The sequence below is a fragment of the Populus euphratica genome, unplaced genomic scaffold, assembly GCF_000495115.2.
Source record: "Populus euphratica unplaced genomic scaffold, PopEup_1.0 scaffold123.1, whole genome shotgun sequence".
NCBI lineage: Eukaryota > Viridiplantae > Streptophyta > Magnoliopsida > Malpighiales > Salicaceae > Populus > Populus euphratica.
Genome location: NW_011499924.1, coordinates 75,588 through 134,476, shown reverse-complemented (window position 1 = coordinate 134,476; position 58,889 = coordinate 75,588). Strand labels below are relative to the sequence as shown.

The window sequence follows — 58,889 nt, the reverse complement described above, 5'->3', positions numbered from 1 at the left end:
TTTCCAGAAAACAAACACAGCTAAAAAGGAAAACACTTTCTTTAAAATTAAGCAAAAATGTTTTTGACTAAAAAATATTTTCGTTGACCGGAAAGTGTTTTTCGTTGACTGGAAAGTGTTTTTTGTTGACCGGAAAATGTTTTCCGTTGACCAACTTTCCTAATAACAAACAAACACAGGAAAGTTTGGAAAATGGTTTCCCGAAAACTGTTTTCCGGGAAACAAACATGGCCTAAAGAATACAGATCAGCCGTGCTTGGCCTAGAAGGGTAGCCCTGCCTTGAGTCTTTTTTCTTCCTAGACTGAGGAGCATGACACATCACCCACGTGAGTTTGTTTTTATACGAAACAAAGTGGATAATGTTTCGTATGCATAGACAATAACCTGTCCTTCCTGGCAGGAAATTGCGGTGGCCGATAAAACGGGTTTCGGGTATTTGGAACCTGAAATCTAAAATCTAAAATTTAAATTTTATTTATTTTAAAAAAATCAAAAATATCATGTAAACCTTAATAAATCGATTTTTTAATCTCGCACAAGTTAAAAAAAATCTAAAATCAAACTGAATCGAAATAAATTTTGAGTGTTTCCATTTATTTATTTTTCAATATAATCAGGTGATAAAACCTCTCTAATCGAAACCTCCTTCAAAGTCAAACTGCTTGGCATCAATATTAGTATATTTTTGTAAAATAGCCTTGTCCTTCAAAAGTTCTTGCCCCTATCTTTTTTTAGTGATTCTTTCTTCTTTCCAGCACTAGAAAATTAAAATAAGTGTTTTTTTAATATTTTTTATTTAAAAATATATTAAAATAATTATTAATTTTTTTTCATATCTTTATATCAAAATCATAAAAGAAAAACACTAAAAAATACGAAATCCAACATGCAGTCAGTCAAGTGTGGATGCACATTGTTTTTGTTTCAGGGAGACATTGATATGATTTGGTTGTTGCTTTCTTTAAAAAAAAAAATGGCATGCCGTGTAACAAAATTATGTTGGATGTGAAAACGCCATTTGACAAAACAAGGACGTTCATTTTCAATCATGTCGTGTCCAATATGAGCTAACCACCGTGGCGATTCCCAGCTGTAAGATTGTAGTTTCAGCAACGTATTAACTTCAAAACTTAAGAGTTTCCGTCCTAGTGCTCTCGAGAGCGGAAAAAAAAGCAATTGATTACCGGTGCCTGGCTAGAAATTCAAAGGAATGCATAGGAAGGGTAATTGCTTCCTCCGTGCCCAATCCATTTAGTCCGTGACAGGGCTGTTTTTAAAAGGGGGTTTAAGAGTGTAATTGCTGTTAAATTTTTAAATATTTTTTAAAAATTATTTTATATATCGCCGTATTAAAACAATTTAAAAATACTAAAATAATATTAATTTTAAATAAAAATTTTAAAAACATCATCTGCGCTGCATTCCCATCTTGCATCATTCGTCCCAAGCTTTATATGGTCCGAAATGTTCGTGAAATTGTAAATTTACCCAAAAATTACCAGAAATGGTTACAGAACTTGAAAGAAATTGAGCGTGTAACAACTTCTACAAATGATGGTATATTTCAAGTACACGACCAAGGAAATTTATAACCTAAATCCTGCACGAAACAAATCACGAAAACACAAGACTGTAAAAAACTGCAATTTTTTTTCTTAATTAAGATTTTGAGTGAGACTCGTGAAAAACTTTGATGTATATTAATTAAATAAATACTTTAAAATTTAGAGTTTGCATAAAACACATTTTTCATCACGCTGCAACGCATAAATAAATAAAAACCTCGATTACAATGATATAAAAAAAATTGCACATTTAATTTTTTTTCTCTTGGAAAACTCTCACTCAGCCATGTCATTTTAACTAAGTAATTTTGTTATATTATTTTTTTGAAAAAGTAGCCCAGAAGTTCAATCGAGGCGCTCTTCGACAGGGAACATAAATAAGTTCAACTTGAATACAGAGGCTGAGCAGCATAGTTTTGAAATTCAGCATTGCCTGGCATAGCACGGGTTGATCCAGGATTCAATTGTCTTGGGGCTGTAATTGGACCCGATTGAAAAAAATAAATAAATAAACTTGGTATGATTTTATGGATTGGTTTAGTAATAACTGATTAAAAACCTAGTTACACCTATTAACTTTTATTTTTTAAAAATAATTTTGTTTAGTTTAAAAAAATTAATCTGATGGTCCAATCAAAACTTGAAATTTAAAGTAGTGGATCTAAAAATTATACCGAGAAATGTTTCTTGTGTCCATTTAAGTTTTGTGGTGGCTTTTTTTTAGAAAAATTATTTTTAATTTTAAAATATATTAAATTAATATTTTTAAAATATTTTTAATTATTTTGATGAATTAATATTTTTAATTATTTTTTTTTTAAAAAAAACCCCGCGTTATATTAAAACACACACAATTAATGTCCTCGGTTAGAATGCAGAGAACATGTATGCGGTAGTTTACCTATAAAAGCATTTTCAACGGCAGAAGATATTTAGAATAGTCAAATTGTTGATATAGTTTTTTTAATAGTATAATTTATTTTTTCTTATGTGTACTCAATAGAAAAAATTCACTTTAACGGCCAACTTTAATATATTTAATATTAATACTTTTAGTTTTTTTAAAAGCCATCCAGAAAAGTTTAATTGATAAAAGAATGAATTTTTAAATAATTTATTTCAATATTTTTATTCTTCTTGATAAACATGCAGGGATGATTCTTATTTGGTTAAAAAAACTATTTTTATTCTCTACTTAGCTCTTTTATTGAATCTATGAAATCAGAAAGGAAAAAAAAGAAGCTAAGAAACTAGTTATGTATTTTCTTGCCTTCTTATTAGAGATGCCTGAGCCTGGCAGGATGCAGAGCCGTTGAGAAAATCCCATAGCCTGCTTGGCGCGTGAAGAAACATCCTCTTTTGATGATTAAAACTCAAATGTCAGAGGCCTGCCCTACACGGGCAAGACCATTTGACTAAAACGGCCTGGCCGTCACGTCCAGCCCTCTTTTCGTCACCTTTTTAATTTTGTTTTTTAAAAAAGTCATAGTTTGCATGAAAGCCCTCAGCAGCATTCCTATTTTAATAATTTGATTGTGCCTCGTAATCTTCACACTGCAAGATCAACTACTTTTGAACTTGTCTGAGATATTTTCTCCTTTTTTTTTTAAAAAAAAAAAATACTTACAATGCCTTGTCTAAACATTATATTACAAAATAAATTAAAAGACCCGAAGTTTTTCTCAAACTATTCTCTCATCTTATTTCCACGTCAATTTTAATAGACAATTTTTCATTGGCATCTAATTTTTTTCAGTATTTTTCATCTAGATTATTATTATCTTTTCAATTACATTATAAATTATGTTTACATATATATATATATATAAATTTCGAGGTTTTTGCTTTTCATTAACAGTAGCTTCTCCTTATATTGTTGTTTATATCCAATTTTTATTTTATTTTCAGTCCTTGAAATTTTGATTTACATTTTAATCTACAAACTTTATTTATTTTTAGTTATATCCCTATAGTTTATATTGACATCATTTTATTTGTTACTGTCTCCTTAGGTTTGCATGGTCTCGAATGCTCTCTATGGTAAATGAAAGGCTAATTTTACATAAATAAATTTTACGTTGCTTTTGAAAGTAAAATTAAGAAATCAAGGATCAAAATTGATTCAAGAAAAAAGAATCCTTTCATGCATTTACCATTCAAAAGACACGGAAATGTATAATCTAGCCCCTTTGATTTCACTTTTTTCATGCATGGTCCCTATTCCTCAGGCATCCTGGGATTTGATCCCTAAGTTTATTTTTCGTGTTTAGTCCCCCAATATCCAGAGAAAACATTGAAATTCACTAAAAAAGAGACATAAAGCTCTTAAATTGTCAAATTCTAGCTACTAATAACTGCAATTTGGAGTCTTTAGATTGATAACTCGGTAGAGATGATTTTTACCTTAAATTGTGATTGCAAGTTATATTAAGACGTGGAAGATTTTGAATTTAATTTGACTGAGTTTTTTAGTTAAAGACGACATCGCCTGCATGCAATGGGCTCCGTACACCCTTTTCTCAATCTACAACAAGAAACCCACGCCGAAGCAGAATTTTGCAAGATGAGACTCCGTGGATTTTTTAAGAGCACAAGCAACATTCCACTACTTGATTTTCCTCGGCCTCAACCCCCTTCTTGCTTTGGAAAGGCAACACAACGCCTATCCTTTCCACAAAATACATCATAAAGCTTTGTAGGAGACAACACTAGAGGCCGCGATTCAGAATCACGGTTGCCTTTAAAAAATCGTGCTTTAAAGCAGCAGTTGCATTAAACTATATTATTTACCCAATATTTTTTTAATCCCTGTCATTCGCCTAGAATTTTATGTTAGCTATGTTATTTTTTTAAAAAAATCGTTATGGAAAAGACGAACTGACATGCATCACCACCCCGGCTCCACGTGATTCCTACACGTGTAGACCCAGAACAGCTTCAAGGTGGCACGTAGCAATCCATTTCACCGTGTGCCAGCTTTGTTCTGGGGCCCACAACCCACGTGATCATTACAGGTGTTTAGATTCCTGTTTTATTGGGGCCCACATTAGCCATCCTCGGGAGCTGGAGGCCGTTCGTTCGTTTGATTTTCGCGGCTATTTTTCTGGTGGATCTAAAAATACGGATCTGCAGGGGTACGTTGTTTGTTTTCTTTATAGGGACCAGGGAGGGAGCTGTATTCATACTTCCATCGTTTTTTATGAATAAATACTAAGCTTATCTTTCAAAAAATCGTCTACTTGGGGGTCCGGATTTTGCAAGGTGCTCTTGTATTTATTGATAAGTTCCCCGTCGCGTTGCCCAACTGAGATAACTAAAATAAGTTTGCTTTATTCCTTCGTCTTATGGGTTTAAACTTCGTGACCAATATTAAAAAACATTATTAATTCTTTTTAAGTATACTATATTCATCTTGAGTTTTTAAAATTTTCTATAATAATTTGGCTTCGACTGAGATAATATCAAAACGCTTTTACTGTAGAATAAATAAATAAATTAGATTGCAATCAGAGTACACACTGTGATAATCATATGAATTCACTATAGTTGCTCAGTAAATACTACTCTTGTGTTTTAAAATATTTTTTATACTAAAATATATTAAAATATTTTTTTATTTTTTAAAATTAGCATATTAAAATAATTTAAAATATATATAAAAATTAATTTTTAACAAAAAAAATTATTTGAAAAAACATTCTTTATTAATAACTTACACCACGTCATAAATCAGGTTAGATTTGTATGCGATATCAATATTATTACAACAAATTTATAACTTAAGTAAAAAAAATAAAATAAACTTGGATTAATCTATTAAATTTGCATTTCAAGTTTCGAGATTAGGATAATCCGATAAAAAAATACAAAGTTATTTAAAAAAAAATGTCTACTGATGAAAGCTAAAAAGAAAATATGTAAAAAAAAAAATTACAATGCAAACTAACTTTTTAAACTCTTAACTCGGGTTGTTAGATTGGAAATACTATGTTTATAAAAACCACAAAATCTAATTTTCAACCAATCAAATATTAAAGGTTGAAAATAAAAAAATAATTTTAATTATACAAAAAAACAATGAGATAGCAATTAAAAAAATAAAGATCCGAATTTAAATAAAAAACTAAATTTGATTGAATGGTGACACTAAGAAGAAAAATCAATTCAATAAAATGATTAGAATAAAATAATCAAAATAATGATGATAAAAATTAGAATAAAATTTAAAAATAAAATTTTGATTTGAGAGTGAAATTGAAAGGAAAATTTAATATAATAAAAAAACAAAAAAAATCTAGAAAATAGGGATAAAATAGAAAAATATAACATATTATAATTTGAGATTGAATGAGGAAATAAAAATTAGAAATCAAATAAATAACAACTGAATTTAACATCTCAATAAATTAATAGAAACTCTTGAATTTTGCATGGCCAACGAGATTTTCAAGTCAACGAGAGAGAAAAGTGAGCTTAGCAAAAAAAAGTCACTGGCATTCCACCACAATTCCAAATCTATAATATGTCATTTTAAAAGAAAAATAATGCTGTGATGTTTACAATGACACGATAAAAACTATATATTGATTGTTAAAAGAGGGTAAATATATTGTTTGAAGGACACGAACGTCTCCCGGATGCTAGCAAGTGCAACTATAATTTTATTTTTAATAATATTTATATTTATTAAAATACTAAATTGTCATTTAACTAACTTAATAATAGCAGAAAAACCAATACAAAAAAACAAAAAAACCCGAAACACCAATTCATTTTTTTTTTTGATAATATTTTAAGCCATTTCATTGTATTTTTAAAAAGATAAAATACTTATTTATTCCAATCAATTTAATAATAATCAATTAACTTTGTGAAAACATCTTAATATCTCTAAGAATCAATTTAATGATTTTTTTCTAGAAAAATAAAAATATCATTGTATTATTTGAGTGAACATGACAATTTTTTTCCAGCGTCTATTAAGTTTTTAATAAATTATCTAATTTTCTGATAATACAGGAATTAAGTTATAATTTACTCTGAGAATTTAAAAGCTGAGCTTGAGAACCTTAGAGTTACTCGACTCCACATCCCCTTAACCCCGTGCCATATAAATGACGAATAAAACTCTGTATTATTTATTACTGGGGGGGTGCTTGCAATTAGACCCATCAAGACCCGTACACGCACCTAAAAATTTATTGGGGTCCATGGCAGTAGAAGTGTTACATGGAATTCCAGGTGACTCTTCTGAGTTTTGTCATCTCCTCTGGCTGCGTGGGGCAACTGATGTGACACCATTTCCACGCCCAGTAAACCACCAGATCCAAAGATAAACACTACTAGCAGCTGGCACTCAATGCAAGGAAGAAAGGTAAGACCATTTCCCATACTAGCAGTGTAAATTTATTTCCCAAACTACTATAGTTGTGAAAACACAAAGCTAAGACTTTATCAAGAATAGCAGTTCGAAGATATTTATATTAGAGAGAGAGATTAGTTGTATTCACCGTCGATGATATTTATACCCTAGCGTAGAAACAGTAAATAGTAAATTCGTCATTTATAGGTGTTTCATTTACTTCATGCACGACTTGTTAAAATTCATAGTTGGGTGTGTGCTAGACAGCTAACAATCTCATTCTCGTTTTTTTTTTTTAAATAAAAAAGTTAACCCATGTCAAAATTATATAAAATAAATAAAAACAAATAAAAAATACAAAGAATATGAGTTGAAATTAAAAAATAATAAATAAAAAGAATAATTATACATTTTAGTTGTTAAAAAAAATAAAAAAATTTGATTACTGATTACAATACAACTATTATAAGCTTATACACATCATATTATGTGAAAAAGAACATGACTATATATCTAGGGAGACAACAAATTATTATATTTAACTAACGGATTAAGTCATATACACCATCTGAATGACATGGATACCATACTAATACGTATATAACATGCATCAATAATTTTTTAATTAAAAAATAAAAAAAAATTAAAATACAAAAACATTTTTATAATCCTCTTAACCACATAAAATGCCTATATAAAAACACCAAAATACCTCTAGAGTAAAAACCTTTTATTTTTTTTACTTTTTTACATTATTTTATTGTATATAAAAAATAAAAAATAAAAATAAAAATACCCTTGTCTAATAACCTATTTTTTTTATATATATTGGGAGTAAGAAAATATTTCTACTTTTATAAAATACAGTGAAAAGCCAAGTAAACTCTTGACTAACAATTTTAAATTTTATTGATCTTAAGAGATAAAAAAGTATTTTTATTATGTTAAAAAGATAAAAAAATATATATACCCCGAATCATCTTCTAATCACCTCTGATTAAGAGAAAAAAACCAAAAAACCGCTAAATCAAAAGCTAAAATCTAAGCCACTCAATTATAAAATGATAATTTCAGTATAACAATTCATTGTAATTGGCGTGTGAAGCCATAATGAAATCCCATGCGGTCTAGCTTTTGTTAACGTGCTCACCGTGCAAAGGGAGCAGGATTGCCTTGTTGCTGAAAAAGTGATACGACCGACATTCAATTAGAGGATTTCCAAGGGTATTTTATCTTTAAAAATAATCTTCGAAGTTATACTTCAAGTCGCATGTAATAAATTTCCTTTTCTAACATGGATTTTGCCGATACGAATTAATATCTTGGAAACCAATCTCTAGACAGAGCCTATGGTCTATCGGAGAGGATTGTAAAAGAAAACGGAGATGGGCGGGCAGCCAGCTGGCGAAGAAGAGCATCCATGCAGCGACACGGATTGAAACGGATGAGGACGTTATAACAACAACACGATACTTAAAACAGTGATAATAATAAAATCAAGACTTTTGAACACGTAGATGAAATATTCTTGTGAGCTGCCTCTGGCATCTGGGCTAGTAACTAGAGGTGTGTGGATTAGTGACCTCGAGATCTCTGTGCCCAAAACGGAGTCGTAACTGGCATAATTGCCAAATAAAATGAGACCATTTGAAGAAGCTAGGCAGGTTGCAAGTTTTCTTTCGAGCCCAAAATATGAAGCCAGTTGCGATGGCACTGCAATTCGAATCTTGCCCAGGCCTAACGTTCCTTGGGTCCCCTTTGCTAGCCCAAATTAAAGACCACTCTGTCAAAATTTATTAATAACAAAAAAAACCGAGAAACGAGGGAAGAGTATAAAACATGAAAAAAGCCCGTGATCAATTTAAAATCTCGGGGGAAGTTTCTTTTCACCCTCATACTTTCTTTTTTCTTTCTCTACGTCCCTGTATATTTTGTTATTTCAATCTTGGTGAAAAAACTACTCGTTTTTCTTTGAATTTTAGCTTCTAAAGCATAAAGGTAGAGGGGAAGTTGCATGAAAATGAAGAGGAAAGGGAAAGTCATCGATTTTGACACTTTTTAACATAAAAAATCGTTATTTTTAGTACTAATAAGTTCTATTAACTGAATGGAGTTTGATGGTGGCAGTTTTCTCTCAAAATATATATAGGGATGAGATCGAGTTCAATTTAGTTGATTTAATTTTTTTTCTGGGTGGTTTTGTGTATTTCCGGGTTGGGTGGTTTACAAAAGGTCCCATGGTGTTTTTGAGGCTTTGTTTTAAGCAAAAAATAACCTGAAAATTTAATTTTTTAGCAAAAAAAAAAAAAAACCCTCCCTCCTAATTTTTAACCATGGTGGTTGTGGTTGAATTCTAGTTTCCAGGAGGTGATGCATCACATACTTGAAGAAAAAAAAAAAAAAAAACAGGGCCGATAACATGTCAATCATTCCATACAAAATAAAAAAAAACAGCCTTATGAGCGCTCATGATGTAATGCTCATGCTTCTAGGTCTTTTTTAAAGGTTCAATAGTGTTGGGCCATCCAAGCTAGCCCCGCACATCTTTTTAATAAATTGATTTTTTATTGCTTTGTTTTTTGACAAGGTCTTCAAGTTTCTTAATTTTCTTATTTTATGTTTTATTTTTTTTAAAAATAATTTTTATTTTGGGATGTTTTTATTTTACAGCATGAAGTCGCAGCACAATAGCACTACTTGGTCATCGAATAGCTTGGAAGCAAAGTGATCTGGGGCCAAACGTGTCTTGCGCATAAGTGTACTTAGGTCCAAAGTGTAATTGGGAAGAACGAATCTTGTTTCTCATCCATCTCGAACTAAAAGCCCAAGAGTCCAAGAATTCTGTCTCGAACATCAAACAGTAGCTTGTCCACTTACAAATATTTGATGGGCTTGACTCTTGCCTGGGAACACTCCCTGGGATTCTTGCCTTGCTTGAAGAAATCAAATCCCCGAAAATTTATTGATATGTTTCTCCATGTTTTACCTTTCCTTGATTGTGAAGAGAACCATCCTTGTTGCCTTTCCTAGAGACCTCAGAATCCCAAGATTGTTATTTGTTTACCTGTCCGGATTTCTTAAAGTTATTTTTTCTGGGAGTTACAGCATGCAATCCGCTGCTAGCATTGGTGGTTCTAGTAAAAAGAAAGACTCTCCTGGATTAAATATGATTGGGTGTGACTGGACAAAAGTTATCCATATCTAGGGGATGTTTTTTTTTAGATAGTTCTAAAAATAATAAAAAATATTATTTTTATATATTTTTAAATAAAAATATTTTAAAAAACAATTATTATTATACTTTAAATCATTATTTTAATCAATTTTAAAAAATAACTCAAAGCACCTAAGAGAAAATTAAAGTTTTTTTGTTTTTTGTTTTATATAGAGGACAAGAAGAAGCCACATTTATTTGATATTATGATAAAATTATTTTTTAAAATATTTTTTTATTTGAAAATACATGAAAAATAATATATATATATTTTTTTTATATTAAAATAATTTAAAAATAAAAAAAATATTTCAATTATGTTAGAAATAATTTCGCACCACGAAAACAAATACTAACGGTGCCTCTGACCTGGAGAAAACAGCCCCAGTAGCATCATCAGCGAGGAGCGGAAACAGCCCGGGAAGAGGATAGATCCAAATAAATTCCACATCTTCCCTGGAAGCTCCCAATTTGGCTAGAAAATCAGCAGTGCTATCTCCTTCTCTCAACATGGACGCCACCTATCTCACTCATCCATCGTCTTAGACAATGGTAAGTAAAAAACCTAAAAAACTAATTAAATTAAAAAAATTAAAAAAATAATTAAAAAAATCAAAAGATAAAAAAAACTAATTAAAATTTTAAAAACACATCTGGTTTTATTACACGTTTTAAAAAAATCAAATCAAATTAAAATTAAAAAACTAAAAAAAATTAAGTCAAATTAAAAAAAATAAATCAAATCAAAAAAATCAAGCCAAACTAATTTAAATCAAATTTTATTTTAAAAAATTAAATCGAATCAAAATAAAACTAATTGGTTTGAATTAATTTTATTTTTTTAATTTTTAATTTGATTATTTTTTTAAATTAAAACTAAAACAAATAAAAATAATCACCCCTAAATTCTTATATTCTCAAACAAGTAGAAAACAGCGATCAACATCATCCGTGTTTTTAGAAGAACATGTCAATTTAAAAAATAATGCATATTCTAGAAACACGAACCTTTTGCTCATAAACCCCAATAACGTGCGAAGTTGAAAAGTAAATTTAGTTTTACGTCGACTAGTTTTATGTATGTTCAAAAATATGTTTAATATTATATATTTTTTTGTTTTTAAATTATTTTAATATATTAATTTTAAAAATATTTTTTTAAAATACTTCTAAATAAAAAATACCTTGAATTACAATTTACATAAATTTCAAACAGATATAAATCCTTGAAAAATCCACCCGAAAGGACGCTTGCTGCGAGATGTGCTTGGAGGTCGTGCTCGTGAGATACATTTTGCATCAAGTGATTGAACACTTGGAAGTGTACCTTCCCATGTCCACGTAGTTCGCAACACTCGAAGATTTGCGCTAAGATCATTACAATCCATTGCTTTTGTGTACCGACATCAGCGGGGTTGTTCAAGTTGAGCTTAAATAATACTACAAAAGCAAAACGACGCCGGTGGGCTGTTACATCTTGTTATATCATGCCAAATTCTCATGTAAATTGAAAGCAGTACTAGTAAAAATAATAAATGATAATTGATTGTAATGAGTTATTAAGCTAGTGTCCGTTTTGTTTGTGTAGGTTGATTAAAAAATTATTTTGGATGTTAGCATGGTAAAATTATAAAAGAAATAAAAAATTAATTTTAAGCCTAGCCAACCGTGTCCACGAACGCTTTTTTCAAGATGATAATCAGGCGCATAAAAAATACCAAAGGAGCTTTAACCCAGTTAAGTACCATTAATCGGGGATTATTAAGGTTAATGAACTGAGTTTTTTTGGATATATTAGTAAACTTTTTTGGGAATGGCGATACTGTAATATCTTACCCCACTAGAGGTCAAATTGAGTGAAAAGTCAACTCGTTAAAATCGTCTCTCCAACCACAAATTTCCCTTTCCCTTGCTCCACTTCATGTCGTTACCTCTCCAAGTAAAAGAAGCGAGGCAAAATTATAAAATAGAAAAATCCAATATTTGAAGAAGAAGAAGAAGAAGAACATGGATTCCTCTGAATCAAACGAAAATCACCAGATCGCCAGCAACAGCAACTCTCACTCAAACGCCAACGATCACGGCTGGCAAAAAGTCACTTACCCCAAGCGCCAGCGAAAGCAGAGATCCGCTGCAGATTCCGCCGCCAGTAATTCTCATCCAATCGCCAATGACAGCAACAAGCCAAACAATGTCTTCCGATCTCTTGAGCTTCAATCCGAAGACCGCCGCCGTAAAATTCTCGAATCTCAGAGCGCCGCTGCTGATGCCGCCGCCGTTGTTGATACTCGATCGAGATCAAAGCATCACCACCGATCCGATGACGACGACGAAGATTACGACAGCGATGATGCTGGAGTTTCCAAGGAGAATGCCAAGGCTGAGGAGAAGAAAGTGAAGCAGAAGAAGCCTAAGAAACCTAAAGTGACTGTAGCTGATGCCGCCGCTAAAATTGATGCCGCCGATCTTGCTGCCTTTCTCTCTGAGATATCGGTAGGTGCATGTCTGTAATTTGGAATGATCTGGTTTATTTTGAGGAAATGGTAATTTCAATTTCCATTTTTTGTAGGGGTCATATGAGGGTCAGCAGGAGATACTGCTGATGCGATTCGCGGATTATTTTGGGAGGGCTTTTTCGGCAGTGAATTCGTCGCAATTTCCTTGGGTTAAGATGTTCAGGGAGAATACTGTGGCCAAGCTCGTCGATGTGAGTTCTAATTTATTTATTGAGAGTATTGATATTAAATTCTGTCATAGGCTGGTATAACAAATTTCAAAACTTCAATTTGATTGAATTTAAGCTGTTAAGTATGGATTGTCTATCTGCACTGCATTCTCGCTCTGTTAGCATTGCATTGATTTGTAAAGAGATGGCATTTTTATGAATTTGATATCAGCATAATCAGGTGTTATGTATGTGACTTGCTGTACATTCTGGTATTTGATTATCTTTACTGCCTGTCTCACATGTATTCTTTTGATCATTGTAGATATCCAGTGAAAGCTTAAGAAATTATTGATTTTCTTTGCCATTGTTCTCAAACTAATTATTGGTTGTTGTATTCTTCAACAGATTCCACTGTCTCATATTTCTGATGCTGTTTATAAAACAGCAGCTGACTGGATTAACCAACTGTCCATTGCAGCGCTTGGTTCATTTGTACTATGGTGTTTAGACAGCATTCTTGCAGACTTGGCAAGCCAGCAAGGTGGTTCTAAAGGCTCTAAAAAGGGCACTCAGCAAGCATCATCAAAATCTCAGGTGAGTTGCTGGAAATATTACTGTGGTATTTCTACTTTGTGTCTTACACTTGCCTGAACATTGGTCTGATGCATGACATTATCGAGTTGTGGATTTTTCTGATTTGCATGAATGTTCAGAGGTTCCCTGCGCTTAGGCTAATTCTGCAGGTACACTAATATAGAGTTTACTATGTGTATGTTACAAAGTTCTTGGTTCAATTTGGAGATATATTCATATATTTTACACTCTTTTAGAATGGTGTCATGCCTTTGATGTCCCGAGCTTCTAAAAATCAATGCGTTCTTAATTTTCATTGAATCATATATTTAGACATGAAACAATATATGGTACACTGGTACTGACATTTGTACATTTGTCATGTTATTCTGGAGGATTGAGGAGATGGAAAGAAATAAGAACTTTTGCATTTTGATTTTATTAGATGAATTCATCTTTTCCTGCAAACACTGGTTGTCATTTGTATGTGATTAACACGGAAGCATAGGTTATATTCATTAAAAAGCAGTAATTACTGGCAGCTCGCCATGCCAAAAATTGAAACCTTGACACATCGAATTAATTTATGTGGCATCTATGAGAACAGTCTTTGAGGGGCAAACATGTGCCAATGGAGAGGTTCCAACCCCCGTAATTACTATCAGTCCCTAACCCTTGCATATTACTTGATGTGTATGGGCTTCAGGACTGTGGACTTCTTAACCCTACTGATCTCAATTTCTTAATGGAAATATGCTGCCTTTGTCATATTTTCATGGATAGCTTTCCCTTACGTCTGTGTGTTAACGATGCACAAGCTGTGCAAGTAGATGCAGGAGCCTCAAATGAGCTTGGTGCTGACTTGATGCCAGGCTCATGAACCCTAAAATTTAAATTTATAAACATCAACCTGTTTTTCATTTGAGTTGCACTTTGTTTCTCTCCTTGAAGTGGTGTCCGTCCTAAAAACAGAGGTGCAAGCACGGGCTTCTTTCTAGTACTAATTTGGTAGTCAACACACTTGAACTTACATCTTGAAATCCATTTACTATTAATTGACTCGTAAACCAACCACTGGTGAATGCAGGCCATCATCTGGTGGGTTACCAATTATGTTGTTGTTCCATAACCGCCATTCCTCCTGACATAAAATTGGAGATGGTCAAATTTAGGCTTGAAACTTAAGAACTTAGATTGCTATATTTTAGCTGTGGCATTGTTTTTTTAGCTGTGAAGGCCAGGTTTGACATGCCCCTATTAGTTGCAATGTCAGAAACTTGAGATGTTCCATAAAGGCTTCTGTCAGAAATATACATATCAAAGCCATTTTGGTCAAATCAGGTGCCAAAGATGATTTTTTCATGAAGCATCATGAAAAGCTCTATTTGGAGTATGTAGGCAATGTGATTCCCTTTCTTATATCTGGTACGTTGTTATCCTTTCAGTTGGGATATATAGTGTATACACCAGTCATCTGATTACTACATTTTAGGTTTCTTTTAATAATGATAGGGTGCTTTAGGAATTCAATGCATAGGATCATCTCTCACAAAAGCATTTGGAAGGTGGTTTTCAGTAAGAATCTGATAGAGTGATTTTATGAACAAAATGGACTTTGAACACCACATACAACTTCAGGTGCTTCTTGGATGCCAAAAATTTGGTTTTTGAGTAAGTGAATCAGGATTTTCTTCCACAATAGCCTGGCTTAGCAAGGCTTTCGTTCTTCTTCCTTCTTGACGAGGCTTCGATGTGTGTTGTCTTGAGAGATTTGAGCACCTACCATATGATTTATTTGAATATGAACAGATCATGCATGCATCTTTTTTTTCTTTGTTGAAGCATCCACAAGACAACATGTAGTAGCCTGCTTTTTTTTAATACCCATGGTTAAACTTGAGCTCCGACCTATATCTCACTAGAACTGGTGCTTTTACTCCTGGGTTCTGGCTCCAGCAATCCAGAAGGTTTGATGTGCTGATAACATGGTTTTTATCTTTTTTCTTAATAATAATGAGGCACTTGCCCAGATCCTCAGCCACATTTGCGGCTTGTGTAATTTGGGACATTTAATTTGGTGTATAGCCATCTGTTGATGAAAGGGAACATACGAACTACGAGAACTCAGCATGTCTTGGCCAATGTTGAGCTGTGGTTGTTCGCAGGATCCATTATCTGGGTTTTTTTGTAACAACTTTCTTCTCTCCATTCTATTTACAACCAGATTAGTCTACTTGACATGCTTTCCTTTACTCTCTGAATTAAAGCTGCTCTTTAAATCCAATACCTCAGTGGTAATAGCTGTACTTGCAAACTGAGTTTTGTCTTTTTCTCTATATCTTTTATCATGGATAGATTTGTATTTGAAAACTCTTTACTTGGTCTATGAAGTTTATGTAATAAATGAAATGACAGGTCGCAATTTTTGTGGTTCTGGCAATGGTGTTGCGACGAAAACCTGATGCTTTGGTTAATGTATTGCCAACACTTAGGGAAAGTTTAAAGTATCAAGGACAGGACAAACTTGTGGTTATTGTATGGATGATAGCTCAGGTAACTGAATGATTGTTTGACTTAAGCAGTCTGCAATATGAGTACTTATAGTCATTGTTAGCTCAACTTTGCATGTCTTCTTGTTGTAGGTGTCTCATGGTGATTTGGCAGTAGGATTGTACTGTTGGGGTCATAACCTTCTGCCTATAGTGAGTGGCAAAAGTTCTAATCCACAGTCCAGGGATATTATTTTGCAGTCAGTGGAGAAGTACGTAGGCCTTGTAATCCTCCTTTCCTTCACCCCCACACCTCTCCTTTGCTTTGAACTCTCTAATTTTTTTAAAAATTCTATTTGGTTGTAGAATTTTGGCTGCCCCGAAAGCTAGATCAATATTGGTAAATGGTGCTGTTAGAAAGGGGGAGCGCTTGATGCCACCTTCTGCACTTGAAATACTGTTACGAGTTACCTTCCCTTCATCTTCAGCTAGACTAAAGGTGGGTATTTTATCTGGACAATTGTAGTATTGGTGATTGGAGGTGCTATAGTTCAAAGCTCTTAATTTATTTTGCATGTGGTGTTTCATGTAGGCTACTGAAAGGTTTGGGGCAATCTATCCCACCCTAAAAGAGGTGGCTCTTGCCGGTGCTCCAAGAAGCAAAGCAATGAAACAAGTATCACAGCAGATACTGAGTTTTTCTCTAAAAGCAGCTGGAGAAAGTATGGGAACTTGATTTGATTGTATTTTCACTCTGCAATCTTTCCCCCATCCTGGGAAAAGGACAAGTCTTGAAGTTGAGGCTAACATATAAGCTATCTGTGACAGGCATTCCTGAGTTATCTAAGGAAGCAGCTGGCATTTCCATCTGGTGTTTGACCCAAAATGCTGATTGTTATAAGCAATGGGTAAGTTGTTTTGTTTATTTTTTTTATTTTTTTTTATAATGAGTTTTATGTTCATAGATGCTAGCTATGTTTTGTCCTTATATTGTCGCCCCTCCCTCATGTTATGTTAACTAATCTTGTCATGAACTGGAGAAACAGGATAAGGTTTACCAGGATAATCTAGAAGCTGGTGTTGCTGTTCTTAAAAGACTCTCGGAGGAATGGAAGGAGCTTTCAGTGAAACTGGCTCCTCTTGATCCTATGAGGGAAACTGTCAAGAACTTTAGACAGAAGGTAGTTTCTTGCTCTTTTCTTTTACATGTTCTCTTTTATCATTTTCAGATTATTTGGTGTCTGTATTACAACTTCAATGTAAAAGCTGTTCCCCATCACAGATGCATGTTGTGTCTGAATTCTTACCCTGTAAAAGTGCTATCCATGGTTTATGAGAAGGGCTTTTTGTAATTCTTGGTTTATGATTTTTTCTTATAGAATGAGAAAGGAATGGAACCTGAAGCTGATGCTACTCGTCAAGCACTCTTCAAGGAGGCAGATAAGCACTGCAAGGCACTATCAAGAAAATTATCGCACGGCCATGGTTGCCTTAAAGGTATGGCCGTTGCTGTCATTGTATTGGCTGCTGGTGCTGCCATTATGTCATCAAACATGGAGGCCTGGGATTGGAAGGAGTTGCCTGTATTTATTAGTTCTCAATTCTCTTTCTAAGGAGAGAGTTTTATGATTGTCAACAACCATTGGTGCAAAGCATCGACTTGTTTTTTCTTTTTAGGATACTAGCTTTCCTCAATTTTGCACTCTTTATATTTAACGGAGAAGGGCCAAAATTTTTGATAAACCATTTAGGATCCTTGTTTGGTGTTTCACATGCGGCATGAGAACCTAGGCAGTTACAATGTCGAGAAAAGGACGCACGATGGGTCCGAGGTGGGAAACCATTCGATGGGTCTCGTTTGTTTTAAACAAGTGGATCGAAACTAGTGTTTTTGTGTTTTTTCGATTTTGAGGTTGTGGGAGATCAAATTCATGTTACATGTTTGAAATATATATTTTAATTACTTAGAGGGAATGGGGTAAGGAGAATACCAGTTTGCAAATGGTACCTTGAGCCAGCGGGCTGCTTTTACATCGACGAAAACACTGGTTGAAAAATGCTTTGCATAAACTACTGGATCTCGATAAAAACAATGTCAATGATTAAATTCTAGTTCTCCTAGTTTCTTGGCATTTCCCACAAAGTTATGGACAAAAGAAAATCGCCCGGGCTGAGCTGAAAGTATTTCAACAACTGGAGTTCAAATGCTTGTGTAAATTGTGCAGGTAACAGACCCCTTTAGCATGTAAGCTTGCCAAGGGCCTGCTGTTTCTAATCATAATCTTCAGGTGTAGCCCAGGGGTACCTCAGATAATCGTTCTTGATTTTTGAAGGATCTTCGGGTTTGGACCATGGGTACTGCAAGGATGGATCCCGAGGAAATTTCCTGAAGTTCAGAAATGGTGCCCACAGCAATATCCTGCACATGGGCGAAAATAGTTCCATGTGTCAGATGAACATTATTCTAGGTGAAATGAACTTACAGTATACTAGCTTAAAATTGAAAATACAACTCACCCTGGAAAGAAAATGAAGACGCACATGAATTGCAAATACGTCTCCAAAAGCTTTCTCCTGTACAATCTTTTCCAAAGCCAGTTCAAGATGATAGGCTGCCGTATAATTACCATAAAAATTAAAAGAAAAACGCATAAATAGTATTCAGCACCGAACAGAAAAAAGTGGAAAATGAGATTTAATAATTAAGTACCCAGGAAAAAAAAAGAAGAAGATACGATTTATCGAGAAAAAGAGTGGAAATGAAGGAATTCACTCACTGGCATCAGAATGAAGTAACAAAAGGTAACAATAGCCAATTGTATCAAAACCGATGTCAAATCTTCAGGATTATTCACTCCAGTGATGGCAAATGCGGGCCGCTCAATCTGATGGAATTGTTCCAATCGAAGTAATTCTCATGAAAGACTAAGGTTTTTTTTTTTTAATTTTCACCAATAAGCATAAAAAAGAAGGGTTAAAGACAGAAAAGGCTTACAGTAGCTAAAAGTGCAGCAAACTGAATTGCCAAGCTAGACTTGTTTGCTTGATCGTGGTCTTCAGGCTTTCTGCTAACGCTTGTAACTTTCTGCTTTAAACAAACGGAGACGTCCAATTTTTTTTTATTTTTTTATTTTTATAATTTGCTTAGAACTTTCTCAAACATAGATGTGAAATTAAAAAAACATGTAAGAACATTTAAAGTGCAGAAGAAGAAAATAGTCTACCTTAACAAGCTTGGTATTGTGGAATGGTTTGTATTTAGCTGTAGTACACAGAGAAGTTCTTCTGCGCTGAGAAGAGAGAGGAGGCAAAGCCTTGGGGCTTTGGAAGCTGAAACAATAGCTCATGTTAGAGCTCTTTCTGTGTTTCCTTATCCTTTTTAAGCGTTCAGTTTCATGGCATAGGATGAACGGGGCTCCTTGAGGCAGGGATTTTCAGGGTAGAGAAAACAAGAAAAAGGAAAGGCCAATGAATAGAACTTCAAATATTAGTCGTGTTTTCATTCAAGGCCACAAGAAGTTCGACTGGATTATGATCATCTTGCAAGATAGTAGTGGAGGCCTTTTTGCCTGTTTTTGGCCATCCATCTTAACCATAAGGATTGGTAAACATCTAAGCAGGCCATTGTTGGGTTAATGGTGGATTTGATCCACCTACTCTTAATTTTGTTTCAATTTAGTCCTACTATAGAAATATATATTTATTTATTTTAACAAAATAAGCTAATAAGTAATAACATTCCCAGCTTTTTATTTTTGTAACCATTTGACCCTTCTATTAAACATAATACAAAGTTATTAAGATAAATAAATATCAAATTTTGTTATTTTTAACATATAATGGCTTAATTTAAAGTGTATCTAGTATTGCGGTTGAATTATAATTTTTCAAGTTTTTGAATTTTTTTATTTGATTTTTTATATGTTTTTAAATTGTTTTAATATACTGATATTAAAAATAAATTTTAAAAAATAAAAAATATTGTTTTAATATATTTTTAAATAAAAATATTTTAAAAAAATCATTATAACTAATCCAAACACTCCCATGAACCATCACTAACGGTTTCTAACGGTAATTGAATGAAGGATGGCATTTATACAGTACAAAAAAGAAGAGTTGAGGACATGATATTGGACTAAAGGGCTAAAAGGATAAGATGCACCATTGACCCGCCATTTCCTTATTGTTCTTGTACCATATTCTACCCATTATCTGCCACACAACAAAAAAATCAATTTGATCAAAAGAGAAAAGAAAAAAGAAAAAAGAAAAAGAAAAACAGAGAGAGAGAGAGAGAGAGAGAGAGAGCTTATCATCAATGTATGCTCGGCTGGGCTGGTGTCCATCCAGTCCTTGGCACCTTATATTAAATACTGGCATCTCAAATTCCCCACCCCTCATTCTAAAACATGCGAGACTTCAGGAATTTAAGATTTATTGATTTAACTTTAATGAATTGTTTTGATAGTAAATACTAAATAACGCTTTTTTTTTTAATTTTTTAAATTTAAATATGAGGAATTGAGGATGTTGTCTAAAAGAATTTATTAAATTTTTTGGGGATCGGTTATTCCCTATCACTAATAAAAATAAAATAATAATACTTAAAGGTCTTGATATCTGTGATATATTAAATATTTTTTTGAAAGTGTAATAATGATTATTTTTTAAATAATTTTTTATATTAAAATATATATTAAATTTTTTTATTTTTAAAAAATTATTTTTAATATTAGGATATTAAAATAATTTAAAAATACTAAAAGTATATTAATTTAAAATTAATAATTTTTTTTTTTTTTAATTGTTTTTTAAATACAGAAACAATCAGCCGTAAAAGTTGTCTGCCGCGACATTTTCTCGCATGGTTATTTACTTACTGTATTTGATGAGATTTTATTTATAAAATAAAATGGAAAAAGGAGGTGATTCTGAGAAGAAATCTACCACCACTCTCTCTTTGTTTGCCGCTCTGTATGGTGCGAAACTGATGTAGGAGCATGGGACCTTTTTTTCCCTCTCAAGATTGACTTAAAGAACTCAGATCCGGTAAAAGATACAGACAACATAAGCCCTTAAAACCTCTCGAAGCTCTCATCTCTCTGAATTTTTCTCCTTTTCTTTTGCAGTTTTAGCCGGAAAAAAAATGATTGCTTCAACAATCTCAGCTCAGCTCAATCTCAACCTCCCTCCTCTCCTATACACTCCCTTCAATACCCTCTTGGAAGCTACCAGACCCACAAGAAGAAAATCATCACTCTCTTCCCATTTTCATATTAAGTCCAACCCCAAATTGTGCTCCAACCGTACAGTGCTTACCAGGGTCTGTGGTGATGGCGGTGGAAGTGGTGCCATTGATGCCAGTCCGCAACAAAAGGCTAGTTCTGTCTACTCACTGCCAATGCATCGTGTATATTGATTGAAGAAGCTTTTCCAAGCAATGGTTTCTTGATGTTTATTTAGGCCGTGCAGATATGTTGATGGTGTTTAATATTGGTTTTTCTTGCTTATGATGAATGATGACAGCATCTTGGTGTTCTGGCCAATAATTTATAGGTTTCTATTTGTTTTCTGTTTTGATTCTATCAAGCACGTGTAAACGTGGAGCCAAAGAAAATAAAAAATAAAATAGGGAGCCCTTATCAGTAGTGTTTTGCGATAAATTCCTGGTCATTTACCTATCCCTTTAACTAGCTAAAGTTTCCGAAGAAGCCAACTGTGATTCTAGTATTTTCTTTAGAATTGGCGTTTCTTTTATTATGTTTCTATTGTATTTTCTTTCTGGAAACCCTTGGGCTTGATTGAGTGGTAACACGATAAATTAGCACTTGGTTATAATAATCAGGGGATGACTAAAGTTCCTCTTTTCATGCTAAAAGTGATGCATCTTTTCTCTAATTTCAGAAGTTGAACCTTGCCAATTTTGCATGTATGGGAAAGTTTACAAAACGATCTTGGTTTCTTCAGTAACAAAAAATGTGTTTAATTGAAACTCCTAACTATATTGACGCATTTTGATTGTTATGGATCACATTTCGTTTATTTACTTTGCTGTATGCTGTGTAATTTGTCATTGATTGTAATGTTTCAGATTATGATATTTTTTTTTATTTTTTTTTTGGCAGAATTAGAATCTGAAGTTGAGAGCCAGCAGACAGAAATACACGCCATTCAAGTTGAAGAAGTTGGTCTTGCTATATCAGCAGCTTTTCGGTTACTCACAAAACTTCTCGATTTGGAACAGTTTCGGCGCGCTATAAACTCTGCCCATTTCACTAAATTGCTCCATAAAATCCTGAAATCAAACATTCCTCTTCGGTACAAAGATTGGGTTGCTGCTTGTCTTGTTAAAATCGACTCTTTGTATGGTCCTATTTCCATCCTGGACTTCGAGTGTCCGATCGACATGGAAGTTACCCTTTACGAGAAGATACCAAGACTAATAGAGCAAATCAGATCTGCTTTCTCTCTAGAAGCACAAGAAGCTGCAGTTGTAGAACTCTACAGGATAATTTCCGAGGGAATGGTAGATGCCACTCGAACTGTTGCTTCTGAAGGAGGAATATTTCCGTTGGTGAAACTAATATTTCCGTTGGTGAAACTAATAGAGGAAGTGAGAAGGCCGTCGAAGCAGCCTTATCCATACTATATAATCTGAGCATGGACAGCGAAAATCATGCTGCAATTATAGCTGCTGGGGCAGTGCCACCCTTAAGAAGAATTATTCTGTCGGAAAGGTCACAATGGAAACGAGCTCTTCGTTTGCTGAGGAACTTACCTACATGATTAGAAAAAAATCTGAAGTCCATAGTTACCGGGAGACAGTAGCAAAGAATTGAATGCATTTATGACTCTTGATAAAATTTCACCCCCTTTGTAGAATCACCTAATGAAATATATGAATCTACAAAGATGAGATTTCTTCGATGGGTCTTGTTAAGCTATGGTGATATCATGCCTCTATTCGTAGTGCAGTTTAACTTGATTTCCTTATCCTCCCATTTGCCGCTCTACCTTTGTTACTTCAGCATTTTGTTTCTAATCCGGATAAGAGATGTGTGCATGTGGAAAGATTGCAGCGAAAAAAGAAAAAGATAAGCCCACTTCCCTGGCAGTCCCAGGCTCAACAAGGACCTATTTTTAAAGTTTTAAATAAATTCAAGAAAATTACGAACAAGAGAAACAAATAAAGAAAATGATATATTTATAATATATGCATAAATTACTGAACATCTTAAAGAAACATTGAGTGTGACATAAAATATCTATAAATTTAATTTAGAAAATTTTGTTTATCTCTAACAGAGTCAGACACTGAGGAACAAACAGAGACACAAAAACATCAGGGGCATGGCTTGCTTATCCTGCCACTCTATAACCAAAACACCAGTAGTATTTGCTTCTCTTCCCAGAAATACAAACTCTCCATCCCCACAATCCAACACTGATCCTAAGCCTCCTTCACTTCCAGTTCCAGTTCCCACGACAACAACAAGTACCAGAACCAAAAGCACCACTACTCTACCACTACCAAGAAAGAAAAGAGTCCAAGACAGGCTACAACAACAGCTCAATCTTATGAATATTGAACGCGTCGTTGGTGCTGGCAGTTATCGTGACTATGAGAAGCCCATGTATGTTCCCTTCTCAACTCTAGTGTCTCTTTACTTTCTTCTTTCTATGGATGGTATATATTGATGGGTTTGCTGCTTTCGTGTTTCCATTTCTTATGTTTATGGTAATAAGTGACCAAGAGAAGAAGGAGAAGAAAAAGAAGAAGAAGATGTCGGGATTTATGGAGGAGGGACCAGTGGAGAAGAAGCTCCGAGAGACTGGAGAGTGGGTTACCACCAAAACTGAAGGAGGATTTCGTTCCAATGGTACTTCTTTTCGTGTTACATATGATTTTCTTTCTAATATTTTATGGTCTAAGAAATGAGGGAACCTTATCCTTCTATGAGTTCTCTGTATGTGATTCTCGATCAAGATAACTTAAGGTTTGAACACTTCAAGCAACAAACGGGATATAATAATTTGCTATTGATCAGATGGCAATCAGAAGAAATTCATGAGTTTGCAGATTTAGTTGTTTCCCTATTAATTTGTTTTATCTGAAATTGAACCACTTGGCTATCCTATGTTTCATATAATTGAAAGTCCTCCAGATTTTGACAGTTTCACAGCGTACCAAATATTTTGAGGCTACTTAGCATGACTTTGAATCACACAACAACCTCTTTTCTTGGCCACCCTGAAATTGAATGATCAATACTGGTGTCATGTTGGACTGGAGGAGATGCAAATACCCACCGAATGGTTTGCTTGGATGCTCAAGTAACTCCGGATACCTTCGTTACCCGTAATGGATTAGCTTCCAAAAATGAAGCCGTGTTAGGCTTATTTCAAGTCTGCAAAATTATTTCTTTTACACTTTTCTGCTGTTAGAGACACGATAGAATATCATGTCTATTAATTAGTTTGTCATTTATGTACTCATTTTGTACGTTGGCTTCAACCAACAAAATCACTCCTGGCACCTTATAGACTGAAGAGATTATCACCAGCTAGTTGAAGAACGCAGTACGGTTTGATGTAAATGGGTGTTGTCACCTGGGCTTTATTTTCATTGCTTGCGGATAGTTGTGTCTCTCAAACTGTATGATCACTGGACCTGGTCTGATGAACTTTTAGCTAGATTCATCAGCTTCTGTTTCTGTTTTCACCCTTCCATTTCCTTTTCAATCTTTTGGGATTTAACAGTGAGTGCTTTCCTTGATAAGGACACCCAGTGTTTCACTTGCATCTGATTCTATAAACAATGGAGTCGATCGAAAAAACATTAGTTATATGACAAGCATAACATATTGAGTTGAGATAAACTGTTCTTTCTATTTTATGTAATCTTGCAGCATATGACAGTTTGCCTGGGAAACAAATCTCTGTATTTTTGTTTTTACTCTAGTACACTAGAAGCCAAGAATCTGCCTTCTATTTGCTACTGAATCAAAAACTTAATGTGATTGGCCTGATGCTGTCTTGTGTTATTCTTTTGCAGGTAAAAGGATTTTAATGTTCTCTTTTAAGTGGGCTATACCACTTTATATTTTTATGGTCTTTGTGGCTTCTGGAGTTATAAAGCTACCTTTCAGCTCACAATTTCTTGATGATCTGCTCATGTAAAAATATCAATTGAGATCACTGTGCTTGCAATGTTAGTTTGAGAGTTTTACCGAGTTGTGCACAAAGCTTCCAGCTTTTCCTGCCAGAATAGATATCAATTTAAATGTGGAAAGCTAAAATTAAAGGCTAACCTGCAGGTAAGCGGGAGCATCAAGCCATTGAAATTCCATAATGTAGAGTGCCAGAATGAGTTTGAACAGGTGGATTGTATCTGCAAATAGCTTTATGCTGCATGTTTGTGGCAAGTTGGAAGAAACCAAGGACATGTTGGCTACTTGGTCTTAATTTATCTTGCAATTCCTGTCATCAAAATAATTAAGATATCAGTGACTGGGTAGTAATTCCTACTGAGATTGCAACTTCTGTTTACCAAAAGAAAACACACGGGATGTTTTTTAAGTGTTTTTTTTAATATATTAAAATGATAAAATAAAATAATCAAAAACATATTAATTTAATACTAAAAAAATCGAAATTTTTTTCAAAACATGATGGACTGTAATGTTAAACAATACACTAGTTTTCTTAGAATATCTCCAAACAAATACAGTATTTACAAGAGCTAAATTGATATTATAACTTTTTGAGTTTCCAATGAAAAAAAACCATTTAAAAAATTTAATTGCATTTTTATATATTTAATATTGATACAACTATTTCTTTATAATAACTAACTAATCTAACTTCAATCAAAATCTCTTTTTTACATGCAAATATATTAAAGAAACTTTTAACTATTTTGATCATCATATACTCTTTTTAACTTACAAATTCTCCGATATAACTTTTTCATTGGAGTTATAAAAATAAGGGGTGGAGTCAATTTGTTTGTCTTTTCTTTTTAATTTTTTTTTTTAAATCTTTTATGAGATGCTTTTAAAAAGAAAGATGCTCACTTTAGCTTTAGATTTGAAATATTTACATTTAATATTATAGATATTATAAAATAAATTATTTTTTAAAATATTTTTAATTTAAAAATAAATCAAATTAACATTAACTAAAAGCTTTATACATGATTACTTTTTAATTATTCTCTTCTACAAAATCTCTGTGGTGACTACATATGATCATAAACGTGATTCTTTGTTGCATCTGAGATCCATTCATTTAAGTGAAAACATGATGTCATGATTAAATAATGTTTTTGTAACAAAATAATTAACTCTAAATTGAAAAGAAATCTAATTAGGAAGAAATTGATTATTTAATGATTAAAAAATGATTGGCTTTCATATCAAGATGATTGGAATTACTTTCAGAGACGTTTAAGCCACAAAAATTATTTGCTATTGATATATTTTTTCGCTTTTGATAAGGTTTTTGCTATTGATATCAACAAAAAAACAAAGTGCAGTGCCAAATTTACGTCCATACATGGGAAGTGATAACATGAAGATAGAATATCCAGTTCTCTCATCAAATTTAAACTATCAAAATTGTTTTTGCAAAGTGCTTTTATGATACCACATGGGGATGTAAAACCTCTGTAAAAAAGCACTCGAGAGAGTATAATTAGTGAGACGAAAACACAGTTACGAGGTTACCTGTACAGAAAAAAAAAAGACACTAATTATGTTTAAATTTACAAGGGAAGAAACAGAATCTCCTGCCAAAACAACGACCGCTTTAAATGGAGGATATGTACAAACGCCGCCCATTAAAGGCCCGAAAAGTTGACCCTCCAACTCTTAATATCACCGATATTAGTTGGGTTCGATTAGGGTTCGATTACTACCGCACTCACCAACATCCTCACAGTATGATTAGGTGCCCTCCATTAATTTGCTTTTAGATACAAAGGTGCTTTACTCTTGTAAAGGTTTTCTTTTTGGTTCTTCTTTCTTCTTTTGCACTAAATGCATTGACCATACAAACTGAAGATAGGAGTTTCACTACTCATACTCCTTGTTAATGGAAGAGTTTTTCTAGCAAATTCTGCTCTTCCTGTTTCTTTTCTCCATCGTCACGTGAAATTAAAAGCGAGATTGATCTCAGTTGTTGTTCTTGTTGTTGTTTACCAAGCTAGTCGCTTGGAAAACGATCTGATCCATCCATTCAGCTGACCCTTTCATTTGGGCATTGACAAGAGAAGGAGAGAGATGTTCTATGGGGACAGTACTGCGATCAACTGTGGAACTTTTTCTTTCCCTGTCACACAAGCCACAAGTCCTTCACTGTAGTTTTATCATTCATGGATTGTTTCAAACAAGAATTAATCAAATATTGACAAGTATACTGAAACTGTGCGTTCTCGTGAAACACCTCAAATGCCCTCCTCCCCCCATTATCTATCAACACTCGATCTAGTTCTTGAGTCCAGAGTTCTTTTCAGATAGGCCTTTACTCTTTGGGTTCATGAATACTTACGGAAAACTCACTGTTGTGCATTCTAACGTTTTTATTTATAAACCGGCCATTGGCTATTCTTGTCTGCTATACGTTTCTAAGTTTATGCCATTCTCATTACATTTTTTTTTCATTATGGACTATGGAGCACGCACGGAAATGGAATTTTTTTTGGTATTTTAGGAGTAATTAGTGATATTTTAACATAAGGAAAAAAGACATCCATGAACTATAAAAAAATATACAAATATATCTACCTAGAATTTTTGTATCTATTTTTTTAAAGTAGATATAAAAAATAATTAATAAGACATCATTAATTATTCTTTTAGCATTATAAAATTTCTAGAAACCCAATTTATCTTAAAGTTTCGTATCATAATTAATGTGTAAACTTATAAGCTATATATATATATATATAATCTTCGTATAAGTAATAAATAATTTATATTTCAGGAACGAAAGTGATTGCGTAATTGATGCTGGAATAATGATACTATTTGTAGTCTTATCTTTTTTTACTGGAGGGACTAGATTGAGAACTTTCAAAATTTAGGTACCTATTCGGAGAAAACGTTTCTACAGAGTTAAGAGTAAGAAATACTAAACAATTATGATGGCGCCCCGTGCGAGGGGGCCCGCCAAGAGCCAACCTGCCACTGGTCGGAAAACTTATAGCCAAGAAAGTATGAATATTTAGTTTAGTCAGACCCGAAATATTTTTATTAATAATAATTAATTTATCAAACCCAAAAAAAAACAGAAAAGAAAAAAACCAGCACATCCCTTCACCCTCCATTTCCTCTCTCCAATCTCTCGTTGATCAATTCCCACCCACAAACTCTCTCTCTCTCTCTCTCTCTCTCCTCCCTTCCCTTCCCTTCCCTTCCCTTCTAGAAAATAAAAAGGAGAAGAGAGAAATAGGGCATGATCACCACGTCCCTATATCATTGCTAGATTGGATACAGAGAGGGAAGGAGATCTGATCGATCTCTATTTTAAATTAAAATAAGTAAGCGAAAATAATGGGTACACTTCAGACATGGCGAAAAGCCTATGGCGCTCTCAAAGATTCCACCAAAGTCGGTCTTGCTCATGTCAATAGTGATTATGCGGTTCGTCTCTCCTTCTCTTCCTTTTATTATAAATCTAATCGAATTTCTCTCTCTTTCTCTATTTTTAGATTGATTGATGGATTTTTTCTTTTTTTAAAAAATAGGATTTGGATGTGGCCGTAGTCAAAGCAACTAACCACGTCGAGTGTCCTCCAAAAGAGCGCCATCTTAGAAGTCAGTACTCCTCTCTCTCTCTCTCTCTCTCTTTGATTTTAATTTAATGGGCTCTTCCAGTTTTGTGTTTTTTCCAGATAGTTATTTTTTTTAATGATTTGTTTGTTACAGAAATCTTGGTTGCCACGTCAACGATTCGGCCTCGAGCTGATGTTGCTTATTGCATTCATGCTCTTTCCCGCCGATTGGCCAAAACCCATAGTTGGACGGTATAGATCTCGACTTAATTCATTCGTTGATTTAATTCATTTACTTTAATATTTTTTTCTTGAATTGGAGTTTGGCTTGATCGATATGTGCATTTGTCAATCCAATGCAACAACGTTTTTGTTCGTGGAGTTGTTTAAAGCTAATGTTTTTCTAATAAGAAACCATTAGTTTAGGTCGCTGTTCTCTTCATCATACTGTAATTTACACAGGGTAAGTGGCATTACCATTTATTTATTGGCAGCAAGATTTCGTAGTTATTATACTGTATCAGCTTAGATTTCGTAGTAATTATACTGTATCAGCTTTACAGCACTCAACTATCAAATTCATAGAAGTTCACCATGCATTTACCCTTGTGTTTTGATATTTGTAATTTCTTTGCATTTTTTGCTTCTATTTTCTTTGGTGTTTTCTGGGTTTCACAAAGCTACGTAACTATATTGTTTCCAGATTCTCATGTTATATGTACTGTTGTATCCCATGCAAAAAAATTTCCATTTTTTTTTAGTGCACTTATCTAACTTTGATGCTGAAAGTTTTTGCTGTTGCAAAGTTCAATTTTATTCGATGTGGTTCATATGTTTCTCGCTGATATATTACACCTTTATTTGAGTACGTTATCTGAAGTTCTTGGAATTGTTTGTTTAGAATTTGTTGTTTACTGCTGCTGCATTTTTAACAGGTAGCTTTGAAAATACTGATTGTGATCCATAGATTATTAAGAGAGGGCGATCCTACTTTCAGAGAAGAACTTCTGAATTTCTCCCAGAGAGGACACATCCTCCAACTTTCTAATTTCAAGGATGACTCAAGTCCTATTGGTAACTTGATACTGCTCTCTCTTTCCCTCTCTCCCTCTCGGGCCACAAGCAGTGGCCTCTAACTGCTCTTCATGAACTGAGTACCTTTTATAGTTCTATTTTTTCATTATATTTCTTCTTCTTCAGCTTGGGATTGCTCTGCTTGGGTGCGTACATATGCACTTTTTTTGGAGGAACGGCTTGAGTGCTTCAAAATTCTGAAGTATGACATTGAAGCAGAGCGTCTTCCAAGACCTGGCCAAGGACAGGATAAGGTATGTTCCCAGGATTAGCAATTCTTATTTTTCCAATAAAAGGAGGAAATATCAGAACATAGAAGACAGCAAGATTCTCTAGTTATTGAAAGGAGCATCATCTATTAATTTCTCTCTTTCCCTATTCAGTATCTTTTATTATTTTTTTGTTACTTTAAAAAGAGTTGCAATCTCATTAAAATGCGTGCGTAATTGCAAAGGTCATACTCTCTCTCTCTCTCTCTCTCTTTTGGAACAAAGAACTGCTAAGTCTGTGCAGTAATGCTGCAAGAACGGAGCTGATTGTAATTTTCCCTCGGTATTTGTTGATTCCTCCATGATCTTTTACTCTTACCTTTCTTAAAATACTCTTTTTGGTTATTTTGATGAAAAATTATAATATCTTTCAAGATCCTCCAAAGAATTATCCTCCAAAGAATTACCATGTCTAAAGCCCTCAAAGCACTACAGTAATAGGAGACTCCTTATGAAATGTCAATCACTACTACATGGACTGATCAAATGGTTAAGTGCCCGCACAGCTTTTTTTCATGGAGGGTGCAAGCGTTTTCTTTTGCCTTGAACCTTCCACAATTTTGGCTTTTATTGTGATATAACATGTGGTGATTTTCATTGAAATTTGGACCATGTCCAGTCTAGAGACAATGCAGCACAACAGTTCAATACAACAATACTGAAGAAGCCGTAATGCTCCTAATCAAAAGGTCTTAACAAACTCATAATTATGAGAAAATAAAAGGATGCATTCTGCCTGAAAATTCAGAGTACAAGGTTCTAGAAAGACCAAGCTTAGAAAACTTGAACAGAAGAAGACAGTGAAGGTTCAGGACATGGTTGTCCCGACCAGTCGGATCTTTTGTATTTTGTAATCTTGGAAACACCAGATTTGTGGTTCCTTTGGTTGCAAAATAACTCCTGCATATTATTTGCTTAGGAATCATTTGATGAGACTTGAGGATGTGATTTGGTCAAAAAGTGGCATTGCATTATGATCAAGATCAGCAGGCCTTCACAAAGGGTCTTTTGAACTTGTCCTATCATGGCTTGGTTTCTGATTGGATGGCTTTCCATTTTTAAAATTGATTGTAATTGATTAACAGCTAGGGAGTTCATAAATGGAAGCTTGTTTTTCTTTTTCCTTTTATTTTGTTGGCTTTGGTGTATTTTTGAATTTCTTTTACTAAATTCACATTTTATCCACAAGAATATGCAAGCAGGAGCAAATTATTAAAGCTGATGTGGAATCTTGTTGATTTGGCTATTGACTTGCTGAAATATTTGGGTGAGACTGGCTTTCATTGATATTTAATGTTGCATTTAATTGGTCTTTACCTATTTTAAGCAGGGCCACAGCCGGACTAGGGACTTGGACAGTGAAGAACTGTTGGAACAGTTGCCTGCCTTACAGCAGCTGTTGTATCGTCTTGTTGGCTGTCGGGTATTGAACTTCTTCTATCCATTGGTAAATTGTTATTTGAATACTCTGCAATGTTAAGTAGAATAAAAATTGAGATAAATTTCTTTTACAGCCAGAAGGTGCAGCAGTTGGAAATTATGTTATACAGTATGCTCTGGCTCTGGTAAGCCTGCCTCTCTCTGCTGTAATTCTTGTCTTGCACAAGAATTTTGTTTCTGTATTTTCCATTTTGCCTTTTCTGTATTTATACTGCGGTAATTGCTTTGGGTTTATGAAGTTCACAAGTTATTCTAAAGTATTGTATGGCAATAAAAGAATTGCAGAAAATTCAGTGTAGTTCTATCTGATTCTTCTTTTTCTGGCTTGCCTCTGCACAAAAGTCACTAGACCAATTACTCCCCTTATCTACTTAATTGCTACTTTAAAAACTCCTATTTACATACACCTATTAGACTGCAGCAATTCTACATGAGTTTTTACACTTAATATGGCCATGTCCTTTAACCTGCCAACTAAGTGACAAAAGGATAGATTTAAATTGCGGAAGATACAGGTTTCATTTATGCCTCCTCTTCTTGTATTATGAAGTGGTTGCTGACCTTTTTGCTACATGCAATTTTCAGGTATTGAAGGAGAGCTTTAAAATATACTGTTCTGTTAATGATGGGATCATCAATCTTGTTGATAAGGTAATCTATTGCTCTTAGTTTTCATCACTGTGCAAGCATTTGGTTTTGTCTGCATTTGTTATTAAATCTTTCATTTTTTTGCAGTTTTTTGAGATGCCAAGACATGAAGCTATTGCAGCCCTTGATATCTACAAGCGAGCCGGCCAACAGGTCATGTTGTCCATCAATTATTTCATTTTATCAACTCCTAAAATTTTCATTAATACATCCTTAATGTTGTAACATTCATTTTGGGACTGAAGTCTCCACAACTAAAAAGTTTTTTTGCTAGACATGGTGTTTTGCTGAAAAAAAAATTGTTTATTCCCGCAGGCTGGTAACCTTTCTGATTTCTATGAACTATGCAAAGGGTTGGAACTTGCTAGGAATTTCCAGTTTCCTGTTTTGAGAGAGGTATTTGATGCTATGAAGCAGGTTTAGAGTTTTCACTGGTTTAGTTATTTTATCCTTCCAATTGCATTAGCTTATGACTTCATTGTCCCGGCCTTTTTCAGCCTCCACAATCCTTTCTTACAACCATGGAAGAGTACATAAGAGAGGCACCGAGAGTTGTTTCCGTTCCAAACGAGCCATTGGTCAGTGCCATTACTACACAAGAATGTCCAATGCATTTTCAATTTATGATTTGTTCCTCATATCAAATGTCTTTTATATATATATTGTTACTGGTTTAATATTTGATTAGCCTTCAGAAGCCCAGGATTTTTGGCTGTCAATCCGTTGCCTCTTCTTTTGTTAGAATGTCAGGTGGGATAATGGGTCAAGATTGATGAGTATGTGGACTGGATTTCAGCCAATCATGGACATAGAGAGAGGATTTGATGTTGGAAAAGAGGTCTTAAGAGATTCTAAGGTTTGATCATTTATTGTGCACAGGATTGATTACCCACAAAGAGCAAGATATTTAATACTATGTTGTAGCCGGAATTATAATTTGATAATCAGTTGGATGAGTGCCTCTAGATTGCAATGGATCAATCCATGCCAATTATGGTGAAATGGAATTTTGTTGGAATAGCTGTCATACTAGGCCCTGTTATTCGGTATGGGATTTGAATGCTGGGCTTAAAGAACATTTCATAAAGAAAGCACAGCTGAAGATAAAATATCATGATTGGATGAGCTGCACCTGCCATGATAGGGGAAAAAAAAAAGATTTTAGTGAAAAAAAAAGTGAATTCCTGGAATGAATGTCAGTGGAGGTAAGATGAGAGAAACTCACTGTAATTGATTTGGTTGTTTGAAATGGAAGCCCGATTACATCACCCACTACACATGATTCAAATCTCTTTGGAGGTTTTATAAGAGCCAAAATAGGGAGGAAATGAATGAGTCATGTGGCCATAGCAAGGATGTTGCTGCAAAAAGGAATTATGGTTCTTGACTTGGCTAATTAAGAAAATAGCTCTCAACTTGGCTAAGTGGAAGAAAAGGATGTATAGTGCTGCATATTCAGTTATGCTATGTGGTCTCTTTCTTGTGTGATGTGTGCATGTGAGCTCATTCTTCCTTGATAAGGGATATGAGGTTAAATGTTATAGGACTAATATGAGGTCGTTTCAAACAGCTTCAATTGACCTACAGACCAGAAGAAGGTCCTTCAGAAGATGCCAAATCATCCAGTGATGAACCTGAGCCACCCCCTTCAGATGATGTTGCTGTCTCCAATGTTGAGATTGCTCCTCCTGCTTCTACAACCCCTCCTCAGAACAGCGTAGACACAGGAGATTTGCTGGTAATCTCTTAGTTGTCAGTCAACTTTATGTGTATTGTTAATTTCTGAGAACTAACCCTATTTCTTCCATTTTTTTTAACACTACCTTTCTCCCTTTTTGGTGTTTTTTAGGGATTGAATTATGCAGCTCCCGATGCATCTTCCATTGAGGAAAGCAATGCTTTGGCTCTGGCTATAATTCCATCTGAATCAAGTAACCAAACTTGTTCACTTTTTTTTCTTCTGATCTCTTTCATTTGAGCGACTTCTATGATTCCTGGTGGCTTGCTTGCTTCCATATGTTAACCTGGGATATGCAACTCCTAATCTAACAGATGCTGCACCCACATTCAATTCTGCTGCTGGTCAAGCAAAAGATTTTGATCCTACTGGATGGGAACTTGCCCTGGTCAGCACCCCAAGCAGCAATATTTCTGCCACTAATGAGAGGCAATTGGTAGGCCTTCTTTTCTTTCTTTCTTTTTCTTTTTTGTTTCCATACATGCATACATATATTGTCCATGGTCTTTTCTCTTTGTTGGTTAGCCATCATGAGAATGCATGGTGATAAAATTATTTCTGTTGATGTTCTGGTAATCATGTAGACAATGTTAATGTTGCAAAAAACCATTATAGTTTGGCTTTGACGAGGAAAAATGTTTTAGACCTGATAGGTAGAAAATGATTGCTTCTCTACATACCCTTTTCTTTCAGTTTCTATTAAGTTTTCATCAGTTAGTAATTGAGGAGCCAAGGAGTTTGAAGGCTTTATTTTCCATGCTTAAGGAGCTACTTAGACATGCTGCATGCGTTCCCATGTTGTTTGAGTGTAAATGTTTGTGCAGACAAATAGGCTTTTTTGTATTTGCTGGCGTTGTTTAGGCTTTTTTGTTTTTGCTGGGGTTGTTTTGCATAGTGTAATGTGTTTCAGACAGATTGTTTCAAGTCTGCCTTGTGTATAAAATGATCTTAAGTCTCGAGGAGCTGAAGCTCTGAGCCTTGACACTTTCAGAACTTGCTTGGTATTTTTGTTTCAGTTATTGACAATATCTGTGCATATGATTAAAATTGTTCTAAGAATAGCAAGCATATTGACTGGTTATTCTATTCAACTATCGTGCTTTATATTTTATGAATGTCAGGCTGGTGGCTTGGACTCGCTCACTCTGGACAGTTTATACCATGAAGGAGCATATCGAGCTGCCCAGCAGCCTGTTTATGGAGCACCAGCCCCTAATCCATTTGAGGTACAAGATCCATTTGTTTTGTCAAACAGCATTGCTCCTCCTCCTTCGGTCCAAATGGCAGCAATGGCTCAACAGCCGCACAATCCTTTCAGTCCATATCAACCTCCCTACCCACAGCCACAGCAGCAACATGTGATGATGAGCCATGCAAATCCTTTTGGTGATACAACAGGGTTTGGGGCATTTCCTGCACATCCCGAGACTAATAATCCCTTTGGAAGCACAAGCCTTTTGTAATCATTTGTTTTTGGAGATTTGAGGAGTGTGATTTAGATGGTGCATCGGTTTACATCCTGGAAATGAGAAAAGAAGTGTGGGATAGGGTTTTTACTGACACCCACAAGCGTGACGGTTTGCCGAATGGATCTTACATTGGTTTGGGTTGTAAAAGTTAGGTGGTGGATATGTATTATTTGACAACTAGTAAATACGGATCCCAATTTTCTCATGATTAATTTTAGAAATTTCTCCCCTTGTGCATGATTGTAGATGTATTGATAATTACATATGTTGAATTCTCGGTAGACATTTGACCTGGCTTTTTTTCCCCGATGCCTTATCTGTAGTGTGTTTGTTTGTTTGTTTGTTTGTTTGTTATGTTGAATGATACCTCGGGTACAAAAGTTGTTATACAGACCACTGAATAAGGACAACACTAGCAATCATATAGAGTTCTAGGAAAGGTGTACCGTTGTAGTAAGTTGAGGGCTTCAGCTCTTAGAGATGCAAAGGAGATGATAAGAATGCTTTGGCGCACTGGGTTCCAGCAGCTTCTGTGAAACCATAGGCCGAAGGGGAAAGGGAATTTGGGATTTGTGAAAGCAAGGATCAAGAAACGAGTTCACATGCCAGGATGGAGCTTCTTATGTCTCGCAGAGCATCTGATGAGGTATACAATGTTCTTTTTGAGCTAGATACACAACAAAGGTGGTCAAATGGCCTTCTCTCTTTTTCTTTAGGTTTTGTGGAATGCCTGATATTATTTCGCATTCCTGTTTTGCTATCACAAATTCATTGGTTTTTGTTTTGTTTTTTTTTTTGGAATAGATGCCCAAAGCACAAAACCGGGCATTTACCGAATATACTAATTTAGGTTAAATCCTTCGCCTGCCCCATCTAGCAAGTTCCTAAAGTCAACTCCTAAGTAGATTGTAATTTCATGGATTATACCATCAGGTTACTAAGTTAAGGTTTCCTTCTTTCATGAGAGAGTCTATCGGATAATGAAAATGTACATCTTTGGAAATTCTCAGTTCCTAAAGCCGTGCTAGTTGATAGGTTGTGATTTAGAACGCGGGCAATTGAAAGGAAGTGAAAAGTTTCAATGTGCTTATTGCCATGAAAAGGCTGCCGGCAAGAGAGAGTGTTACCCAAGATGACTTCTCTTAGAAAGTTGTGATATGAAACAGTAGCAGCTCGGAACTTCAAATTATTAGCCTGCTGGACATGATATAAAAAGTGAGATTGTTTACCTTCAAGTTTACAGCACAGTGCCTACTCACAGTCATCTTTTGGAGCAGGCAGCTGATCATCCCCGTCCTTTAATATATATCTAGTAAGCAGCATGCAATGTGCAATGCGTATTTCGAATCTATGTGGACAGGGGCCCTGCTCATGTGATGATATCCTGGCACGTGCATCTAAGTCACAATTATATCCCCCATCCTCTCGTTTTAGCCTTCCGTAAATAAACAAGGATTAGGTCATTATTAGCAACTAAAGTTCTACACATGGTCATGAAGATCTTTATACTAAGATACCACTTCTCTTAATTTCCATTTGCTTTTTTTCCCCATACAGAAGAAGTAGAACATAAGGGTCGGCCAATGATCTAATGCAATACATGTTTAATCAAGACAGACAATGTTTCATCTCGCAAACATTTGTCTTTCAGCTTTATATATATGGAACTAGAAAAATCTGAAGCCAAGAGGCATTACTTTGCATAATCAGAGGCAAGCATGCATGTGGCTGCGTGTCTACATGTGTACATGAGAGGGAGAGGGAGAGAGAGAGAGAAGGGAGATTGGGTTTTTCTTCAAAACCAAAAGAGGGGGAGAGCAACAAAGCAAAAGGAGAGTAAGGTAAGCAGAAACATGCATGGGGCAATAATAAAGCACAGGAAAGAGAAGGAACCCTGTCCCACCTCTTCAAACGCTCTCAAATCACCATCATTACCGCGGCATACCAGCCCCCATTGATATAAATATTGTAGAATTTGCCTTTGTTCATTTCTCCCTCCTCTTGTACCTTCTTTTACTCTTTTCTCATTTTTCTTTCTTAGTGGTATCCTGTTGCTTATCACAAATCCACAGCTGTTTTTCATGTCATTATTTGCTTTCCTATGTTGTTAATCATTCGATCCTTTTCCATGGGAAAGAAGATCAAAGATAGATTAGGACACTTAATTAATTTTAGAAAACAAAATAAGGACCGACAAAACTAGTAATTTATTCTTCGGTTCTTGCTTCTATGTATTGTACTAATTAATATTCTTATGCTACCTACCTTTTTGATGTCTAAAGGATGGTGAGAGTTTCCGAATCTTGCAAAATTCTATGTTTGCTTAGTTTCTTTGCAAAAAGAGCTGCTGCATCATCACAACAAATAGTTTAGGAGGGGTATATCATTCGATTTTATTATTTTTCAAATAAATTTACATTGAAAACAATTTAAAATGCACATTGTACATGTATTTGATATAATTGCAAAAATCACTTTAGCACATATGATGAATATATTGCATATAGAAGCATGAAGACTCGGAAAATGGAGTTCTTTCGCTTTTGCCGATTGATGGAGGGGCTCGGGCATGGTCCCCAAAGAAATTTTAGTTTACCGAACATGTATAAAGCTTACCGAACACTATGAGATAGCGTTTTGAGCTAAAAAGCTAAAATGTCGCCGAGCACCTTGAACTAAATGGAGACTAGGATGTGTTTGATGCAGTTTTTTTTTTTTCTTATGATTATATATATTTTTTAAAAGTGTTTTAGTTTGAGAAAAATAAAGTAATGTATTTTTTGTGTATTTTAATTATTTTTATATGTTGATATTGAAAAAAAGCTAAAAAAAATAATATATTTTAAAAAAAAAACTATTTAAAAAAATATATATTACTGGAATTCCAAACAGCTCTCAAGACTATGTTTGGAAACACAGGTTGTGCAAATCCTTTACCAAACGGCACTAAACTGGGTCCAGGTACCACCTGAAGGCTGGGGGAGTAGCTATCCAGGGAAAAGAGTTGACCTCATGACCTTGAATTCCACAGGCGCTCCACACCATCACCGAATCACGCCTCTGCTTGCTTCGACAAAAATTAGGGACCCAATTGACCGCTACATAAGATGAGGTCACTAACAGTGACCCGAGAGCGCTTTTTTTTTTTTCAAAGACAAGTGGCTTACCCTTTATTTCAAGTCGCAGGTGTTGATTTTTCATAATGTTTTTGAATTCATTTTATTTAATTTTTTATAATATTAGTGATATTATAATTAGAATTTTAATGTATTTTTAGAGTTTTTTTTTATATTTTTCATCTCTCCTCCCACCTTCTTATATGTTTTAAATAGCAACAAGTTATAAAAAAAAATTAATTGCAACATGTAAGAATTATTTTATTTAACTATTTTTTGTCAACTATACTATTTCACGGATATCTTTTAAAAAATGTGCTAAAAAACAAAATTAACCATCCTAAAACCTTGCAGGCTAAAACAGTGCCCTGGAAGAAGAACCCGGGGACCGGACCTTGGAGATTTGACAGTTCAACTATCATCAATGCTGATCTCAACTGAAACAGATTTCTTCGAAGCTTGACAAAATATGTTATCTTTCTTACGGCCATCCATCTCTTACACAGCCCTTTCAAACCTTAATCCACCTTACATAAATACAGGTGCATACTTCGCACAGCCATATTACTACAAATCTTGAGAATTTCATGTACCTGTAATTTAATAGGGAAAGCAGAAAATAAAATACAATGAAATGAAATGAAAAGAAATCAAATTAGAAGAATTATTCTAGAAGGGTCAAGAATTCAATTATTTTCATACTAAAACTATAAACATAGTTTAAGATATGGGCTGAAGAAAATATTTTTTTGCAGAAATCGGGGCTCTGCTAGTCTTTTTGTCTCTATCACTGCTTTAACTAGCTAGTGATGTTTTATAAATTATAGCTTAATTTTAATAACTAATATGTTGCATAATTTTCTAGTTTTGTTGTGAATAATTAGAAAATAAAAACTTGATATGTAGAGGCAAGTCTTATTCTAGCTTTGATGTAGATGATTATAAAAGAAAGCTTAATATGGGTAGCTAAATTTTAATTTAGAAGAGGATCTAAATAATTGCAGGAAAACAAGGAAGAAAATCTTGGAATATTAATTTATTATGCTCTGCGAAGAACGTGTTTATGATGGATAAGTAATCAAGATTATCCACGTAAAAAATATTTAATTTTTTTACATAAAGAATTTTTCTGAAGAACAAAATTATAAAATCCATATAGATCATGTTCTTGAACTTCTATCTGGTATACGCACAAAACACATTTTATATAAACCCTTGTAAATGAAAGAAGAATGGAATTTATGCACATATTTCGTAGCCCTGGCTTCCTTTTTATCCTCTTAACAAACCCTACAAACTTCTCATTCTTCGTCAATCACCATACTCAATAATCCTATAAGCATCGAATAAAGTTGTAAACCTGGATGGAAGTTTAATAATTAATATAATTCATATTACTTTTAAAATTATGTTTCTATTTTCAGTAACTTTTTTTTTTTTTTGGAAACAGAGATTTATTTACGCGGGTAATCTTAATATTTTATTTGTCATAATTGCATTTTTTGAAAAACATCGTAAATTTATATTCCATGATTTTCTTAACTTTTTTTTCTCCTTTAATTATTCGGATCCTCTTTCTAGACCAAGGTTTGATGACCGATATCAAGCCTTCCTTTCATGAGTATCCACATTGAAACTAGAAGGTGACGTGACATGTTGATTATTAAAATTCTACTAATTACAATTTAAGCACTTTAAAAGCTCTTGTATACTATAAAATAAAATAAAAAGAAATAGAAAACAAATTTTGTGACCGTGACCTAAATAGCAGCGGCCCTTGTTCTTGACCAGCTAAATTGAATGCTTAAAATTAAGGTTAAAGGGTCATGATTGGAAATGAAAACAGGGTTTATAATTATTATACAAGATTAAGCTAAATACTTTGTTATTTGCTGGGTGATATCTTTACAACCACGCGAGGCCATGAGGGTTATGGCCCCTCCATTTAATTGAGACCGCGGCATTGGTCGGCACCAGCAACATTTCTCCTTTTGATTTGATCAATCTTTTGTTCCTACCTATACTCTAGACATCAGATTTGAAGTTTTTACAGAATTAGGCACGTAATCTTGGACCATGGAAAATAATGTGGGCCAATACTATGCCAATTTCAAAATATGTGAGCAATTTTTTAAACTGGCAGGGACCTTGTTCTAGAAAAATAAATTCAAACAAAATATTGGGGGTGGAGATGATGATTTGGATATTGATGGGAGCCTTTTTAGATTGCAAAACGGTATGGAAAGAAGAAATTTTTAGCTCCTCTTTTGAAAAATATAATGTGACTCTCATGGCGATTAGAATATTGTCTTTTTGGTCAAAAATTTAAAGTTGAAGGGGAAAGACAGAGTTGATCGACCCTTAAAGAGGGATGAAACCAGCAAAAAAGTTATCCAAGGTTGATTTTTCTTTTTTTTTTTATTTCCCCACACATATATAATACTTCAAATTAAAGTTGCGTAAGTTAGTTGGTTAAAAAATTGCAAAGAAGAGGTGTGGACACCTTTCCTGCTCAAAACTCCTCTAAATTAGCTCCGAGCTTGCAACCAGAAATCTACATGTTTGAACAAAAGCAACTAAGAGCAGAGGGGGAGGGAACACAGTTACTTAAAGTTGAAATGTTTGGAATTAATACCTATTACGTGATTGTTCTTTACGAAAACTGACGACAAAGAAACTTATAAATCACAATAATGTCAAGTATTTGTGTTGCATAAAAATACCGTAATTAAACACAAAATACAGTTAACACAATGCAAGAGATATCAAAGACATTTGATGGTGTTGTTATAATTATCATCGCTAATTATTCAATAGAAAAGAATTAAACACAAGGAGAGTAAAAAAATATTGAGCAGGTGAAAATATCTAGTTTCTAAATTATAATTTATATTTATTAAAATATTAAATTAACATCAATTAACCTAATTATAACTAAAAAACAAGGATAAAAATACAAAAACAAAACCATTATACTCGAGTTAAATAACTTTTGTTTTTAAAATTATTTTAATCATTTAAATGTGTATTAAAAATATAAAATTACAAAGTTGTCCGAACCAATAAAACTTGGAAAAAAAATCATATTACTCTCCATGATAAGTTCTATATCATTACAATCCAAGGCGAAATACAATGAAACCCTAATCCATTTTAGTGTTTTTTTAATTTTTTTAATTTGAATTTTAATATCAGAGGACGATTTTGTCACTATCTACCATGCATAACTTTGATATTTTGATGAAATGAACATGTTACTGGTCTTTAGTTATTTTTCTTCCCTAAAAGGGAGGGGAAAACGGACGACTGATTCTTAAAAATCTCGAACGCTATATAAAATGGTTTAAAAAATCGTGACAGTAATCGTTGGTTTTATTTATTTTAAAAGAAAAATATATAAAACAAACAATTTTTTTTTTTTCTGTTTCTAAAAAGTTAGAAACAAAACTGTAAATATGTCAAAGAGTCTCCCGTTCATATAATTCTCGCTAAAAATTCTTGTTGGAATCGGCATTTAGTTCGAAACTTCAGTTTCTGGGCTTTAGAGCCACATAACTTAATTCAAATGCATCTCTAATTCGAAACATTTATCAATGCTCAACGTTGAAATGGGCACTGATGAGATCATCTAAACCAGAAAACTGGGTGATCAAAGACAAGGAAATTGGAAGTTTAGTAGGGTGTTTGTTTTTGTGTTTTAAAAGTATTTTTAAAAAAATTAATTTGTTTTGTTTTAATTTTTTTATATTTTCCTATTATTTTGATATGTTAATATTAAAAATAAATAAATTTATTATTTTAATATATTATAAAATAAAAATATTTAAAAAAACAATCATTATTACATCAATAAAAAGACAGAGAAATAAATGGCAGAAGAAAACAAAAATTCATATAAAAACAAAGAAACCTCGTGAGAGGAGAGAAAACAGAGTTGCATAATGGACCGGAGCATCTTGCCGTCCTGATTGGGCCCCTTACTTTATTTCCAGAGTGGTCCACCAACTCATTGGTATGGTGGGTGGGCCACCCCATTTGTGTACCCAGAGAGAGCCGAAGAATAAGGTGGGGATTAGAAATGGCCTCTTTTTTAAATTAAAAAAAAAAAACTATACATGGCTCTCTCCTTATTTGGATGTTGAACTTCCGATATTCAAAAATTAAAAAATAATAATAACAATAACAATTTTTTTAAAAGAAAAAACATTGGCTTTTAAAAAGAAAAAAAATATCATTGCATTTAAATTCAACATATATTCATGTTATTATTTTTTAAAAAAAAAAACCTTCAAATTTTATATTCAAACATGATAAAATAAATTTTGTATTAAGGCGTTTGAGTCTTGGTTTGGCTCCTTCCTATTCAAACCGCCTTTTCAGCATTGTAAAATAAAATCACTTCTCCGTCGGCTTCATCAATTCTTCTCTCTCCCTCTCTCTCTCATTGAAAACAGTTTCAGTCTTCTTGTCTGATAACATTCTGCTTCGATAATCCTCACTATCTCTTTGTAATTGAAGCCATTTAGCTTCATTTTTTGATATCTTACCATACTCCATCTGTTTCTTTGTACATAGCAAGAACCATGGTTGGTAACAAGTTTGCAACCATGCTTCAAAGAAACACCAATAAGATCACTCTTATTCTAGTCTATGCAATCCTTGAATGGATTCTGATCATTCTCCTCCTCCTAAACTCTCTTTTTTCTTATTTAATTATCAAATTTGCTGATTACTTTGGCCTTAAAAGACCCTGTCTCTGGTGTTCTAGGCTTGATCACTTCTTTGAGCCTGCAAATTTCCAGAATTCTTATAGATCTCTTGTGTGTGATGATCATGCTAAAGAGATTTCCAAACTGAGCTATTGTTCAAGTCATAGAAAACTTGCTGAATCGCAAGATATGTGTGAGGGTTGCTCATCATCATCATCGCATGGTGAATCGTTGAGCAAGTTTGCCTTCTTTCCTTGGATGACTCAACTTGGTGTCCTTCAAGAATTAGGGGGTGATAAGGTAAGTGAGAATGGTGAGGAGGATTTGAAGTGTTCTTGCTGTGGTGTTTGCTTGGACTCAAAACTATATTGTGATGATTACTATCTAATTAAGCCTTCTTATTGGGGTGATTCGGATTTTACCCAGAAAGGAAATTTGGTTTTGGAACATCAGGTTGATGATACTGTTGATGTAGATGATCATTCTGATAGAGAACGATCGGATTTTGTGAGTGATTTTTGTGAAGGAGAACAGGGGATTGGTGAGAACTGGGGAATTGAGATTGGAAACAGGGAAGAGGAAGTGAAGCAGAATTTTTCATGCTCTGTTTCCAATTTTTATTGCAAGGAAGTGGTTGCTGATGACGGTGAAAAAGAAGAAATGGCTATGAAAAAGGAAGAAGAACCGGTCAAGAAGGATGATTTGAATGTGCAAATGGATAACCCACCTGGTGAGGTGCCTGCGATGGTTCAAGCTGGTAGCAGTAAAGACACGGCTACCGAGATTCAACCTCAGCATCTAGAGTTTTACATTGATCAAGATGATTGTCACTTGATTCCAGTTGAACTGATCGGTTTCAATTCAACGGAGAAACAAATTCCAAAGAGACACGAGAAGGGAGCGGAGGAAAACAGTGGCAATGAAGATTTCGTTTTGGAGTTTGATAAGCAAGTTGGAACACAATATGAATTGGTTGTGGAGGACAGGAGCAATTTAGAAGAGGAAGTGCCATTGCTCTCGGTCGATGATAATGAGGAGGAAACTTCGGTTGCAGTGGTTGAGTCGAGGGAAATACTCGAGAAAGAGAGCTCCTCAAGTAGGCATTCAGATTTGGATTTGGTGGAGGAGGAATGTGAGCAAGATGCCACTGCTCAACCAACTCATACCCCTTCTAACGATGGCAATCATGCTCAAGAAAGCGCACTGATAGCGGGAGAGGACGTGGATTCAGATTACAACCAAGGTACGCATTCAATTTTGTTTAATCTAAATTTTACTTAATGTTCCATATTGAATTCCCATTTGATAAGTTCGTAGTATGTGCAGTGTCTGAAGAAGTACTTCAAATGCAAAGTGATGAAATAGAAGCAGATGTCTCGATAGGAACTGAAATTCCTGATCAGGAACAAATTGATGACGTTCATTATGTCGAAGAAGTTTCTCCTTCATATTCTTGCATGCAGGAAGACCCTTCAACTAGTAATGCCGATTATCATGCATATGAAGATCATGGTAAGCTTACTTCCTTATACTATTATTTCAGAACTTAATTGTTACTGTATGTGCACATGATTTTATTTGATTTAGTTTAGCTGAATTGTTCATTGCATTAGGCTCTAAGCAAGCTGAGGAAGATGCAATAGAATTTAGGACCATAACTGTGGATACTGGCGAGCCATCATTGCATACAGAGAGCAATGAGCTTGAGGAAGATAAAATGCCCGATACGCCAACTTCTATGGATAGTCTTCATCACCAACAAAAGAAACTGCTACTGCTTGAAAGAAGAGAATCTGGTACGGAGGAGTCTTTGGATGGGAGTATCATTAGCGACATAGACGCATGTGATGGAATTTTGACTATGGAGAAGTTGAAATCAGCTCTGAGAGCTGAAAGGAAGACGTTAAGTGCTTTATATGCAGAACTAGAAGAAGAAAGAAGCGCCTCAGCAGTGGCAGCCAGCCAGACAATGGCAATGATAAATAGACTTCAAGAAGAGAAGGCTGCGATGCAGATGGAAGCTTTGCAGTATCAGAGAATGATGGAAGAGCAATCAGAGTATGACCAGGAAGCTTTGCAGCTTCTGAGCGAACTTGTGGTAAAGAGAGAAAAAGAGAAAGCAGAGCTAGAAAAGGAGCTAGAAGTATATCGAAAGAAGGTACAGGATAATGAGATGAAAGATAAATTGATGATGTTGAAAAGAAGGAAAGATGGTAGCACAACAAGTGTAACCACTTCGCCTTCCTGTAGCAATGCCGAGAATGCTGATGGACTATCTGTCGACTTGAATCATGAAGGGAAAGAAGTAATTGAAAGCTTTGATAACCATCAAGAAAGTAGTAACCCAAATACTCCAGTCGACGCAGTTCTATATCTGGATGAATCATTGGCTAATTTCGAGGAGGAGAGGGTATCAATTCTAGAACAACTAAAGGTTTTGGAGGAGAAGCTTTTTATGCTGAGTGATGAGGAGGAGCAACATTTTGTGGACATAAAACCAATTGAGCATCTATATCAAGAGAATGGCAATGGCTACAGCGAGATTTGTGATTATAGCAGTGAATCAAATGGAGTTGCAAATGGTCAATACAAGGAAATGAATGGAAAGCATCATCAAGAAAGAAGAAACATCGGTGCAAAGGCAAAGAGACTTCTCCCACTTTTTGATGCCATTGACACAGAAAGTGAAGGTATACTAAATGGGCACTCGGAGGGGTTTGATTCCGTTGCATTGCAAAAGTCAGTTAACAAATTTGACATGAATAGCAAGAAGCTCGCTGTTGAAGAGGAGGTGGATCATGTCTATGAAAGGCTGCAAGCACTTGAGGCAGATAGAGAGTTTCTTAAGCATTGCATGACCTCCTTGAGGAAAGGAGATAAGGGGATAGAGCTGCTGCAAGAGATTTTACAACATCTTCGTGATCTAAGAAATGTGGAACAACGTGTGAGGAACTTAGAAGACGGTGCTCTGTAGCGCAACTGTTCTCAGCCTCATCAAAGAAGAGAATAGGTAAATCTGCTATGCCTTCAGTTAAATTCTAGTGTCACGTTCTCTTCAAAAACTATAATGTGTAGTCAAGATGGATAGAAATTGATTGATTTATCATCTGTTTTGGTAATGCAGATTGAATTTTTGAGGTTGATCATTAGCTGCAAATTCAATATGGAAGAGCCCTGACATTCTTGTTCAAGGGATACGACCAAATGCAATGCCACATTTTCAGAAAAATATTCCATGTGGGAAGCCCCTCGATGGAGGGGGAGGCTCCTGCGATGGTCTTTTTGGTGATCTTGGTGGACTATGAAATTGAAAGTCTGCCCTCTTTTTTTCATCGTTTTCTTTTTCCTTTTAACAGTTTTTGATGTCCAAGGAAGCCCAAATTTTTGGTGGGTTCAGATTATCATCCCCTTTTGAGGGGAAGGAGGATGGTGAGTGCATGTGTGTGTAGACTAGTGATGTGAAGCCAAGCTGTCATTTGTATGTTGTGAGAAAGGGCCTGGCTTGCAAAGCTGGAGTGATCCAACAGAGATTCCAGTGCCAGGTGCATAGGTATTAGTTTATTAGACAGTTAGGTCTAGAACACTCTCAGTTATTTTAATATCTTTGGGAAGGAAAGGACAAGGGTAAGTAACGCCAGCCTCTCTTCTTTCTCAGCCTTGCATCACTGGGTTTTGTTTATTATTTGTAAGGGCTAAGTTGAGTTACTTGTATACTAAATGTATCCATTTGTAAAGTACATAAAATGATTGGGTGTTTACTCTGTTTTGGAGTTTCCTTGTGCTGTATATTCTTTGTTATGAGGACTGACAGAGACGTGTGTAAAAAAATGATATGGAAGTAAACTAGTAGATGATTAGAATAAGAAGCAAAGATTGCTTTCACATTTGATGATGCTTAAAGCATAAAACACCTCCTGGTAAGGTACACGCCAACGAAACTTGAGTAAACAGGAGACTTGTTGCTTTTGTTAAAATCTTGCAGAATTAGCTTTCTTGTGGCATTGAAATTGAGTTCTCTGAATTGGTATAAGAGTTCAAGGATCCATGAGTGCATGGAAGAACAAGGCTTTTTTCCCAAAAAATGGTTTTCCCTGCGTTTTTTCAGGAATTACAGCCAGGACTCAGATAAAAAAGCTCCACAAGCCTCTGAACGACCAGGGAAAAATATTAATTTGGATAGCAAGAACGCTCAGTGTCAGAGGAAAGCCCTAGATGCATATGCATGGGAATCATCATTGTTGTCGGATTTAGAGGTAAACTTAAATGATTACTTGGATAACCCGCCAGGGACATTATATTTAAATGTTCAGCAACCATGGCAGTCCTCCAACATGTTAATCAAGTAGGTCCTTTATAACCTGTCTTGAGCTGCCCTAACCTATTAAAAATCCCATTCCCTTTTCGAATCACATTCTAAATCTATCCCACCAAATCAAATACATGCTTGTAACACCTGTGTCCAATGATTTCATTGCTCAACCAGCACTTCTATCCTCCTTCGGCTAGGAGGTTTTGGATTCAGACCTCGATTTTATGACAAAAATTAAAAGGGAACTGCTGCTGTTGGCACAGCCTTCTTTTACTTCCTCATTTTTTTTATGAAGAAATCAATTTTTCTCTGTTAGCTATTCCGAGATAACATAATTCCATCCAGCGTTTTATAAAAAAATTTAAAAATTTTATTTTTTTATATTTTTAAATCATTTTAATCTATCAATATCAAAAATAATTTATAAAAAATAAAAAATATATTATTTTAATGTATTTTCAAACATAAAAACATTTTAAAAAACATACACATTCACAGACACTCCTAATTTGACCTAAAACAATGTTTTAATTTTTCAATTCGTCAATTGAACATCTATATCACTTAACAGTAGTGCAAGTCTGCAGCCATTCCCCTACTATTCTTTCCACGTGCATTATCATTTGTTTAGTTTACATGAAGGCAGCCTTTTCATACAAAAACCAATTTTCCTTCACTTTCTTTCTTCTTCTTTTTTGTTTCAAAGTAAAAGATGCAGAATTGCAGCTGCTCTAATCATTTTTCTCACCATGTTTCAACAACTTTCGGCGGTGCTTAATAACAAAGAAGTCAAGGTTTGGTGGCTTTCATAATGTTCTGATCAATACCATCACTCGTGATGCAGAGATGCCCCCATGTTCACGTACCAAACTTTGTTTAACTTGAGAAAATCAGACTACGGTCCTAGGATTAATGAGTAGATTATCAGGGAATCTTTTTCATGGGAGGTCCCGTGTGAGATGAGAGATCATGCATCCCCGATCAACCTTGATCTCTCCCTGAATAAGCTGGCGTTGGTGACACGTGTTAGTTCTTTGTGGGTGTGATGGTTTGAAATTAAAATTTTTAATTACGGTTTGAATAACAAAAATTGATAATGGCAAGGAGGGTTGATTTTAATTTTAGCAAACAAAGGTTGAGAATCATGTGATAAAACAATTGGCTGGCTGACTCTGCCTCTTAGCTCATCTTCTTGACCAGAGAGGACGGGTGTTGATTTTGTTGGTTCGAATTCATGTATAATCGTTTCTAAGCTTGATCTGCAAGCATTCTTTTGAAGTGGATCTCGAATTCAACTCTTATTTAATAAAAACCAAAAAAAGGGTTGAAGGGCATTTATTTGCTGAAGAACGAAGAATCAGTCAGGTGAGCGAAAATGAAGCGTCTTCATACAGTTTGTATAGAGTTCTGTGTTGGGATGCATCTTCTTATCACAAGCAGGTAGAGCTCAGCTTGTAGAGCTTTGGTACGAGACGCGGGGTGCGGTTCGCTGTGAAAAGTATTTTTTATTTAGAAATATATTAAAATATTTTTTTAATTTTAAAAAAAATTATATTTAATATCAATACAATAAAATAATTTAAAAAATAACATAAAATAAATTTTTAAAAAAATAATTTTAAAATACATATATAAAGGATTGTTTTACTAGTTGAATCTTTATTTCCATCCTCACTTATTAAAAATTTAAAAAAATTATTTTAAAATAAAAAAATTATTTTTTAAAAAAACAAAAAAAAGTTTTGTGATCCAACCACGCTTCAACCTTTTGTCCATACGAGTTTTCATAATAAATCTATAACAAAAAAAATTACTCATGTAATCCTTTGATTTTTTTCACTTTACAATCAATTTTTTTCATATTACACTTTCATCCTATATCAGAGCAAATTTTACAAATTGATAAAATAATCATAATACCCCATACATATCAAAAACATCAAAGCTAACCATTAACATACCATTTATTCTCTTTCTTCCACCTCATTTTCTCTAATCTTCCTCGTTTTTTTAATCAAGCAGATCTACATGTAAAAAAAAAAAACACTATCAATAATTAACTCTATAAAAAATAAAAATAATATCACTTTAATAAAAATAATTAACTCAGTTGACTGGATAATCTACTACCTTGTATCCCTTCTTATATTGAACAGTTTTGATGACTGTGCTTAGAGGGTGCTTGGTTTGAAGGTAGTTTTAGTTTTTTTTATAGGTATATCTTTTTTAAAATACAAATAACAGCTTTAAAAACTAAAAATATATATTTTTTATATAAATTTTATTAAAAAATCAAAACCTCCTTCAAATCGAAGACTCTCTCCGTCCAGGATAGCAGAGTTGACGGAAGGTTGGTGATGACAGGTGGCACATAAAAATCATGACACGTTTCTTGTACTAATTTTTGTTCTGGAGAGATAACTTAGAAAGAGAAGAACTTTATAAATGTGTGAAAGTAAAACAACACTCAAGAAATTTGAGACAGTAATAGAAATTATTTTTTTATTTAAAAATATATTAAAATAATATTTTTTATTTTTAATATTAATAAGTCAAACATTAAAAAAAGAAATTAAAAGGTATAAAATCTATTAAAATCTTTGAAAATCCGAATACACCCTTCTCAGCTTTATTTGTGTTTAAGATTATAATAGTAGTGGGTATTTAAAAAAAAATTTAATTTAAAAAATTAATTTTAATATTAACATATTAAAATAATTTAAAAACATAAAAAAACCCTTTTAAAAAAATTTAAAGACCGCGATTCACACCGGATATGCAAACACAGCCTACAGCTAAACAACCACCAGACATCCCGGCTACCACCACAAGCGACGCAACTACTACAGTCGCCACAATTAAAAACAAAACCACTCAACGATCACAAACCACAAATAAATCCCAAGCCACTTAAAGCCCAGTCACCACAACCCCCATATCCACCAAACCACTCGTATCCTCGACTCAAAAAAACCCAGATGATAATCTACCCGGAAAACTATTGCTTATATGGAAAACTCAGATTATCAGACCCAACTCGAGCCACGAAAACACACACGGATATGGGAGATTACATCACTACGATGTAGAAATACCAGTCCAACGTTGGGGTTGGGTCGAGGTTTGATTCCGAAGTGGTGGTGGTGAGCATGAGATTTGGAGTCTTAAGTTTGTTTGTGGGGAGGATGAGAATGGAAGGAAGGTCAAGGAGAACCGGAGGGAGAGAAGGAAAGATAACAGGGGAGGGAGACAGATTCGTTGGAATCTGGGTTCACATGTACATCAATTTTTTGGTGGTTGATTTGTTGTTGTTGTTGCTCGAAAAAAAGTCTTCTTTTCTTTACATTCATTATTGAAGAAATTCCCTTTTTTAAATCTATTTTTCCCTTTTGTTTTCTTTTCTTTTTAAAATAAAAAATAAAAAATAAAGGGTAAGTCGTCAGTTTACACCTCAATTACTAGGAAAGTCTTTATTGTACACTCAAACTTATCCATACCTCTTCTTCTTTTTTCAATTCTGGAAGAATCGATCTAGGTCAGTCTAATTCAATTGGTTTTGAGTTTTTTGAAACTAAAACCATTTTTAAATCAGTTTTTTTTAGTTTTTTTCTTGATTTAATTTTTTCAATTAATTTCTTGTTGGGTTTTTTTTTTCAATTGGTTAGTCAGTTTTTTTAAAACCCTAGTCTTATCATTAAAGATTTATATTTTTAATTCATTTTATATAATATGAGAAACATGCAAATTGTTAGCGATTCTGTTAACTGTGTTTAGTGAACTGGTTTAGAATAAGAATCAAAAGCTCTTTGATGGTATCATTGATGTACTAATCAGCAATTGAGATTACCTAATTGGTGGTAACTTGAAGTTCGTCAACAAAAAATAAATCAAGTTCAATAACACGAGATGTTAATTTGGCACTCAGCGCTTGTTGTCGTTGAAAATTTTTATGGCACTTGAGTTGTAATTATTGTGTCTTTGCAGCGTGAGGGATAATTAGACTTTAAAAAAGAAATATTCATGTTTGTTTTTAAAAAATGATAATAATTCTCTTTTATTATTAGATTATTTTTAAATTTTGTGTCTTCCATATTATAAATATCCTGTAATTATATTGTGATTGCTATAAAATCTCTCCCTCTTATATTTTAAGTCATAACATATGTTAGCAATCTGGACGGAGGTATTGGATAAATCTATCAAAGTCAAGGAATATTATAAAATTATAAAATAAACTTACTTTTTGATCCAGGTTCAGTACTTCTACATGCCTCGCTAACTAATTGACACGTGGTACATCACAGGTCAATTAATTACACAATAATAAAAATAAATAAGCACCGACACAGTATTCAAATGTTTATTTAAAATTGCAGCAATAGCATAAAAAATAATTTAAAATAAATTATAATTTTTAATTTTTAATTAATCTAAAATGAAAGACAATAATTAAGGTCATGAAATTTACTAGATTTAAAAATTTTATTTTCTTTAAAATAATTTTTTATTTAATTATATAATAATAAAAATAAACGTTTATATCACTGGGTGTTGACCAACTATTAAAGTATTTATTTAAGATTATGATAATTTTATTAAAAAAACTAAAATAAATCATGAATTTCAATTTAAAATTAATTAAATATTAAAAAAATAAAAATTAAAAATAAAATTAAAAAAATAAATAATAGCATATGAGCACATGCTCAAATGACCTCACATGCATGGCCTTTGAAACAAAGTTCAAAGCCGCACATCCAGGTCTTTGTTTGTTTTTCTTTTAAAAATAAAATAAATGATATGTTGTTTTTATCCATGATTTAATCACCACAATAAAACTTATAAAATTTAGAAGAGAAATATATTTTTGCTTAAAAAATCAATTTTATTCTTTTAAAAACACATAATAAACACCATTATAATATAAAAAAAATACAAATTATTAACCCGTGAAACCTTAAAAACTTATTTAAAATACAAAATCAAAATAAAAAAGAAATATTCTATCTCGATCTTTATATATTTTTTAAAACAAGATAAAAATTCAAAAATATCTAAATAAAATACCTCATTGAATGAAACAACATCAACACTCGGATTAATCTTGCTAGTTGTTATAATATGATCAAACCATTAACCTCATCCTTTTTTCATAGATTTTTACTACTTCCTCTTATCTTTCTTGAACTTAAAGCCTGGAATTTTTAGAAAATAATTTTTTGAAACAAAATTAAAATTACAAAACTACAGGGATGGTGAGGGAACAAAAACAAAACTAGGTGGACAAAACACAACTTTTTTTCTAGGAGATTAAAGAGTGACTGAGGGATTTATTATTGTTTTACATTTTGGTCCTTTTTTATGAAATTTATTCCTTATGTAGCAAATTATAACAAGCTGGTTACTAATATAGTCCCATAAGGGTACAATTAAAAAACAAAGTTGACGAGAATGAAAAAAAAAAGGGTTGCCGTGGATTGATATAGTTTTTTGCCCGAGCATTTTTAATATATTATGTAATTGTTTTCCTATGGTCAAAGCTACCACGAACAACATTACAGGGGAATTGTTCATTTTTTAATGTTCCTAGTGAGTGGAAAAGTATACTTAAGTCCTTTAAGTTTTCAAATATTACATATTTGGCCCATGTAGTTTTATATGTTTCAATCCTTAAACTTCAATTCATCACATTAAAATTCCTGAATTACAAGAGATAAGAGAGAAAATCACTAAAAAAACAAAAGGATAGAGAAATGTCTTGGCCAACCATAACAAATGTTAATTTTTATGCTAATAAATTGTCCTTTAAAATTTTTTTTAATGAAAGCACCTTTGCTTTTTAGTTATGTCATAAATTGAAATTTGAATAATTTTTCTATGTAGTTTGATTTTTGGTTTCTAAAGTGACGACAGGGTGTTTTGTTGTTGTAAATGGAATTATTTAGGTCAAACAATTTGAAAATTGTTTTGTATCCAAAATTTCAAACTTGCTTTTGCAATCATCGAATATGATTAAAAAAATATACTAATAAAACATGCCATGGTATGAATGATACACGTTATTTGCCTAGTGGATGACATGTCATCCATTTTTTTTTAAAAAATATCAAACCAACATGCCATTTGTTCATTTAAAAAACAAACTGGACTTGCACGGTTGACTTTTTTAATGGACTTCTCCTTTTATTTATTTAATTTTATAATAAAATCCTTCTCAAATAAATTATTAAAATATTTTTCTTTAAAATGATACAGCTATGACATGCTTTTCAAAAAAAGCTAATTTTTTTTCTAGTGGTATTAATAATTACTCTTTAGATAACTATATACAAATTTTGATTTACTTATTAACTTCACACATTCATATAAAATTAATTGAGGTATTATTTTATGCTTACTAGCTGAAAACTACTCTGCAATTCATGATAGATTTTACACGAAGAACCAGGATCATGAAAGGAAAAAAAGGCATTATCTTGTAAAAAAAAACAATGAAAAGGAAGTTTTGTGTAAAAAAATACATTTTTATTTCCTAAATTTAAATCTTTTATATTCTTATGAATTTTCTATTTTATTGCTTTGAGATTGTAATGATAAAAACATGTTGTTAGTAAAAGAAATGACCATGTAAAATAAAAACAATGGATAAATAAAAAGATAAATTTTAACAAAATAAATATATTTTTTATTTTATGATTTAAACCGATAAAATTCTTTTAAGTATTTATTTTATAGTTGTAAAATTAAATGAAAATGAGTTTTGAAAATAACAAATATCATCAATCTTTTTTAAAAAAAACTAATATCAACCAAAAATAATTTATCTTAATGACGCAGTCCTTGTCTGGGAATGATTTTTATATATTTATATATCAACATATTAAAGCATAAAATTATTTTTCTCATGAAAAAATCACTTTAATAGCATTTTAAAAATATATTGAAACTCAAGAAGAAACACATGACAAATCGTGCATAAAGCATGCATCTTTGGAAATTTGGAATTTTTCTCTCTTTCTAAAAGAAGACCTATTATAAACGGTATTCTTTAAGTATATCTGAGATTTTGGTAAAAATATTTTTTATTTAAAAATATATTAAAATAATATATATTCTAATTATTTTTTATATCAACATAAAAAATATAAAAAAATTATTTAATTTTTTTTTATATCCAGCTGCACAGACAAAAACCAAAACCTGTCTCCACTTGCTTGCCGAAGCAAATTTGCTTCTGGCGGAAAAGTCTTTATCTCGTAGGTAACCAAAATGAATACGTAATTCGATCTTTCTCTTGCACACCAAACACACAATCTTTTCGTCTCGGTTAAAACATGAACCCCCTCTTCTCGGTAACTCCCCTGCTCCCTATTTTGGTTTGACTTTTCTCTTGCTGAGAAACACAAGTCAAAACCAGGACTTTACATATATATATATATATAAAAGATGCATGTATGTACGCACGCACGCGCGCGGATATAATAATAATAAAACAACACAAAATAAATGTACTTTTTACAAAAATCAAGCCAGGTCAATAAAGGGTCAACACGTTTACTATTCTGACCGAGATTATCTTGTGTGTTCTCGCCGGTGTTTTAGTTTAAAATTTGTTTTTTATATTTTTAGTTTTTAAATGTGATTGTTAAAATAATTTTAATATATATATTTTTAAAAAAATTTAAATTACCGTAATACAAAACATCTTGCAACCTAAAAATCGTAAAAAAAATTTTTTATTAAAAACCCCACGAACAATCAAGTCCTCCTTCATTGCAATCAAGAATTTTAAGAACTTTAAGAACTTGAATACCCAGAAACCAATCAAAGTCACTTTTTTTTTTCACTTGAAATTTTCAGAGCTTATCTTCTGTGGCAGTACTTTCCCATGGTCTTATTTTTTTTTTTAGCAATTCTTGAAAACGATGACAAAGCTCAAGAATTGCTTGAAGAGTCTGCTGAATCCTTTCAAGTTCAATTCAAGCAAAGGTAGTAAGAAATCCAGTTCATTCTTTTGGAGTATGTTCTGAGATACTATGTGTATAACCCGTTTATGGTCTTTGTGCTTGATTTTTTAATACGCGACTTGACTGTCCAGAACTCGGAGAGGAGGACATGGAGACCATTGCTGCACGGGAACAGAAGCAGTTTTCATTTGATGCTCTGGCCTCTGCTACCAAAGATTTCCACCTAACTCACAAGCTTGGTGAAGGTGGATTTGGACCTGTATACAAGGTAATTATTTCTCTGTAATTGGGTGTAGCAGTGAACCCCGAATTCTGCTGGTCACTTTGAAAATTGCTTAAAAGAATTGGAAGAAGTTTTATAATCTTGTTGACTTTTTTTTTCAAGGATTGATGGTCTTTCCCCCCCTTTTGGGATAAAGAATTGATGGTTATTTGTATCATTTTATCATTATTTGTGTGTTTAGAAATTTTGTTTGCAATTGCTTTTTTGGGTCCTCACCTCATTCATGCATACCATTGGTATCTGAGGGACATCTAACAAAATAACATGTGCATTAAGATCTAGCCTTGAAGATGTAAGCAACCTAATAATCCAACTGTATGAAGCAAGTGTAAAGAAATGTCTGCGTAGTAAATTTTTAAGTTCTAGTAATTTTAAGGAGCTACATATTAATGAGAGATCATCGCTCTGTAGTGGAGTTAATGAGAGCACATTTTTCATCTCATAACTTGTTTGAGGGAAAAGCCATATGTATATGTTGTTGCTGCCTGCTAGTAAGCTATTCCATTGCACTTCAGGGTAATCAAATATTTCACCCAATCTTCTAGACTCTCTGATCTTGAATTTCAATCTTGATGAGGCACAAGCTCCTAGTTCTCTTGTTAGCCAAAGAAGTGAACCTTCTTCTGACTCTGGAATGTTTTACATAGGGGAAGTTGGATGATGGGAGAGAGATTGCAGTGAAGAAGTTGTCCCATAGCTCAAATCAGGGGAAGAAAGAATTCACGAATGAGGCCAAGCTATTATCACGTGTCCAGCACCGAAATGTTGTTAATTTGTTAGGATATTGTGCACATGGTGTGGAAAAGCTACTGGTTTATGAATATGTTGCTAATGAGAGCCTTGACAAGCTTCTGTTCAGTAAGTACCAGTTAAAAGTCTATAATTCTAAGTTTCCTTTTCCTTTTTCATGTTTTTGTCTCATTATTTTGCACTTGTTTTTTTATAAGCTGAATGAAGTTGAATCGACTAACACTAGCATGTTTAAGTTTCAATTTAAACTCCTACAATTGTTCAGTGCCGATTTATGTTTCTGCAAAACTTAATTTAATGAACTTGGATTTTCTTCTCAGATTGGGGTTATTAACGAGTTTCGGACCTTTGAAAGTTGTAGTGGCTCTATATTCTCAAGTGATTTGTTTAGGCCTGTGATTTCTTTGTCAATTAAAAGGGATCATGTAATATCTGTTCATTTCTAAAGCAATGTGATCTGTTCAGCAGCCTGGCTGAATTAAATTAATCCAACATTTCCTTTACGACCAGTATTTTTTTCCAGAGAACCCGTGATGCAGAATTAGCGGCACATTCATGATCTAAATTTTGGTGCCAATCTTGGCTAACAATACAATATTTAGTCCTTCATGACAAAAAAACAGAAAAAACAAGTTTCACTTTCAGCTGATCTTATTTTCTTTCTAATTTATTTATGATTTTCATTCCAACCTTTCTTTTGATTTGTTTAATTAGCTTCCAGTCATGATCTCTTGTTCCAGAATTAAATATTTGTAAGGCATGGATGATTTCCTTGCTCATCACCTATTCCAGCATCGTGAACTCATTCCAGAAAAATGTTGTTGCCATCATAGTTTCATAAATAACTTTTGTCTTTGTCAGCTAGCTCACCTTGTGAGAGAGACAGTTCTTGAGGTTTTGACTTGTCTGTTTCTAAAGTTGATTTTGAACATGTATGCCCCATTCAACTGGGTTCTTCATTAACATTACTGTCTTCCAAACAAAAAAGTCATTGTGATCACTTTCATGCAGAATCTGATAAAAGACAACTGCTTGATTGGAATCGGAGATATGATATACTAATTGGCATTGCACGGGGTTTGCTTTACCTTCATGAGGATTCACACAATTGCATCATCCACCGTGACATCAAGGCAAGCAATATTTTACTGGATGATAAATGGGTTCCTAAGATTGCTGATTTTGGCATGGCCCGTCTCTTCCCTGAAGATCAAACACATGTCAACACCCGTGTTGCTGGTACCAAGTATGTTTTCAATTCCAACCACCATAATATAGGCCATATTTTTATGACTGGACAGAGTCCAAGTGCTTATGATAAAGCTTGTGAATGATATTATAATACGCTTATGATTGGTGACAGTGGGTATATGGCTCCAGAGTATGTCATGCATGGACATTTATCAGTGAAGGCAGATGTATTTAGCTTTGGGGTTTTGGTTCTGGAGCTGATCAGTGGCCAGAGAAATTCAACATTTAGTCAACAGCATGCTGAAGCACAGAATCTACTTGACTGGGTAAGGACATGATTCATCATTTAACTAATTCATATCATGGTGTTTCTGGTTTCATTTTTACGCGTCTTTATCTATTTTAATAATGCTTTCGGTTTGAGACTCCAATCATCTCTTTTTCCGTTGTTTAATTTGGTTTAGGAGAAAAGTGGAAACAAAAATTTGGCTGATGAGTTGTCTCCATTTGAGTTAAGGTTATGTCCAGTAAACATTGTTTTGGACATGTACAAAAGTACTGAGCAAGGTGGTTGAATGAACTTATTCCTAAATCCTGCTCGCTCCTCTTGGTCATAATTTTTTTTTTTTTGGTGAACCTGGAAGCTAACATAAATTGATAAATGAAAATGTCAAAGATAGCATAGACCAGGAAAAATAAAAGGTAAGTGTTGTGTGATCTTGGAATGAGCTATAAATTCCACTGGCATTGGATAGCATATCTGTGTTGATGTGGGAAGACCTACCTAAAGGCTCAATGGAATGGTAAAGCTGCCTTTGGGAAATTGTTTCCAGTTGAGGCTCCTAAATCATTTTCAATAAACTTGCGTGTGCAACCTTATTTATGACTAGGGAGAACCTTACAAGTCTGTTCTGAAATGGCTGGTGTCTACTACTACTTGGGAGAAGCACTTGGGGAATTGTACAGTTCTATTATTGTGTTTTCCAGCCTTAGGGTGGGTTTAAGTTCTGGTTTGCTGTTGGTGCAGGCATATAAGCTTCACAAAAAAAATAGGAGTCCGGAGATTATGGACCCAGTACTAGCATCCTCAGCAGCTGCTGAACAAGTAAAAACTTGTGTTCATATAGGGCTGCTATGCACACAAGGTGACCCACAGTTACGGCCAGATATGCGACGTATTGTTGTCCTGTTGTCAAAGAAAACTTGCAGTCTAGAAGAACCAACCAGACCTGGAGTTCCTGGTTCTAGATATAGGAGAGCTCGTAGACCAGCAGGA

The 58,889-nt window shown here is 33.8% G+C and overlaps 6 protein-coding genes and 1 long non-coding RNA gene across 12 annotated transcripts in view; 6 read left to right on the top strand and 1 right to left on the bottom strand.

The window, feature by feature from the left end:
• Positions 1-12,038: 12,038 nt before the first annotated feature.
• LOC105135446 (uncharacterized) lies at positions 12,039-17,775 on the top strand. The gene is made up of 10 exons (XM_011040311.1): positions 12,039-12,635; positions 12,712-12,849; positions 13,216-13,404; positions 15,799-15,936; positions 16,026-16,144; positions 16,239-16,371; positions 16,465-16,594; positions 16,701-16,780; positions 16,919-17,053; positions 17,252-17,775. Exons 1-10 carry the CDS (start codon positions 12,150-12,152, stop codon positions 17,483-17,485), a joined length of 1,782 nt encoding a protein of 593 aa, XP_011038613.1. The 5' UTR covers positions 12,039-12,149; the 3' UTR covers positions 17,486-17,775.
• A 278-nt stretch (positions 17,776-18,053) lies between these two features.
• NDHL (inorganic carbon transport protein-like protein) lies at positions 18,054-19,450 on the bottom strand. 2 transcript variants are annotated; one of them, XM_011040309.1, is made up of 5 exons: positions 19,097-19,450; positions 18,868-18,960; positions 18,650-18,757; positions 18,390-18,484; positions 18,054-18,291 (listed from the first exon to the last, which is right to left on the bottom strand). In XM_011040309.1, the coding sequence occupies exons 1-5, from the start codon at positions 19,217-19,219 to the stop codon at positions 18,144-18,146; spliced, it is 567 nt and encodes a 188-aa protein (XP_011038611.1). In that variant the 5' UTR covers positions 19,220-19,450; the 3' UTR covers positions 18,054-18,143. The 2 variants fall into 2 exon arrangements, with proteins under 2 accessions (XP_011038611.1, XP_011038612.1); XM_011040310.1 differs by having other exon boundaries at positions 18,868-18,957; positions 19,097-19,448.
• Positions 19,451-20,801: 1,351 nt separating this feature from the next.
• On the top strand, positions 20,802-22,871 carry LOC105135443 (uncharacterized). The gene is made up of 2 exons (XR_844178.1): positions 20,802-21,252; positions 22,001-22,871. It is a non-coding gene; the product is annotated as an uncharacterized LOC105135443 (long non-coding RNA).
• Positions 22,872-23,144: 273 nt separating this feature from the next.
• Positions 23,145-25,430, top strand: CRR3 (chlororespiratory reduction 3). 2 transcript variants are annotated; one of them, XM_011040308.1, is made up of 3 exons: positions 23,145-23,509; positions 23,622-23,755; positions 25,193-25,430. In XM_011040308.1, exons 1-3 carry the CDS (start codon positions 23,226-23,228, stop codon positions 25,225-25,227), a joined length of 453 nt encoding a protein of 150 aa, XP_011038610.1. In that variant the 5' UTR covers positions 23,145-23,225; the 3' UTR covers positions 25,228-25,430. The 2 variants fall into 2 exon arrangements, with proteins under 2 accessions (XP_011038610.1, XP_011038609.1); XM_011040307.1 differs by having other exon boundaries at positions 24,931-25,423.
• A 2,706-nt stretch (positions 25,431-28,136) lies between these two features.
• On the top strand, positions 28,137-35,598 carry LOC105135441 (putative clathrin assembly protein At2g01600). The gene is made up of 15 exons (XM_011040306.1): positions 28,137-28,519; positions 28,624-28,693; positions 28,805-28,902; positions 29,586-29,724; positions 29,851-29,978; positions 31,324-31,416; positions 31,508-31,558; positions 32,019-32,084; positions 32,169-32,234; positions 32,397-32,477; positions 32,579-32,659; positions 33,652-33,819; positions 33,931-34,012; positions 34,134-34,255; positions 34,941-35,598. Exons 1-15 carry the CDS (start codon positions 28,430-28,432, stop codon positions 35,280-35,282), a joined length of 1,677 nt encoding a protein of 558 aa, XP_011038608.1. The 5' UTR covers positions 28,137-28,429; the 3' UTR covers positions 35,283-35,598.
• Positions 35,599-42,766: 7,168 nt separating this feature from the next.
• Positions 42,767-46,890, top strand: LOC105135440 (golgin subfamily B member 1-like). 3 transcript variants are annotated; one of them, XM_011040304.1, is made up of 4 exons: positions 42,767-44,356; positions 44,440-44,625; positions 44,706-46,123; positions 46,238-46,890. In XM_011040304.1, exons 1-3 carry the CDS (start codon positions 42,988-42,990, stop codon positions 46,085-46,087), a joined length of 2,937 nt encoding a protein of 978 aa, XP_011038606.1. In that variant the 5' UTR covers positions 42,767-42,987; the 3' UTR covers positions 46,088-46,123; positions 46,238-46,890. The 3 variants fall into 3 exon arrangements, with proteins under 3 accessions (XP_011038606.1, XP_011038604.1, XP_011038607.1); XM_011040302.1 differs by having other exon boundaries at positions 44,431-44,625; XM_011040305.1 differs by having other exon boundaries at positions 42,768-44,356; positions 44,431-44,625; positions 44,727-46,123.
• Positions 46,891-55,164: 8,274 nt separating this feature from the next.
• LOC105135439 (putative receptor-like protein kinase At4g00960) overlaps positions 55,165-58,889 on the top strand; it is a 4,105-nt gene continuing 380 nt past the window's right edge. Inside the window, exons 1-6 of one of the 2 annotated variants that reach the window (XM_011040301.1) lie at positions 55,165-55,411; positions 55,521-55,657; positions 56,320-56,530; positions 57,434-57,668; positions 57,786-57,939; positions 58,641-58,887. In XM_011040301.1, the coding sequence (XP_011038603.1) occupies positions 55,348-55,411; positions 55,521-55,657; positions 56,320-56,530; positions 57,434-57,668; positions 57,786-57,939; positions 58,641-58,887 (1,048 nt within the window). In that variant the 5' untranslated portion in view covers positions 55,165-55,347. Of the gene's footprint in view, positions 55,415-55,520; positions 55,658-56,319; positions 56,531-57,433; positions 57,669-57,785; positions 57,940-58,640; positions 58,888-58,889 lie in introns of both variants that reach the window. The other variant, XM_011040300.1, reaches the window with a different exon arrangement.

Bases quoted from the DNA above. Each gene is read 5' to 3' on its own strand.
- LOC105135446 (XM_011040311.1), top strand. From the start codon at position 12,150: ATGGATTCCTCTGAATCAAACGAAAATCACCAGATCGCCAGCAACAGC. The intron at 12,850-13,215 runs GTGAGTTCTAAT...ATTCTTCAACAG, and splicing joins CTGTGGCCAAGCTCGTCGAT to ATTCCACTGTCTCATATTTC. The intron at 16,372-16,464 runs GTGGGTATTTTA...TGTTTCATGTAG, and splicing joins CATCTTCAGCTAGACTAAAG to GCTACTGAAAGGTTTGGGGC.
- NDHL (XM_011040309.1), bottom strand. From the start codon at position 19,219: ATGAGCTATTGTTTCAGCTTCCAAAGCCCCAAGGCTTTGCCTCCTCTC. The intron at 18,961-19,096 runs GTAGACTATTTT...GTTTGTTTAAAG, and splicing joins ACAATACCAAGCTTGTTAAG to CAGAAAGTTACAAGCGTTAG. The intron at 18,485-18,649 runs GTGAGTGAATTC...ATTATACGGCAG, and splicing joins GTTACTTCATTCTGATGCCA to CCTATCATCTTGAACTGGCT.
- CRR3 (XM_011040307.1), top strand. From the start codon at position 23,226: ATGGCTTGCTTATCCTGCCACTCTATAACCAAAACACCAGTAGTATTT. The intron at 23,510-23,621 runs GTATGTTCCCTT...TATGGTAATAAG, and splicing joins CGTGACTATGAGAAGCCCAT to TGACCAAGAGAAGAAGGAGA. The intron at 23,756-24,930 runs GTACTTCTTTTC...ATTCTTTTGCAG, and splicing joins AGGAGGATTTCGTTCCAATG to GTAAAAGGATTTTAATGTTC.
- LOC105135441 (XM_011040306.1), top strand. From the start codon at position 28,430: ATGGGTACACTTCAGACATGGCGAAAAGCCTATGGCGCTCTCAAAGAT. The intron at 28,520-28,623 runs GTTCGTCTCTCC...TTTAAAAAATAG, and splicing joins ATGTCAATAGTGATTATGCG to GATTTGGATGTGGCCGTAGT. The intron at 31,417-31,507 runs GTATTGAACTTC...TTTCTTTTACAG, and splicing joins ATCGTCTTGTTGGCTGTCGG to CCAGAAGGTGCAGCAGTTGG.
- LOC105135440 (XM_011040302.1), top strand. From the start codon at position 42,988: ATGGTTGGTAACAAGTTTGCAACCATGCTTCAAAGAAACACCAATAAG. The intron at 44,357-44,430 runs GTACGCATTCAA...ATAAGTTCGTAG, and splicing joins GGATTCAGATTACAACCAAG to TATGTGCAGTGTCTGAAGAA. The intron at 44,626-44,705 runs GTAAGCTTACTT...GATTTAGTTTAG, and splicing joins TCATGCATATGAAGATCATG to CTGAATTGTTCATTGCATTA.